Raw genomic sequence first — 60,948 nt, 5'->3', positions numbered from 1 at the left:
TTCCTTACCTCCATTACCACCTCACACTTGCTTTCGTATTAGCGATTAGGACAGTGAATCCTCAGGCATGTCAGTCACGTCAGGCATGTTAAGACCAAAGTACAGAACAGTTTACTTAAAGTAACATGGACAACCATCGGGTCAGGGTTCGAAAGTTCGAATGTGGCCACGTTCTTTCCCTCCAGTACGAGCCTGATTTCCACATTACGTCTGGACTTTGTCTGCATACTTTGATCAAGGGAAACGGGCTTCAAAGACGTTCGCCCAGATAAAGAGAAATCCTCTTTTGGCAATTTGTAAATTTCCTAACGTACTTATTCTATAGCTGGTGGATGTAACTAATAAGAGTTCAGTTCACCGAAGTTGTAAGAATCTGGACAAACAGCTGTCATGATTGAATCGTAGAAACCAGACCAGCCAGCCTACCTGCAATACAGCTAGCGAACAAAGAAAAAAAAAAAACACAACATGGCAACCCTTTAACAAAAAGCCTTGTTTATTTTACACAAGGAAGAACTAGACGAAAAAAAAATCATTCAGAACAAGTATTCATCTCTCATAACAGAATCTACAATTGACAGCACCAAACTAAAAAAAAAATGAAAACAAAATATAAAAAAGTGAGAAACTGTACAAACAGCCACAAAATAAATTCTATCGAACAAAAACATGTAATATTGCACTTTTTTTTTCTAACATTTTGGATCCTGCACCCCACCGTTTCGGACATTTTAGTTCCCAATATAGACATCGGGAATTAGCTTAACCACTGGAACAGAATGGAAACCCCACCTAAAACATCCTGGGATTGACCAACGAGAAATGGAAAGTAAAAAAAAGGAACATGATTAAAACTATTTGTAGGGTTTTTAAAGTTTTTAGTTAGCTTTACGACCACACGTCCCTCGTCAACATAAATGTACAAAAACCGCAAAGAGCCGGGGCCACTCAGCGAGCACCTGACAGGAACAGTCAGTCCCACTTCGACCGGATCTTTCTACCCTTGAAGACGCTGCACCAACACAGCACTTGTTCCCTAAGCCTTGAAAAACACAAATGATGGGGTTGTTTCACTGGAATACAAACACCAAATGCCTGAAGTCGCCAACTACCCCAGTTCTTTTTTAAAAAAAGCTTCTTTGGGGACCATCAGACATCTCTTTTCTTCCTGCTTTCAAGGACCCATGTTTTCCCCTTTTTGTCCCAGTTAATGATTAAGGTCTTAAATGAACATTCAGCAACAACATTAATAACAAGCTTGGTTACAAATGATATTACTTGTTTTCTGACAACAATAGTTTTAAGTCAGTTCTTTGTCAAGGCCACGCAAATAAGACCACTTTTTTACAATTCTCTGCCGGTTCTCAGCTAATAAAATTGGTATTAAGGTTTGTAAACTTTAAAAAAAAAAAAAATCACCATTTCCAACACTTGTGCATCACTGAGAACTTCTACAGTTGTTCTTTTCACGAGTAACCAAACTTTGTTTTTGCCGTCGTCCGCCTTCATTATTTAAAAAAAAAGCATTCTAAGTTAAGGCTCTACTGAACACGCCAAGACACATTTCCCCTTTCTCCGTTTGGATTGTTTTTTATGTAATTTTAAGTTTCAAAAACGCTTTTATCCGCGTCTGTCAAGTTGGCTGTCCTGACTGATGAGCGGTTCAGAAGCATGCGCTCCACATACTGCTAACTAGACCCTGCGGACGCCCCTGCCATCTTTCACTTTTTGGCTACACTGGACTAGGGAAAAAAAGACAAGCGAATGCAGCAGGACAAAAAAGGGAATGTGAGAAGTCTTAAAAAGCTGCCCCCGCCTCTCTCCACTTTTATTTTTCTCCCCTTTGACACCGAGCGGCTTGAAACGACACACAACCGCACTCCTAACCCGTTTGGCAAGTGAGACGATCACCTGAGATCGAGCGTCTTAGGCAGTATGTAACAACGCCGCTCTGATGACGATGGCAGAAAGGCAACAAAAGTAAAAACGTCCGACCCTTTCGATCGCGGGCTCCCTGCAGTCTCCCGTTTTTATCCTTGATCTGCGGCTGTTCTACTACGGAGGCTACGAAACCAGCACAAATATTGGCTTAAAGGCATTTGATGTTTGAAATGAGAAGAAAAAAAAAAACCGACGCCACCACTGGATGCAGGCTGAAGAGGCCAGGCAGAGTCGAGCCTGAGAGGAACAGGAGTGCCAAGGTACAGCTCAGACTACATCTTTTCAAGGAAACACAAACGAAACAGAACAACTTAACAAGGTCAGTGCATTTTTTTTTCCTCCCTCCCCCGTGCAGCTCGTCTTCAGTTTTGTACTCCCGGGTTGCGTTGTTCGTAGTTGTGCAGATAAAGGAAAAGTCTGGAGGGCAAAGCCTGCAGGGTTTCCCAGTCCAGCACACTTGAGCGTTGGGAGGGAAACAAAAATCAGTGATTTGAAACAGAACCACGCAACACAAAGCAAAGAGCAACATGTGCAAAATTCTGAATGAGGCAAGAGGACATAACTTCTCTCCTCTGAAGCTGAACGCTGCTTAATGCCACAGACGGCGTGTTACGATGGTTTGTTTGTCTACATGGTCTGCTCAACATAGCCACGTTGTGTGCCACCAATACAGAAAGCACAGTTTTCTAGGCAGGCAGACGAGTCTTGCGTCTTCAGGCCATAGACTTCAATACACGGATGACATGTTGGATAAAATTCGTCCGACACAAGGCAGGAAGGGTCGTCCCGACAGTTTCTTCTGCGCCTCAGCGGAACTCATCTCCTTTTCCTCTGTCCACCACAGAGCTAGGATGCCACTTTTTTTTTCTTTTAAAAAAAAACAAAACCAAAACTACGACCCAAATGCAGTGGGGCCGGCGGGCCAGTCGCCTTCAGCGAGATGGGCACATGTCTGGCCTCCCCAGTTCATTGCTATCGACTTCATCGGGATTGGGATCGATCTGAGAAAAGCAACACGGGAAAAAAAAACAAAGAGACAAGAGTGAAATCACTGGATACCTGAAGAGTTTAAGAGCAACTCAGCTTTATGAAACAATTGTAGAAAAATTAGCTTTACAACTACTTGTATTTAAACTGGGATGATACGCCTGCAGCTAAAAAAACCTGACTCATCAGGCTTCAATGTGCCGTGTTGTGTTGTGTTTCAGTGGTACTTATCCTTTGTGCTACCACTGACGCAGCGTGTACAAAGCCGCGGGGCCGAGCCCTGCCCTGTGCGAGGCTGCGGGAGCCTGTCTCACCTCACAGTACAGCGGCGGAGGCTGGAAACGGAACTCCTGGATGTACGCCAGCAGCGGTCCTTCAAGGGCGCGTTCGAACTCATCCCGCGGCGCGGCCACCTCCATGCTGCTCTGCCGCTGCTCCTCGGTCACGATTTCTGCATAGCTTGGGGGGGCTTGACAGGGACAAAAATAACACTCCTCAGCACCCGGACGTCAGCCCTAACAGCGACATGCCAGCCTACTCTTTCTTCGCTGTCCTGCCCAATTTCTGCAAAAATCTGGATCGCTCCCTGAAACTCCAGGCCATTCCAACTTCATTCCTTAAACAAGGGGCTCTGCGTTCCTGAAAGACAGGGACGTCCCCTACGCTCGGTCCTGCAGAGGGATAACGGCACCAGCGAGCACTTCTGAGCAAGAATCCCGCACTCCCATCAGTGACCTGCTTTTTCCTCCCCTTCCTCCGTGCTTATGTGTGGGCGCTGGTTGTAATGAACTCTACCTCTTAAAGCCTTACCCCCCAGTCACAGAAACTACATGAGCTGGGCTCCACTATTATCCCTGCAGTGCCTCACTGCGGCTGTACTGTGCAGCACTACAGACCAGTGTGGGACCCGTGTCTCCACAGGCCCAGGCACTGACCCCATCACTCATGTCCTGTTCGCTCTGGCGCCTTCTGCGTTACGGACTAAGGCCCTCCCCCCTCCGCCCCCATACCTTCAGGCCGCTCAGGAAGCGCCATGCCCAGCCAGTTCATGTTCATGCTGCACTGGCTGCTGACGCTGGACGTCCGGCTGCCGAAGGGGTGCAGGGGGATGGTGCCGATGACCAGCGGCAGATTCAGGAACAGGTTCATGGCCCCGGGAATATCCACGTACACCTTCAGGCGAGGCAGAACACAGGTAATGCCTAGAGCGACGCACTGCAAAAACACCTGCCCGCGTGCCCCTTTTAGAGTAACTGCTCGATGCGCGTCTGTATTCAGTCATCAGCGCCCAGCCGCCTAACATCTGTGCAATGTGCAAAGATGGCTCAATAATTCCCCGAGGTCTAGCGTCTATCACGGGTTTTACGGCCTGAATTCCTTCGGGTGCGTCTAAGGCTCATCCTCTGAGCAGCCTCGCTGGAGAGCATCTCGGGGGCTGATCGCACCGCTTTCTGCTCCAGTCTCACCCGTTAGGTCTCATGTTGGGGCGGAAAACAAAAACTGGGGGTCTCCCTTGGAAATGAAAGGTCTAGTATTTGCACAAGGAGAGAGTGCTGGCTGTGTTGCTTACAGCTAAATGACACCAACAACTCGATACGCAAGCTGTTAAGGGCAGGACCACACTCTTCACCTCCTCGGCGCATCTGATCCTTGCTCAGCTACAACCTCGCGTGGAGAGCGGCGCACTGAATAATCCAGACGCGCCGGCCGGGCGGAGACGCTCACCATCAGCGAGTACTCCACTCGGATGATGCTGCAGTCCAGGATCGAGGGGGAGACGGGCGGAATTTTCAGCATTTTCCCATTCCACGTCTCCGTCTTGCCCGAGGACAGGGACTCCCCTCGGAGGTTGGCGACCAGCTGCTTGACCTCCTTCATCTTCCCTTTGGCATAGAAGGTCTGGGTTTGGTAAACGGCTGCCTTTGGCACCACCATGCGGGAAGAGCAGTTCTCGATCTCGGCGAAGATCTGAATCGATTCTCCTGCAGAGGGACGGGGGGCAAGACGTCAGCGCTGATTTTCTTTACCTTTCCCTTTTCCCAATTACACTTCTCGCCTGCTTCAGGCGGCAAACCCCACACTATAACAAAATAAATTCTACGTCAAAATAAGTCTACGAGTTCCTCGTTAAGCGGAAGACCGCGAACTTTGAGAGAGCGCTGTCTGGCCGTCACGTTGTCGCAGGCAGACGAGAAACCGCTGGTCTCGCCGCGGCGAGGGTGAGAATTTGAGCTAACCGTGATGTGAAAGCGGGCCCTTCCTGCTTACTAGTCGCTGTAAGCACACAAGATATGCGGTCTCTGAACAGCGTTAATTACTATTCAGGTGGTTGGTAGGTTGTTTTTTTGTCAATAATTAAAAAGCATCTAAAAAACATGTTGTCTTGTACGTGTCGGTGTCATGAAAATATTTACTATTAACATAATAGCAAAATACGCTTCATCTAAAGCATGTTGACAAGGTAATAAGGCTGCTTTCGCATCACCGCGAGTTTTGTTGCCTGGTTTTGAATCACAACTGCGGCAATATGGCGCTGTGCACTCATTGCAACTTCATCTCTTTAGTGTTGAGAATTGGAGGTTGTCCACGTTACCGCGCAGTTCGTAGTTCCATTGTGGTTTGAAAAGCACTTCTTGTTACCGATTCATTATAACCCCTAAACATAAAAATAGCGCTGCAGTTCCCCCGTAATCAGAGCATACATTATTTTAAAGTTACACTAAAACACCACCACCCCCTATATAAGAATCCCACATCGATGACCATACTGGAATTAACTTCGACGGTCTTGGCAGGTAAGAAAAATGAATCGTGAAAGACGGACAGATTTCTAAGGAAATCTCATTTTGGGGGCGGAAAAACATAAAACTGGGGGTCTCCTTTGGAAATGAAAGGTCTAGTATTTGCACAAGGAGAGAGTGCCGGCTGTGCTCTTGAAGCCGTGGTTACAGCCGAATGACAAGTTCATTTCTGCGTCGCGTTAAGATATATACAGTTTGAGAAGCCACCTTTAAAGGCGCTATATAAAATAAAGTTTATTATTATTATTAAATCAGCAACAAATTTCAAACTGAAAGTTAAATGAGGGGAGAGCTGGAGCCCAGTACTTGGCAGAGGGTTCTGGTCCGGGCCTAAGCTTGTGCTGTTGTTCAAACAGCTGAAACAGTTTTAAAACTGCCAGCAAATGGATCAGCTAAATAACGGGAGCCAGAAGACAAAACCACAACCGCGAAACTCTGAGCCACAGTGTTTAAAATATCACCGGTGCAAAGCCTGGCTTCTCTTATCTGTCACGATCTGGCACAAACAAAGGACACGCAGGATGACAATGACATTCTTCAGAGCGGCCTTGGTGCTACGTGCCGAGCTGGAGTCCTCACCTGGGGTGTAGCCCTTCCGTTCAATTTTGGCACTTAAGGAAATGGGGCCTGAGGTACAGAACCAGCAACAGAGAGTCTTGTCTTTCGTGCCAGCCTGCGGTGACTGTAGAGAGACCAACAGGACAGAGAAGAGACATGCACGTTAACCAGGATGAGGGCTGTGTCAGGGGACAAGCTACAAAGGCAGGAGCTTGGAAGTATTTTTCCAGCAGGGAAAACAACAAGGAAAAAAACACCTTTCAGGCTGCCAAGCTTTCGTCAGGTGGAAGGGAGAGAGTCCTACCTCCTTCAAATTCTTTCTGCCCCTCCCACTTTAAAAAGGCTCAGCCGCTGAAATGAGTCTTTTTCTCCTGCTGTTCTGTGTAATATTAGCCTCTACTTGTTCCGCTACACATTAAGCATGCAAAACTTAATTTTACCATCATCCAAAATAAAACCCAAGACACACACGTTTTGGCCACATGTCTGCGTCTCTAAGCCCCTCCACGCTAAAAAAAACAAACAGAAACCCATGAATTGGGAAGCCAATTCGGAATTTAAAAAAAAAAACTTTTTTGAAATACCCCACAATACCCCAATAATCGGAATTTGAGCACATTCTTAGCCACGTCTCATCACCTGGAAAGGCAACAATGGCTCAAAAAAGTCAGCACTGAGAGCTTGAGCACTGTGCTCACAACTCCATACCAGCGAGCGAAACCGAAGCAGAATGGTGCTTCCTCATCAACAGGTTTCCCTCAGAGACGCATGTGGAATAGACCATTAAATAGGAACAAGCAGAGGTTTATTGATCCTTTGCGTTTCCTTTCTTCTCTTTTCAGCCTGGAATAAACCTTCACCTGTCCCTTTGCAGCTCCCTACTGGAACGGCTATAACATGAAATATCCTCATCGCCCCCTTCTGGACGCCCACGATTGCTGGCGGGGTGAGGAGCGGAGGTGGGGAGTCCCGGATTTCCGGCACGTTGCGCCCACCCAACCCCCAGCCCCCCCTCGAGCGCGGGGTCCGGCGTGTGAGCCGCCCTCACCAGCAGAGAAGGAGTGTTGATGTCGATGTGCTCGAAGACCGTGAACTCCTTCTTCACTTTCATGGGCAGCAGCCACGGCCTGTGCAGCTCGGCTTTCACCCAGTAGCGCACGCTGCCGTGCTTGCCCTCAAAGGAGGTAGCCAGAGGTCTGCGGGGGAAAGCAGGAGGCCGAGATTCAACATTCCTGCACGGGCGAGACCACACCTGGACACACGGAACACCGCGTGCACAATTCCTGCCTCCTCTCTACCGCTACTCCGCCATCTGTTCAGAGAAAAGCAACACGGGACTTCTGGGCCTTAAGGGCCATGTCCCACACTGACAGGCCAGAGGGAACCGAGTCTCTTTAGTCCGAGAGGAGTGTCCCACACTGACAGGCCAGAGGGAACCGAGTCTCTTTAGTCCAAGGGGAGTGTCCCACACTGACAGGCCAGAGGGAACCGAGTCTCTTTAGTCTGAAGGGAGTGTCCCACACTGACAGGCCAGAGGGAACTGAGTCTCTTTAGTCTGAAGGGAGTGTCCCACACTGACAGGCCAGAGGGAACCTAGTCTCTTTAGTCCGAGAGGAGTGTCCCACACTGACAGGCCAGAGGGAACCGAGTCTCTTTAGTCCAAGGGGAGTGTCCCACACTGACAGGCCAGAGGGAACCGAGTCTCTTTAGTCTGAAGGGAGTGTCCCACACTGACAGGCCAGAGGGAACCGAGTCTCTTTAGTCCGAGGGGAGTGTCCCACACTGACAGGCCAGAGGGAACTGAGTCTCTTTAGTCTGAAGGGAGTGTCCCACACTGACAGGCCAGAGGGAACCGAGTCTCTTTAGTCCGAGGGGAGTGTCCCACACTGACAGGCCAGAGGGAACCGAGTCTCTTTAGTCCGAGGGGAGTGTCCCACACTGACAGGCCAGAGGGAACCGAGTCTCTTTAGTCCGAGGGGAGTGTCCCACACTGACAGGCCAGAGGGAACCGAGTCTCTTTAGTCCGAGGGGAGTGTCCCACACTGACAGGCTGGAGGAACTGAATCTCTTTAGTCCGAGGAGAGTGTCCCACACTGACAGGCCAGAGGGAACAGAGTCTCTTTAGTCCGAGGGGAGTGTCCCACACTGACAGGCCAGAGGGAACCGAGTCTCTTTAGTCTGAAGGGAATGTCCCACACTGACAGGCTGGAGGAACTGAATCTCTTTAGTCTGAGGGGAGTGTCCCACACTGACAGGCCGGAGGGAACTGAGTCTCTTTAGTCTGAAGGATTCTTTCAGGAAACAGATGGATGAGACCCCTGGATTGATTTAACAGTTAACCACATTGCTCTCATAGGCCACATGACCTCCTCTCATCTGAAACTGTTTTATATTCTTACTGGGAAGTTTCAGAGCTGCATCAGGTGGCTAACTTTGTTTTTATTTTATTCCAAAAGACAAAGACCGACAGCTTCAAAATCTATGAAGTCTGGGAGAGCAAACAAACATCTTTCAAGTAGACTCACGTTTGTGGAAGCTCAAGGCTGAATGCATACTCGTGTCTTCCTGAATGGATAGTGGTGAGACTTTCTTCGGAGTTGTCCTCATCTGAAACAAAGGAAAACAAAATTCCAAATACACGTATACCATACCTGTGAAACAGATATGAGGGTCGCTGTATGGAAATAAAAAAACAGTTCAAAACACATTTCTAGGTAAGGAAAAATACCAGAATTGAAACATTTTAAAACATCACTGCAAAAAACAAAAACGAAAGACAGATACAATAATTACACAGGTCACAATTAATTCTGGAATCCGGATACGTTAAACATTTATAAATGTAGATAAAAAAAAACAGGAAGTCAAGTCTCATAAAAAAGGTCCAATGTGTAGTTTCTTAGAACAAAGGTAATGAATCTCTATTAGAGTCTCCAATAAACACCCTCATAGGCAAAGCAGCGCCACTCCCGCGCCTATGAACATGAAGAAAAGGCGATAGGGGGCTACAGTCGAGACAAACAAATTTCCCCTTCCTCTCCTCCTGAAACATCAGCATTCCCCCTCCCCGTCAGTGCTCACACACCATTTTCAAACGAACCCCCAACACACACTCCCGAGGCGCTACGAAGGACCCATCGTGGTGCTCTCCGCCCCAGAGCGCCCGTTCATTCGGACGCGGCTTGGGAAAGAGAGAGAGGGGGGGGGGGAGGTTGTGGCATTTGTAACAAACTCCCCCTCTTCGAAGGAGACCCACTGCCCTTCTTTCATTTCAGAGGATTTCGCGAAAACAAAACACAGACTAGTTTTTTTTTTTTGTTTTCGTCTTATTTTTGCGTTTGGCACAGTTTGACAACTCCCCAACAATTGCTTTGTCATTTTTTTTTTAAAAAAAAATGCGTTTTAAAACGCACGCATGCACAGCTTGTGAGAGAGAGAGACACACACACACACACCGGGCGCCTCTCCCCCAAAGTTACAATTCTGCCAGCTCAGCGCCGGCGCTCTGCCCCTGCCTCAGCAGCAGCAGCAGCGGCAGCAGCTCAGTCCTGGTAAACAAGTGCTGAGCTGTCAATCACAGACAGACTCGAGCAGGAGAGGACCGGCCTAAACCGGCGCGAGCAGCTCCCCCGCTCGCACGCGCTGCTGCAACCTAAGCTGCTCGCTCCCTCGCGGCGCCCCCTGCCGAGCCGCCCCCGTCAACACACCCCCCCCCAGGTGAGAAAATCAAGAGACCCCCCCCACCCCCCCCCACCCACACCACAAAGAAAATGCACAATAGCAAATAAAGACGCATGAGGCGGAACAAGTTAGAATTCATCTCGCTTTTATTTTGTTAGCGGTGGGGTTTTTTTTTTTTACACAGGGGGAGGGGGGGGGAAGACAGCTTTTTTCTTCCCGTAAAGCAGCAGAAAGGTATAAATAATACAAAAAAAAAAACAACCAACCAAGGTTCACATTGAGATCATACAGATGAGGTACATGCCAGGAAGGGGCGCCACTGCGGTGCTGCTCCCACAACATAGCGTTTCGCGCCTCACATCAGTGTACAAAACACACAATAAGTACAGTCATATCCCAACAGAAAGAGCTGGAACAGGGCTTGTCTGATGCCTGTCCTCCGGACCGAAGCGCATTACAATTTAGAAAAGGGTGAGAAAGGCGACCAGACCAGGGCTGGAGGAGAGTCCGTTCGGCACAAGCATGGAAATCACGTGTCAGTCCGCCGCGCAGCTGATAACTTCTAGTCCAATCAGGCTCCAGCACTGCCTTGGCAACAGGACTAACAAACCCGGCTCGGCCAATGGGCGCCCGGCGGGGGCGGGGCCTGCCCAGCCGGCCCGAGCGAAACCAACCCCAAGTGTCCAAACCTGCCGAAAACTTCCTGAGCGCTGCGCACCGCCACGGCGGCGTAAACACGGCAAAATAAAAAAAAACCCACAACAAAACAGAAATCAAAGCGTGTACGTGCGGCGGTTCGCCCAGCGCTACAGCTGCCGTGCCCGAGGAAATGCAAAGCCAAAATGTCGTACGTTTAATTTGTGTGCGTTTTAGAAATGGAGACGGCGCTTAAGGGAGTTTAGTTTTTGTCGCCCATGCCGCTGCGGATTAAAACGACACAGACCACCGGACCGCCAGGAGCCTGGCTCTTACTCCGAGGGTCTGCGTGTTCGCAAGTTCCCAGGAACTGCGATTCAACGACTGGTACCGTCTGCGCCCCTTAGACTGTCAACGGGTAGATCTCACTGCGGTGGATGAAATCTCACTCCCCCGGCTCCCTTCTGCCCCCAGCATACAAGGGAGCGCAAACCGGGGGGTCGACTCCTGGGCAGCCGTGGAGAAACCGGGGAGGGGGGGGGAACGGGAGCTGAACTCAGACGTGCGCCAGGAAAAGACAGGTGGGGATGTGCTCGCTCAGCCCTGCAAAGGCATGAGGTCATCGCCGACACGTGACCGCGCCCAGCCAATCGGGGGCCAGAACGGCAGAGCCCGCTGGGCCCCCCCCTCCTCCTCCTCCTCCTCCCCAGCAACCAGTTTCTGAACAGGATTGAACCGCTTTTAACAAAGGGTGGAAACTTAAGGAAATCATCTTTTTGGGGGAAAAAAAAAAGCCAAATGTAACAAAGAAATAAAACCCAAAGAGCCTGGGCATAACTCCGGGTTCCCGCATACGTCCAAGGACGCGGCGCTGTGAGCCGTTTCTAAATTTGTTTTTACCAAATTTCACGTTTACCGCATTGACTCCTGCTGTCCCGAGAGTCGACACGAGTTCCTGGTCTAAAATGAACTACTTTAAAAAAAAATATATATATATATGGTCCATTTAAAAAACAACAACAAGTTGGCAGTTCATTGTCTTTCGTGGTTTGTGAAGTACTCGGAACATCTCACTGTTCTGAAAAATGAACGGGCATCGTCTTCCAACTACACTCGCACATCCCAGCCTGAAATTCCTTCAGATATTTCCTGTCAGTATTAATAGCGACTGGATTTTAAAACCGGACCCCGACGTGCAAGACTACATACTGTATTAAGAGCTTCGTGCAGGTGATTCAGTCTCCCTCTTCACTCGCTGCCCTGCCTGACCTAACCTGCAGCCCACTCGAGAAGTTCGCTAACCCACTTGAGAGGTCCAAGACCTCCAGCGCTCACTTGGCGGAGAACACGAGGGGAGAGACGCTTATTTTCGACGCAATATTCGACGAAGGAAGACGTGCAAATCGATGCTGCACTCCTGGGACGCAATGAATGAACTACTGGGATATGGGGGGGGGGGGCATTCAGCTGAGCGTCTCTCTTGAGCCAAGACAGCAAAGCCAACTCGCCGGCTCTCGTTTCGCCCGGAATAAAACCGACCTACGGCAGAATTTCAGTGCAACTCCCATGACAGCCCCGGGATCACCCTCTCCAGGGGACAGGGCAGCTCACCCTGGCCGGGGCGGCCACGACGACAGGGTTTCTGTGCAACTAATGGAAACATGACATTTCCACCCCCCCCCCCCCCAGGTCCTTTAAAAGAAAAAGCAAGCGGCGCTCCCCCCCCCCCCTACCTCTCTCGTGTCCGATCAGGATGTCCCTGTGGTTCAAGTACTCCACTTCCTCGGTGTAGTTCTGCGTGTACGCCGTGTTGGAGCCGGCGTTCCTCGACTCGGTCCAGCGAACTTTTGCAAATCCTTTCGCGTGGATTTTCAGGGACTTGACCCGGATCTCTCCGGTGACTTCAATGACGACCCTCCCCGAGACCGAGTCCCCGCTGGAGAACACGGCCACGGCGCTGTCATTCAGGCAGTCGTAGCTGACTGTGAAACTCTTCACCTTGCCTAGCACCATGGTTTCGGGTTTTTGTTTTTGTTAAGAACACATAAAAAAATAAGGTCTGAGCAAGACGGCAACGACCGAAATAATAAAAAAAAAAGTGATCGTAGCAAAGCACACGCACACACACACACACACAAACACACTGATCGACGCCTTTGCCGTGCAAGAGCTGCAGGCAGGATCAGTGCTTCCCTCGCCAGTCGTTCATTGAGATGCTGGTAGGCTAAATAACAGCACTCGATGCTGTTATCGCGCACCTCCTCCTCTCCGTGGTCTCTGTACAAAGACGAGCTGCTGCTCCGGCTCCCCTCACTTAAAAGCGAGGATTTGGTGAAAAACAACCCCACCGCGCATGCGCCGCGCTCCGCCCCTCCCATCCCAGCTCCTTCCGCCTCCCGCGAGCGAGGGGGCGTGGCTCCGCTGACACCTGGCCCCGCGCCAGCTGACTGGAACAGCTGATCGCGAGCCGCCCGGCCAGCCCGCGTGCGCGCCCCGCGCCGGCGGCTCGCGCTTGGCCGAGCCCTGGTTTTTAGTCATGCGACACCCGGTTAAACACACAAACACACAAACACACAACAGCAACACCGCGATCAGCCCTTTCGAAGAGCTGCCTGTCTGTTTACCTGTGTGCCGTGAGCGCTGCGAGTTCTCAGCGGAGCGGCGATGCCTGACCTATTGCAGCATTGTTTGGATGCAAAGTTTGGAGCAAACTAATGGTGTTAAAAAAAACATCAGATCGTTTTTTTTTCCTTAAGCGTATTAAATCGTACGCTCCACACAAATACAACATCTGTGACTTTCATACTTTTTAAATCCACTGCAGCTTTCTCCCGATCAGCAGTTCCTGCCGCCGCACTGTGAGGGAGGACTGTACACGGCGCTGCTCGCCGGTTCTTCAGGAAGCCGCAGCAGGGAAAGCGCTATGCAGCGCCACCTTGTGGCAAATAAAAGTGCGCAAAGCACTTGTGCCTGTTGTGTACCTGTTGCACGCAAAGCTGTGTTATAGAAACGTTCACAGAGCTGCAGTGTTGAGCAGTTGCATCACAGATGACGGTTTTTAGTTACTGCAGTTAGTGTTTGATTGCGAAGCCTAAGTATTGTAATGGCATTTTGTTGTTAAAATCAATTTGGTACATTTCGAAGCAGTGGATACTAGCCTGTCTCAGGTCTAACAATATTTCGGAACAGATACTGGTTCGTTTCTTGCTGAAAGGTAGAGCACAACGAAGGAACACGGCTAAAACGTTGTGCTTCTGTTCTTCAGCTTTCAGCGGGGAACAGACCTTTACCTGCGTCCTTTGCAGACTACGCGTGGTGACGCAACCACGTTCTCAAAAGAATAGTTGTTTTCCCCCCTTTATGCTCCACAGACAGGATCCACGTCCTCCAGCAGTGAAGTGCAGCGCCACCTAGTGTTGGAAGCAAACTGAGAAATTACATCGCCAGGTGAATTAATGAGAATTTCAAGGAGGGCACATTGTACAAACCCGGAGTCGGAATTTAGCCAGGGCACCGCGGTTAACAGCTCTACTCCTACAAACGAACTGTTTACGTACAAGGGGTCTTTGGCGAGCAAATTCGTTTAACACTGTCCTGGGGATTTTACTGGTTTGCAGAGCTGGATTAAGAAGGAGCCGTGTAGATGCTGGGCACTTCTCTTTCATAGTCCCTGGATTAGGTGGAGGAGTATTTAAAGGAGTTCTGATATCGCAGAGTAGATGCGTGATCAAAATTTTGTTGAATAATTTGTTTCAGATGGCCCATCGTCGCTGTGTATGGCATATATTAAAATATATCTATGTTACAGTTTATATTATAGAAATATCTTTAAAAATGGCCATCAGTTTTATCCTAGGCTCGTTATCGTTATATTTCATATCGTGATCGTTAAATTATCATAGGCCCTATGCACAGTGCATGCTAGGTAATATGGCGCTGCTGGTTTGTCCACTAGTTCTGCGATGCATATCTGAGTCTTGTTATAACAATTTATTTCAAAATACTTGTACTTGTTCTAGTAGGTCTTCTATGGAATTCCTCGGGATACGGTTTTGTTGATTGGTTTCTGTCAAATCACACCGGTAAACCAGCAGAAGGAAACTCAGTGTGGGTCAGTGTAGTTTGGTACGGTGAGAGTACGACATCTAGCGTTCATCTGGGGTCATAATTCCGTTCCGAGTAAATACTTCAAAAGAGTCCTTATTCTTAGGGATAAAGTATCGCGTTGAATACCTTATTTTTCAAACATATAATCTCAAAGTTTGGCTTTATCTTTATTGAATCTCATACATTATGTAGAAAATTAACTTAAACGTGGGATGCGAATTGATCTTTTTCAGGTTTAAAATATGTATTGTTAAACTTTACTGGATCATACAATTTAACAGTGGGTTTCATTTGGTATATTTGCAGAGCTGTAGATCAGGTTACAGGCAGGAAAAACACAGATGATCAGAGGGGGTTTTCTGGTGAATTACTCTGGTTAATCATAATAAAGGGTAACATTCTGCCCACAGAAACACAGAATAACAAAACAAGAGGAAACCAAGGAAGATAGGATAGAAAGAGTGAGAAAAAACATCTCCCTTCTCTTCCTTGAAGCCTGTGTCATGTGAGAGACCTTGTCCTGGCCAGCCTCGGAGACCGGGTTCTGTAATGTGAACCTTGTTTTAATGAGCCTGCTGTCCCATTAATTTAAAACGATTCTAGCTGTCCTGTAGCCTGTAGCCAGCAGCGATATCACCCTGCAACTCACAACTGGCCGCCCATGTGCGTCAAATTATACCTGCTGCTCGAGTTTATTCATTTTAATTATTTTATTTTCCACTTTGTGAGAAAGTCCAGAAACCCCTGCTATGGAGGTACAGTCCTTGGTGTGATCAACTACAGACCTTTATCACACCAAGGAGTTCATCGAGGCTTTTGTAAGAGTTCCTGCGCGTTTAATATTGAAGCATCATTACTGCGGAGCCATCATTCATTTTTGTAGTGCAGATGAAGGTCCCTCTCTCTCATGAGATAGGATTGAGTTTGAAATGCATTCTCCTCATTCCAGCTCGCCTCAGACAATAATAAAGGATAAACATTCTGCACACAGATACACAGTGTACGAAAACAGGTGGGAACCGAAGGAAAATAAAACCCCATCTCCTCTTCCTTAACGCCTCCAGCTTGCCCTGGTCCTGTAATTGAGTGGTTTGTCCATCCCCAGTTGGCCAAGTGTGCAAGTCATTGTCCAGGGGCATCTGTGGGTTTGACTTCGTTCTGACTGTCTTTCTTGCTGCAGCTATGTCGTGTCATATTTTTCTTCAATGCTGTACTTCTGGAACAAGTCTGAGAAACTGAGAAAAGTGTACATTTCCAAAAATGAAAATAAAAATGTCTTGAATGTCAGGGCTGTGTGCTAGTGGGGTTCAACTCGGGATCACCTGGGGTTCCCCCTTTAGCATCTAACTGTGAGGACACCCCAAAGGCTCTGACACACACTGTCTTTGTGCCTCTTTTAACAGCAATGTGATTTAAACAACAACAACAGAAAATCTGTTAGATAACTTATTGGGTAGAAGCACAATGGATATTTTTGGTCCTTTATATACGTTTGCCTTTCACGTGGGTTCAGAATGCAGAGCATGAAGATGAGTCAAAGTGTGTGCTTCCATTATTCAAATACAAACTGGGTAAAACAAACTACTACAGTAATAATAATAATTATAATAATTGCTTACACTTATATAGCACCTTTCTGGACACTCCACTCAAAGCGCTTTACAGGTATTGGGGATTCTCTCCACCACCACCAGTGTGCAGCCCCGCCTGGATGATGTGACGGCAGCCATAGGTTGCGCCAGAACGCTCACCACACATCAGCTATTAGTGCGGAGGAGAGCAGAGTAATGAAGCCAATTCATATATGGGGATTATTAGGAAGCCATGATTGGTAAGGGCCAATGAGAAATTTGGCCAGGACCGGGGTTACACCCCTACTCTTTTCAAGAAACTCCCTGAGATTTTTAATGACCACAGAGAGTCAGGACCTCGGTTTTACGTCTCATCCGAAGGACATCGCCTGTTTACAGTATAGTGTCCCCGTCACCATACTGGGGCATTAGGTCCCACATGGACCGCAGGGTGAGCGCCCCCTGCTGGCCCCACTAACACCTCTTCAGGGCAACAGTAACGTGTAAGAGAATCCGGCCTTTCCACTCAGACTGGATGCCACCCTGGTCTCTCTTGTGGAGCAGCAAAGTGTCTGAGGGAGGGCCAGACCTCTCAGCCCTGTGTCCTTTGTGTCTGCTGCACTCCTGAGTCTTTTGTGTTCTCTGTTCCTTGGCTGATGTGTCCTTGTCAGGCAGGCTCTAACGATTCTCCTCGAGACGCAGGGGCTCGCTCTCTGTACGCAACGTGCACACCTATCCCACAAGGCTGCAGCGTGAGAGGGACGTCTTACTGTGCCCCTGGAATCCTGCCAGCTCAACACAGAGTAGGGAGGAGATCCGAAAGCAGAAATCGAGGCCAGCTAGACGAGTGTTTGGTAGCTGGTATGTTAGGGGCTGTGGGCAGGGCTCTGTGGAAGACAGACATCCTCTGTGTGAATGTAAATCCCTTTGGGAAAAAAACAATGTCAGCTGAACAACAACAATAAGAAGTATGTAAGACAGTGGTATAGGAACAGGTTGAGAAGGATGCTGAATAATTGCTAAATAGAAGTATAAGAAGATAATGGCTTTATATACAATTATTTATGAAAATTCTTACAGTAACAGATCTCTAATGGCCAGTGATCATTACATAACTGTGAATTGTTTGCTATAAAGACAACATAATACTTTCTTTTAGTATACTGTTAATGGTTCTGGCATACTTTCTCGAGGTGTATTGCTGGTAAATAATAATTATAAAGTCCCTATCAGCATACTGGGGCATAAGGACCCACACAGACTGCAGGGTGAGCACCCCCTGCTGGCCCCACTAACACCTCTTCCAGCAGCAGCCTTAGTTTTTCCCAGGAGTCTCCCATCCAGGTACTGACCAGGCTCACACCTGCTGAGCTTCAAGGGGCTGGGTGACAGGGTGACAGCTGCTGGGATTTAGTTCCTGATTAAATATTTCACATAAATCATCATAAAGATTGTTAGTGAAAGTTTTAATGATGAGCAAGTATCACCTTGAAAAAAAGCACAATTCCTGAACTCTTTGTATTTAAACCACTAATAAAGTAAATTACATATTTTACTTTATTTTTGAAGTCTGTATCTTTGATTTAATCCATTAAGCACCAGAATGCTGTATAACTGCCCCAAGTTAATCAGATACCTTGGAGTGCATTAGTGTCAAAAAACCTCATTGTTACGAGTGAGTAGGAAGCTGAGAAGAAAAGGGTCAGGTAAATGATGAAGATTTACCAATCTAGTGCTCACAGGATTTCTTGTTTGCACAAAAAAAGTGAGTTTGGAATGAGAGGCATTATGTAAAAACACCTGGAATCACAATAACACCCCCAAATCCGTAGTTTAACTACCTGCCTGAGCTATCAACAAGTTGTCTAACCTGCTGATAGACACATTAGTGTTCAAACTACCATCAGCTAATGCTTTAAATAAGTGTAAAACTTTCAAACTGGTCTTCAAAACTTTTAAACTCGTTTTCCAAGTGTCTCTATGTTGAATTCTATGCTCGTCTAAAACGTCCACATAAATCATTTAAATTCCGTTTTCTGTGGTGTAAGAAAGAGGACATCAGATCTGGGATTATGTAATTGAAATTTTGGATTATGCAACGTCCTTGGTGGTGAACTTGTTACATTTGTTCGTTGATCCTCATTTTAGATTCATAAAACACAGAATCTAAAACAAGCTATTTGTTTATACAATTATTGGAATGCGTATATTTGTTTCTGTGCCTGTTCTTTGATCAGTTATACATGTAAATGTTTTCAGGAAAACTGTTGCACAGAGAGAAAGATGCTCAGCAAACTACATAATGGGTGTGGTGGAGACACCTGGTGGCCACAACAGCCTATAGCATGTGCGAACATTGAGGAGTTGTAGTCCGGACTGCGGAGGAGTGTTTTCTCCTCGTGAAAAACATGCAACACAGACAGGGCAGGCTCCATACTCAAACAGCCCTCTGGGGGAGCGAAGAGCCTCCTCTCTTGAATTATACGTGTCATTTCCCTCTCGTTTCCAACTCGGTTCCCTGCTTTGTGTCCTTTGTCAAAGAAACACGAATCAGGCAGCCTTTATAGTCTTTTCTGATTGAGATGAATGAGATTGACTTATTAACTTTATTATTGGTTTATTGAACCTGTCAGATATCAGACAGGTTATTTCAGTTCTGATTCCAACATATTTTTGGAAAAATGTGGCGACTAAAATTGTCTGCATTATTCTTGACGAGGCCTCAATCGAGTACAGTACAACTTTATTAATATTATACATTTAACTACATTTACAAATATGCAGTTTACCAACTACATATTCACCAAAGCTATATTCCACACAGAATACAATACAAACATTCATTAGGGAAGAATACTGGATTCTTCAATCATTATAATGGTAGTAAATCGATCAACTAAAGATCTAGCTCAACACCGCTGTTTCAGTTACGTGAATTCAGACTGGTTGGCTTTCATGAGCTTACCACAAAGAAAGAACTTTGTCTTTTAAGGAAGTACCTCAAGCACACTTCTCCATTTCTAATCTGGGAGAGAACTACTATTTTTTAAGTGACGCAATCAACCACAATGAGCCTTGAAATGACGCATCGCACAAGGAACTGTATGAAGATAGTAAAAGTGGCCATTTTGTTACTAGGTGCTAGTAAATGTGTTTTCCCCAAATAACCATAAAGCACTTAATGCAGTATAAATAACTGATCATCTCCAGAAATTGTTCAACCTAACAGTCCAATATCAATGACCATGGGCAGTATTCGGAGTAGCAATAATATTTATTGAGGATTTCTCAATAGTGTTCGTATAACAGTATACACATAACCCACATAACAGCAGCGAAGAATAAAGAGAAGATGTACATTATCAGCTTTAAGAGTAAACAGAGGTCTTCAAGTGACCTCAACAGCCTGAGTGTCTCTCATGGACAGGGGAAGCATGGTCTTCAGCACAGTGAAAGTCTAAATCAGCAGATCTAAGGTCAAGAGTTGGACCACACTCATGTAACATAGTGGCTTAACAGAGGGAGCCGGTCATGGTCACAGGTTGTCCGCCCCTAACTGGTGGATTCGGGTGTGCAGAACCCTCCGAATCAGCCACAGCCGCTCCCCTGCTGTCGCAGCCTCCAGGCAGGACCCACACCTTCAGCCCTTTCGCCCTGCGAACGTGTGGCTCATCCGCTGCAGTAGCTTGGGTGGGGCTCCCGACGATTCCGGCTTTGTTTCGCGGGCCGCCTGCTGGAGAGACACAGGGGTGCGGATCCCGGGATCGAGAGCGGCGACTAGTAGACGGGGTTGTGCAAGGGAATAGTTCCGATGATCACCGGGAAAGTCACTTCGGTGTCGAAAGCACGAGGAATATCCAAGTAAACCTGGAGAAGAAAAATGCAGTTAGACCCTAACATCCCTGTCAATTACCCTGCCCTCATCTGTCCTCTAGATTTCTACTCTTTAGTATTGACCGAGGCTCAGGTTAGTCCTTTCCTGACAATTGCGTTGCATTAAGCAATCAAGGATCACCACAGGTGTTGTTTTGCTTACACTGAAGTTACAGGAAAACGCGAGAGGTTACAAAGACACGGGGTTTAGCCTGTGTTTTCGCAGCGTTTCCAAAGAAAATCATAGATTACAGTCATCCTCTGTATCAGCTTTCAACTTCTCAAAAGAACTTCTTCAAAAGAGCTGAAGCTTGCAGAGACAATGGACAGCTGTTCTGCGGATAAAATGTTAAGTTTTCCATCGAGCGTCTGGCCTGCAGTTCAACAGCGGGTCAGGCGTGCGATCGGGAAGGAGAGGAGAAGGGTTGCTTCCTCGCGAGCACGGACGAGAGAGAGGAGGAGATGGCGACACGCACCACCACGCTGTACTCCACGCTCATCAGGGCGCAGTTCAGGAGTGAGATGGGGGTGTCCGGAGGAATGTGGAGGACTCCTTCGCTCCACGCGTCTCTCATCCTGCCGCCCACGGGCGGCCCTTCCAGACTGGCGATGCGCTTGGGGACGCGCTTCGTCTTCCCCTGGGCGTGGAAGGTCTGCAGCTGCTGAAGGGCCACCTTCGGCCTGACCTCGCGCGAAGACCCGTTCTCGACCTCCGTGAAGACCCTGATGAACTCTCCTGGCAGTGGCAGGAACACAGCACAGGGCAACGTTCATACTGCACAGTCACACCTAGTTTTGTATCACCAAACCAGGATTTTATAGATATTATTCATACCAGAGCCGGTCCTAGTTTTGTGGGGGGCCTGGGCAAGATCTTGGAAAGGGCCCCCTCTGGATCACAACTGGCGCACACACAACTATTATCAGCTCCCACCCCCAACTTATTTTACCAGTCAGAACAGTGGTTCTCAAACTGTGGAGCCTATCCCATGGAAGCAAAGCACAAGGCAGGATACTCCCTGGGCAGGACACCAGTCCATTGCAGGACACACAGACACAAGGGCCATTTTTCTCAGAAGCGAATGAACCTACCTAGTATGTCTTTGGACATACCGCTGTGGTAACCCAATTAATAATGTCACCCCAGCTGAAGCTTTCAATTCTTATCTGTGCTCTCTTATTCCTAACCATTGCTCAGTCTAAAATCCATGCATGAAGCTCAATATGTACAGCCATAAGGTAAAGAGTGATCCAGTTTTCAAAATCTAACTCTACCAAATAATGTACTCAACGATGAAATAAATGAATTATAACACTATAAAACTTGTATTAACCAGCTTTGAAAAACATAATAAATAAGTTACCAACAAGAACAAGAAGTTTACATTAAATTTAAATTTACATTTAAGATGACATGCATGTTAACACTGACAGTAATAAATAACAATAAACAGCATCTCTGTTACTTCAAAACAACAGCAAATTGTAATGTAAAAATCACTGCACTGAACCCAATGCAGGAAAGAATTGTAGAAATAAATATGTAATTAACTGAGAAACAAATGCACTCAATAGATCAGTAAGCCTGAGCAGATGAGAGAGTTTTTCTAAATCAAACTTTCTGTAAATCAATTCGCCTGTATTTTTGGGAGGCAGAATCATAAATTGCATCTTCATACGATAGTAAGCGACCCACTGCGTGGTTGACGCTCATGATGTCCAGTCCCACTGAGACGGTCTTGTGTCACGACCGACTTCAGGCATGTTGTTATCAACTTGAGCTCTGAAAGGTCCTCTCTGCCCCTGCCGCTGCCACTGGGAGACGGACTGCAATCCGGAGAGCTACAGGTTGGGTTCACACAACACCCTCATTTAATGAAATGCAGGATAAACTGCAAGGAAAAGTATTCATTTTAATGTTCATTATGTATAATCGCTTAACAGTCTTTTCTACTGTACCTTCCCTTTCACGCTTTAGCATGGCAGGGAGATCCACATGGCCTGCATACTGTTGTGGGAAACATGAAACACCGCCCTCCGCCCTGAGCCCCTCCCCGACTCCGCCCCTCCGTGACGTAGTGCACGGGTGTCCGAGGCTCATCGTTACAAACGGGGGAATGGGACTCCCTCCTGTGACGTCACTCGGCTCAGGGTCCAAATGACGTCTGTAGCTGCTGATGCTGCTTCTCTTCCAGAGGCTGAGTGCATGTTGGCAGATCACTTTTTTAAAAAAGATTTCTTTCCATCCTCTGCTCACAGTTTGATGAAATTGAAATTCACCTCTTCAATCCCCGCAACAAAGTCGTGACGCGTCGTGTTGTTTCGTGTTGAGCAGACTCGACTCACAACGGGGGTAGGAAACTAAAGAAAACTTGGTAATACGACTGTCGGTTTATTCAAAGCTTTGTTCTCCTAAACAGATTTCATCTCGTCTGTACAAAAAAAAAACAGAACGAGGAACATAAAACGTTCCTTCACGTAGAAAGGGATTGATAAAAGAGAAAAGATAAAACCCGGTCAACTCAAAGCTTTGTATGATTTAAAACTTCGTCCTTCTGTGCGTTTACCCACATACACCGTGGGCACACGGATACTCATCAGCCCAACTGGGGTTACGAAATAAATGCTTTGTGTCGACATGCTTTGACTCGATTGCATATGAATCTAAAGCAGCCAAATAAAATTTCGTTTTTACAGACAACATTGTTCGTTTTAAAGCTGTAAAAAAGTTCAGTTTTACCAACAGGTGAATATTTATATCCTCCATGTCAATGTCTCTCCACTTTGGTAGGCTAGAACTTGCAACGTCACCATGCCGCGGAGTAATTTGGGGTATCTGGGGGTGATCCCCTTCACCGATGCGGACCTCAGAGGGGGGGCGCATTAAAGACGCACAGATTTAGAAATGGGGACACCCTGAGCCCTTGCAGACCTGAGCTGAATCGTGCACACGAAGGGCACAAGACCACAAGCGTGTAAATAGGGACACAGGCCCTAGTGATACACCTCCTGTAGCCGAACTTGAAAATGTGGCTCGTCTACCCTGTCTGCTTGTGAAGAAAGATATAAGATGTGAAGAAGGGGTTAACCGATTCCTTTCTGCATGAGGACTGGACTTCTTGTGACACAAGACATTCCAGGCTTAGAGTTATGGCAGAGAAGGGGGATAACTGATAAGGATTCCAGATGCCCCCCTTCTCAAGGAAGGAAACCTAACACTGACCATTTGGCCAAAGTCTGTGAATTGTCCGAACACCATGACCTCCCCCCATTACCATAGTAATGAGCTACGTCAGAAGTGGCAGAAAAGGGCTATATAAACTGGAAGTTTTGTACCGGCACTTTGAACAATACTTCGGCTTTATTGTTCCTTGCATGCAATAAAACTCATCTGTTTAACTTCCTTTCGGGATCCAGAACTTATTTGTCTGTTACAACACCAGCTACGTGGATCTGACGGACCCGAAAGCAAATTAAATCCAAATGACAGTATCCCGCATAGGATGCATTATTACTGTGACTTGAGCGCACCTCTGTTTTAATATCACTCATCTCCGCTCAGAGATATATTCAACCATTATGATTGGTAATTTTTCCATTAGAGTAATCCACGGCATGAACAGAAAGAGCCACTACAGGGAATTCCCCACTCACAGTTGAACGTGCCGATTAAAAATATGCTGTGTCGCACATTGGGGGGCTTATACTAATAATGTATTTATATTATTAGGTAATAAAACCAGCTTTGTTAAAGAAGTCAATACTCTGGCAGCCCAACCTGATAAAACAATGTGAAAACAAGATCTCAAATTAATTATCTTTGTGATCTCAGGTGGTGCTGGACATCGGCGCAGTCGTGAGCCTAATGGAAACTCCACAGTCTCCCACCTCCCAACCCCCTTTTCGTGACCTGCATCTAGTTTTGGAAAGTTACCAGGGAGCAGTGGGTGTGGAATTAAGACAGGGCAGGAGGGTCAGAGTGACACTCCCTCAGAAGCACCTGGACAGACGCCGGGCGATCCTCGAGCCCTCACCTGGGGTGTAGCCCTTCCTTTCAATCCTGGCACTCAAGGTGATGGGGCCTGAGGTACAGCACAGGCAACCCAGAGTCTTCTCTTTCGATCCCAGCTGCTGCGACTGGACACAAGGCAGGAGAGAGGCCATTAGCAACCCTCTGTGTCAGGGCTGGCTGACATCCTAGGCTCAACATGCAAACCATTACAGCAGGGTTTCTCACTGCAGCCAGCGGGACCCCTGCACGTACGCGTCTGTATTTAGTGCTGTAATGGAGGGCACATGTTGTTGGACAGGTGTAGAGTAAAATTTATGATTATCAATAATAATAACAACAACTTTCATGGCACCCTGCTTATCTAAAAATTAATTATTATCATCATCATCATCATTAATAGTTAAAGGCCAGAGGGAAATTTGGCCAGGACGCCGGGGTTAAATCTCTACTCTATTCAAGAACCACCCTGGGATTTTTAATGACCACAAAGAGTCAGGACCTCGGTTTTACGTCTCATCCAAAGGACAGCGCCTTTTTACAGCATACTGTCCCTGTCACTATACTGGGGACCCACACAGGACCCACATTAGGACCCACACAGACCGCAGGGTGAGCGCCCCTTACTGGCCCCACTAACACCTCTTCCAGCAGCAGCCTTAGTTTTCCCAGGAGTCTCTCATCCAGGTAGCTGGAAGCTGCAGGGTGGTAGAGCTGCTGGCACATTACCCGACTCTCACACCGGCTACCTGCTGATGGTGGGCGCACACACGATTACCGTTCTGTGATGGAGCTAGAGCACCACCGCCACCACAACTGTCAAGAGCCACGCTTATTCCCTCCTGCGCTGGAGAGCTCATGGTGAGCTCTATCAAGGTACAATAAAGGGCTTCTCATCAAGAGTAACTGTCGCGGCACCCTGCTTAATCTAAACCACATCCCCAGAACTAAGAGCCCCACGACACAGCCAAGGGTCACGTCTGTGCAGGGCTCAGTCAGTTCTCATACCTGCCTTCAGGGAATCAGTGAATCTCTCCATCACCATCCTGACACTGTGCGAGACAGGAAGTGCAGGGGAAATGCCTTCACATTGCATGCTTCACATTCCTGCTGAGCTTCCACAGCGCAGTCCGAGTAACCCGTGCACTGGACCGATACTTAACCAGAAGGTCAGGCGAGTTGATGTCGATGTGTCTAACCACGGTGAACTCCTTCTCGGCTCGGCTCGCCAGATGCCACGGTCTGCGCAGCTTCGCCTTCAGGAAGTACCTGACCTTCCCATGTGCCCCAGCGAAGGACGATGGCAAATCCCTGTTCAGGGAGACGACGCGTGAAGACACATTAAAAAACACGTTCCTAACCCAGCCTCCAGCGCTGTCAGGGGCTCTTAGGGATGTCTTAGGACAAAGCCAGTATTTACTCTAATCTTAGGTATTCCGTGGACAAAGCCAGTATTTACTCTAATCTTAGGTATTCCGTTAACATAATTAAAAATGTAACCCTACACCTGAAAGCCTGAAACTTGTGTTTCATTGATATGCCCTGCTAATCAACTTTGCTCTGTATTTATTCTAAAAACTTCAGAATATAACTATGGAGTATTTTAATGCAATGTGCATAAGAAAAACAGTATTTTAGTTATATAATTAATTCCTTGGATTTACAACATAATTAAAAGTTGTGGTTGTGAGACCCAAAGGATCCTACAGTGCCTCACACACAGGGAACCCACTTCAATCCAGCGTCCAGTGGTCACGGAGAAACTTCTTCGCTGGCTGATTAATGGATGTCGAACCCAACTCCTGTGGGGGCGGGGGGTGGCAGTGTCTTTTGGCACCCAGGCTCTCAGTTCCATTGTGGGTCTAATTATTGAATTAACTGCCACCGTACCTTTGGTGCATATGTAAGGATGCACCAGTAAGACAAATCCTGCTTGTCTTAGAAAAGTCATCTTAACTGTATAACTGCTTGGATTGGAATAAAGAAACAAGTTCTTGACTCTAGGCCCAGTTAACCGAGTTTGGCAGGCCTGTGTTAAGCAACCCAGACAGTGCAAACCCACAGTGGAATTTTGTCTTAGCTTGGCCATATTTAATGGCCAAGATAAGAGAAGATCACTTTATTGGTCATATATGATTTCTTGTATTAGGAATGTGTCTTTTTGCATACCCCAGCTTGCTCTCCATGAAACACACAGACAGGGAGAGAAGCCTGGGGTCAGAACATAGGGTCAGCCATTTATACGGCACCCCTGGAGCAGTTGGGGTTAAGGGCCTTGGTCAGGGGCCCACCGGAGCAGGATTCCTCAGCCGGCCGCGGGATACGAACCGGCAACCTTCCAGCCACAGGCACAGATCCTCAGCCACAGGGCCACTGTTCCACCCAGCCCAGGTAGTCAGGACCTTGGTTTAGCATCTCATGCAAAAGATGGCACTTCCTACAGTCCAATGTACCAGGGACATTGGATAGGAAATTCTTTTCTAGAGGGGAGTGCGCCAGCTACTGGGCCATAAGTACCACCATACAGCAGCAGCGGCGGTGCAGCATCCTAGCTGTGACAGGGCCCAGCCTTGCTGAGCTTCTGAGACTACGAGGTGGTATTGTAGCTGCCAGGGGGTTTTGAATTACAGTACAATACTGCGGGAGGTTTTTATCTGGACAGGCCTCTAGAGTGCACAGTTCTCAGTATATTTAGGATGACTGTTGTTTTAAACTATAATGGGCTTTCCAGTTTATAGACGGTTTCTCTAGTTGAGTGATGTAAGCTTGGGTCATACCTTTGCTTTTTTTTTTGTTCTTTTCAGTTCTTCTCATTCCAAACATTTAGAGGCATGCCCAAAAGATCAATATATCTATACAGTACAGTTGTTATATCTGTAAATCTATATATATAGCCAGCAACTATATCACCCTTTAGCTCACAGCTGGCGGCGGAAGAGAGGTTACAGCTGCAGGAAATCCTTTCAAACCAGACAGCTCTCACAGACCTGGCCTCTGGAATCGTAGTCCAGCATTCAGCAGCCATATCACTCTGCAACTCCCAGCTGGCAGCCCACTGAAGCTCAGCAGCTGTGAGCCAGGTCAGTACCTGGATGGGAGACCTTCTTGGAAAACCTAAGGTTGCTGCAGGAAGAAGTGTTAGTGGGGCCAGTAGGGGGCGCTCACCCTGCAGTCTGTGTGGGTCCTAATGCCCCAGTATAGTGACGGGGACACTACACTGTAAAAAAGGTGCTGTTCTTCACACGAGATGTAAAACCGAGGTCGTGACTCTCCCTGGTCATTAAAAATCCCAGGGCGTTTCTCGAAAAGAGGAGGGATGTTACCCTGCCATCCTGGCCAAATTTCCCCCATCTCTGAACTGGCTTCATCAATCTGCTCTCCTCCCCCCTGAGAGCTGGCGTGTGGGGAGTGGACTGGCGCACTCTGGCTGCCGCCACATAATCCAGGTGGAGCTGCACACTGGTGGTGGTGCAGGGGATCCCCATTACCTGTAAAGCGCTTTGAGTGGAGTTTCCAGAAAAGCTTTATATAAATTTAAGGAATTATTATCTATACCGCTGTTTAAACATGGGCTGTAAACATTCTGTATTATAACATTTACCAGCTCCTCCCTGAGCAAAATGGCAAAGATGGTGTCTTTGATTCCTTGGGAAAAGCAAACATCTTAAGCAGTTTTAGTTTTGACTTGGTCTGTCAAACCAGCCTTGTTCTGACTGCTGGAAGAAGGATTGTTATTTCTTCCCCAGCTGACAATGGCTTGTTGCACAACCGAGAGTTTCCAGGGAAAACAGGTGCTGGTTCTGTGTCAGTATTGCCCTTTATAGACTTTATCACCAAACAACCCTTTACCTTTGGAAGCATTTATTTTTCTTATCTTAAGATGATTAAATATCCTGTATTTTTTCAGGTTGTTCATGTGAAATTTTCCTGCTACTTGCAAAGAGTTTGGCATTTTCACATGAACTCCCAGTAAAGAGTTTTTGAAATATTTTATTAAGTGTTTTATACATCTGTATGTTATTAGATCATGTATAGCAAACACCTACAGTACATAATGATGACTTTTTATGAAAGTAATTTTTCCTCTAAATGCATCAGCTGTTTTTCCCAACAGTGCAACTTTAAAGGAAAAAAGTTCTTTAGCTGAATTGCTGTAGCTTTATTACATCATAACAACAGAAAAATCTAATCAATATTTAATTCAAAATCATCTCAGTGCTAAAGCATGACACTTAAATCAAAGCCGAATTTCCAACCAGTCGAATGTGTATGTTAAGATGCCGGAGAGAAACCTTTCCATATTTGCTTACTCACATTTGAGGAATCTGAAGAGCAAACTGATACACATGACATCCAGGGGGGATGACAACTCCATCTGGAAAATAAAATAGAGAAATATACAAACATAAAGCTGCTTTTAAATCATACAACCCTGGAGAACCACGAGCAAAAGCTGAAGGGACTGTAAAAGTTAAGGACATTTCCGAGAGCAGCAGACACTTCTCTACACAAAGAGATGCGAGAGAGTGGAACAAACCACCCAGCCATGGCTTTGAAGCCAATATCCTGGCTTAGTGCAAGACAAAGCTGGATAGGATCCTCAAATCACAGAGGGTCTCTACACAAAGAGTAGTGGGAGTGTTGGACAAGCTGCCCAGCCACATTGCTGAAACAACCGGATGGGATCCTTGGATCAATTGGCTACAGACTACCGAACGGACAAGGTGAACCGAGCGGCCTCCTCTAGTTTGTCACCTTATGTTCCCATGTTCACAGAATGACCCAAACTCTACTCTCTCAGAGGCTCAACATCAGTGATGGAGACCCTATTACTTTGGATGAAATGTAAAACTGAGGTCCTGACTCTCCGTCGTCATTAAAAATCCCTGGGTGTTTCTGGAAAAGAGTACGGGTGTTAACCTGGTGTCCTGGTCAGATTTCCCCCTGGCCTTTCCCAGTCATGGCCTCCTAATAAAGTCCCCATCTCTGAACTGGCTTCATCACTCTGCTCTCCTCCCCACGGAGAGCTGTTGTGTCGTGAGAGTACTCAACAATGGCTGCTGTCACATCATCCAGGTGATGCCCCAGTATAGTGACGGGGACACTATACTGTAAAAAGGCGCTGTCCTTTGAGATGTATGAGATGTAAAACTGGGGCCCTGACGCTGATGATAAAAATCCCAGGGCATTTCTCGAAAAGAGTAGGGGTGTAACCCTAATGTCCTGGCCAAATTTCCCATTGGCCCTTACCAATCATGGCCTCCTAATAATCCCCATCTCTGAACTGGCTTCATCACTCTGCTCTCCTCCCCATGGAGAGTTGGTGTGTGGAGAGCGGACTGGTGCACTATGTGAGGCTGCACACTGGTGGGGGTGGAGGGGATCCCCATTACCCGTAAAGCACTATGAGTGGAGTGTCCTGAAAAGCGCTATATAAGTCTAAGCAATTATTATTGTTACAGAAGTACTTATACAAGCTATATAGGTGTAAAAACATAATCATTTATTATTATAAAATATAACAAAATAAAAAATATTTATGCACTTTTACAAGCTATGTAGATATAAAAATAATATTTTTACTATTTTAATAAGAAATATTTATACACATACACAAGCTATGCAGGTGTAAAAATAACAATTTGTTATTATTAAAATTAATAATAAAATACACAATTATTATTATTACACCTATATAGTTTGTATAAGTACTTATATAACAACAACAATACTACTACTACTACTACTAATTCCTTACACTTAAATAGCACTTATAATTCAAGACCGGAAGAGTCCCACCGCACATGCGCACGACTCCGGCGCGGGATCCTGCAAGTCCACAAGCCCGCAAAACTACCCAAAAACAGAAATTCAGAAATCAAGCCACGGAAGTTTAAAAAAAAAAACAAAAACAAAACACGCCGACAGGAAGCAGGGTCCCGACTCGTCGAGCTCGGCCAGCACGGCTGTGCGAGCAGCAGCCCAGCCCTCTCTCTCTGCAGAGAGCGTCCCGAGGAACAAGACCGGAGGAGAGGACGAGGCAGCAGCTCTCTCCCTCTCTCAGTTCAATTCAAGGTGCTTTATTAGCACGTCCGATGGGTACAATCCGTGTTGCCAAAGCAAATAAAAATCCAATTAACACGAACAGAAGCAAAACAAAAAAAATCTACAGACAAATTACAGACATTTACAGCAAAGACATATCATAGAATATTCACATATGCTGTAAACATATGGGGCATTACTGGGAGACAGGCTCACTGTTCCTCAGGCTGGGACAGGAGATCACACACTATTAATAACAATAATAATAATAATAATAATAATAATAGTGCGTGATCTCCTGTCCCAGCCTGAGGAACAGTGAGCCTGTCTCCCGGTAATAATAATAATAATAATAATAATAATAATAATAATAATGATGGGAGACAGGCTCGCTGTTCCTCAGGCTGGGACAGGAGATCACGCACTATTATTATTATTATTATTATTATTATTATTATTAATAGTGTGTGATCTCCTGTCCCAGCCTGAGGAACAGTGAGCCTGTCTCCCAGTAGTAATAATAATAATAATAATAATAATAATAATAATAATGATGGGAGACAGGCTCGCTGTTCCTCAGGCTGGGACAGAAGATCACACACTATTATTATTATCATTATTATTATTGGGAGACAGGCTCACTGTTCCTCAAGCTGGGACAGGAGATCACACACTATTAATAACAATAATAATAATAATAATAATAGTGCGTGATCTCCTGTCCCAGCCTGAGGAACAGTGAGCCTGTCTCCCAGTAGTAATAATAATAATAATAATAATAATAATAATAATGATGGGAGACAGGCTCGCTGTTCCTCAGGCTGGGACAGAAGATCACACACTATTATTATTATCATTATTATTATTGGGAGACAGGCTCACTGTTCCTCAAGCTGGGACAGGAGATCACACACTGGGCTGCCAGTTCAGCTGAGTTCCCTCCTCCCTCTCCGAGTAGGACTGGGGCCCGCTCTGGACCCCCCCTCACCTGGCGTCTTCTGTATCAAGAGCTGCTTCACTTTGAAGTACGTCGCCGTCGCGCTGTAGTGCCGGGTGTCGTCGCCGTGCTTCTCGGACCAGCGCGTCTCGCCCACGCCCTTGGCGCTCAGGTCCAGCGACTCGGCCCGCAGCTCCTTGGCCGCCTCCACCACCACCCGGCCGGTCAGCAGCTCGCCGCCCGAGAAGGTGTTGGCCTCGTTCAGCACGTCGTAGCTGATGGTGAAAGCCCTCACCTTCTCCTCGAACATGGCTGGAAAGAGCTGCCCGCTGCAGGAAAGGAAAGCGGAGAGGGAGGGAGAGCGCCGGCCAGTGCCGAAAGACGATGGTCCGGGCGGAGAAAGTTGCGGGGACGCGTCTCGGTCAAGTCTGGGAGGAAAATCTCCCGACGTCCCAACTTCACAAGCAGGAGAAACCGAAATGGCGAGGTCTGTGCAGAGTGATAAACCCACCTCCGTTGGGAAGTGGGAGTGGTGGTTACTGTGTAAACAGCAGGGGCAGCGCAAAGCTCAGGGCAATTATGGAAATCAGCTGAGCGATCTAGTACCGTTTTTTAAAATAAAAAAAACAAAACAATAAACTAACATTTATTTTCGATCGTGCAAAAACGGTTTACTTCAGAAAATCTGAACAGCAAAACAACTCAACAAATTCAACTTAACTCGAAGGGCAAGCTCGTAGTTGTTGGAATAGTTAACTCAACTTCACTTGAATAGCAAAACAGCAGATACAACTTCATCCAAGCCCCGTGTAAGATCAGCTGCTACTTAGAAACAGAGCGGTAACCTCGACAAGATACTGAAATATGAACATTTTATTTTCACGCTAGTCATTTTGAGACTTCAAATGTTGCGTGATGCCTGGTGTTTGAAGCGTCACGAAGTTCCTGAACATAAATCGCTGTTTCTTCTACAGTTTCATACAGCCGGAAGGCGAAGAGCACGGTGTTATACATTTTGTCTTCTTTTTTTTATCCCCCGGCACCTGTTTGGAGACAAGTTTTAACGTGTAACAAGACTCTGGCCACATCTTAAAAAGACTGCATAAATAGGCTGTTCTTAAGGCTATTAGAACAGGTTACAACAACAAGAGTTCAGATACATCGAGCTATTATTATTATTATTATTATTATTATTGCGTGACTTTTGTGACGCTGAATTTGCATTGTTTCGAGGGCACAGGACCCGAAACGTGCGCTACACAGCTTTAGATGGCCAATTATTGCATGGTTTACAAAAGAAACATGATCCGCTGTACTCTGTTTTAATAATGCAAAGGTTTCTGTGTTTCCCGTTTCATATAAAACCCCCCCAATAAACTAGCATTAATTTAAATCGTGCAAATGTTTACTTACTAAACTCTGAATAGCAAGACAGGAAATTTTACCTAATTCTTGCTCCGCGAAGGATCAGCTGCTTAGAAACTGAGCGACAGATAAGATAAAATAAGAACATGCATATTCTAACTTCATATTAAAAGTCTCTAATATTCTCAAGTTACTAGTACAAATAATGAAGAAGGAGTCATATGAAATATTCTGGCAGAAATGTTTCCACAGGAAAGACCAGAATATCTTCTCAGCTGTTACCCGCAAAAATAAAGTAACCCTTTATATAGCACATGGTTAATGGGGTCAAGGCGACAACCATTTTAAGCACAGACCTTTATACACCCCGGTGGAAGCGGTGGCAGAACAAAATTTAAGATTGCAGGGCATTTTAGCGCACAGTGGGCGGCCCACAGCGGTGTGAAGCTGCTAACATTTGGAAACGGGAACCGTCTTCCTCCGTTGCATAAAAAGTTTTTTTTTTAAAAAAAAACTGTCTTCCTCCTCGCATTACCTTTCAAACTAAAAGGCATCCCAACACGCGCCTCAGGGGAAAAATCCCCGGGCAGGGTAAAGTTACATTTCAATTTTTTTTTCGTTTGGTTTTGTCAGAATCCTCAAAATTGGGTGGAACGGGATACTACTCTTTAAAAAAAAAATTAACTTCAACCTTGGACCAAATTTAAGACAGTACCCAATCTAACACAGCACCAAAGTATTACATATCTTCATCACTTTACCAACCCTGGCATTCTGTGTGGAGTAGATTGATATTCTGTGATTGCACCTACTACACTATGTGAAAAACAAAAAGAGTCATATTGTGTTTTAGATTCTTGCAATCTACAGACATTGTAGGTCTTGTTTATTTCAGTACATTTACAATTATTTAGGAATTTTCAAGTGCAGCTCTGTTTCATGATGTTAAGTAAAAAAAATAAAAAAAATGGAAATATAATGAACGTGTTAGCCAACAATCCTTTCGCTATCAGAAAGCTTTTTTATCCTGGTAAATGTCAGGGCAGCCCAGAGCTCATCCCAAAAGAAAACTGTGCCCAAATTTTTCAGAAACAGATTTTACAGACACGGAACCGAATGGTTTTGTAATAGCAGCCACAAATGTAGTATGCAGCAGTGTGTGCTGCACATACATCGCTCGACTTCAAACCCAGTCCTACCTCCTTATAATGAGTCTTTCACTTGATAACAGAAATAAAACTTCCATTTAGAAACAACCACCGTAATGTTTGTTGTTCTTTGATAGAATTAGGGCCATCTGGTATTCGAAGAAAATTCCACTGCAGAGACATTTGGCATTGAAAAATCAACAACATGCAGTGTCTTGAAAGAAAGAAGCCACTGGTGAAAGTATCTCCCTTCACTGTGCACAGACCTTAAACAAGAGATTTACAAGGGCTCCACTGCAAGATGCTAACCTTCATCAACAATCATCAACACTAAATCAGAAAGGAAATCAGAAAGGAACAGGTAAAGGTTTATTCCAGGCTGAAAAGAGAAGAAAAGAAAACACAACGAAATGTTTCGTTGTGTTTTCTTCTCTTCTCTTTTCAGAATGGAAGAAACCTTTACCTCTTCTTTTGCAGCCTACGCATAATGACGTAGCTCCCTACTTGAACTAATTCTATCAGAAAGGCTAGATTAGAGTTTTCTGGGGAAAAAAAAGTATTGGATAGGGCAGGTAGAAAATGGAAGGATGGAATAAATTTCATCCACTGGCTCTTTTGATGTCGAAGGATTATCCTCCACTGTAGTGCGGGCCCACCTGGGTGACACAGCTGCCGTTCAACCAGGAGAACAACTGTACAGCAGATCAGGGAGAGGAGTGAGAAATGACAATTCACAGATCACAAAGGTCCTTTCAGCACGATCTGCTTCTAACGATCAACTCCAGGACGTTACGTGTGATAGACAGTAAGAAATCCCTTGGTTTGATTTGGCCAACCTTTTAGCGGGTAGGCGCTGCGCTAGCAATTAGCAATTTTCTGTTGGAAGTGCCCATTTCCAGTTTTCTATCAGAAGTGACTGTTGGATGAGCTGTGTTAATGGCCTGTAAATAGCGTCTCTTCTTTCCACAAATACAATTTGCAGAACCCTAAGTGGTTCAGAGTGTTTCACTCTGTGCAACTTGATGGAATCCAAGCTCTTTACTTTCCGTTTCTAGTGCTGACCTGATAATCTGACCCCAGCAAGGATTTCAAAAGGAGTACACGGCAATGCTACTGTACAGTATATCTTTATTCAGTTTACAGATTTAGTCTATAAAATCAATACAGTGGCCATAACCTGCAACGTACACAAGGGAAAGATGGTGCACTTTTAGAAGCAGTGTGTTCTAGGCTTTAGGAGATCCTATGCTGTTGTGAAGAGATGTGCGACAACAAGAAAATTCCAGCATCATAATCATTCTTAGGTATCCGTCCTCATCCTTACAACACCAGGGAGTACAGAGATGACTTTGAGAAATTTCATGTCAACTTAATAGGCCAGGACATTACATGTCCAAGTAATCTCAGCACTGAAGAGATTGATTTTAGGATTTAAACAAGGGACTGTTGTCCTATAGTTGTGGCAATTTATATTTGCTTTCTGTGGTACCCACCACATTAAAGAAATCTCTCACCTGTTTAGTAATGGTCTTTGGAAGATGGAGAAAAAGTAGTTTTGTTGGTTGGAATATGGAGAAAAAAATGTTTTTCTCTGTATAGAGATTTAATTCTGTGCTAGGTCTTTTATTTGATAAGAAACAGGTACCCTCTTTATTCTCGTCTATGGTATTTGTGCCTCATTTACAAGATTGAGTTCACAGCTCTCACAGGTCTTGTACGATGTTGTAAATAATAGTAGTAAACACTGTGCGTTGAGTGTTAATATACTGTTTGTAAATATCTGTGTCGTTTAAGCTTGCTGCCTTGTTTATTACTCTACCACCTCACTCTGACTGGAACAAAGAAGTCACGAGTCAGCAAGTGTGACCTCTCAGTATTTCCTGACAATGGGGGGTGTATAACTGTTAACGTTTAGAATTTGCTTGCACATGTCAGACTGTAATCTTATTTTTTAAGCTTTAACCTTCTCTAATTTATTGACGCCTCCAAGCTTGTAACAACATGCTGCATTAGATGTCTATGTATTTGCTCAATGCAATTATTAGTATTCAAAACATGCAAAGAACCCTGTACATCAGACAACATTTCCCCACTTCTACCCATTGAAACCCATCTAATTAATTTTGTATTTAATCTGAAATTCGCAAATGTAACACACTCTACAGAACACTTTTTAAAGTTATTTTTCCCAACTTCTTGCTGTCTCATTGTGCCTCTCAGGTTTTCTGCTCTGTAGCAAGACAGACAACTCCTACCCTTTGCAAGGCTAATTTCCTCAGTCTTTTTGTCTTTGTTTACTGAATGTTTCTAACCTTGAGAAGTAGACTATGAGTCTTGTTAAACTTCCCCATGTCCTCAAAGGGATTGGCACGGTCAACTCTATGGAGCTGAGAAATCTGAAACCACAAGTTCAAACAATGGAGAAGGGCATTTATGGCGTAGCATAAAGGCACCTTTTACACAAAGAGCTCTGGGTGTCTGAATCAATCCACCAGCCGAACCCTAGCTAATAAGCTGTTTGACTCGGGGGCAGGGGGGCATAGTTCTTCAGTTTTTAGTTCATCAGTTGGTAGCTACCCGGTCAGGTGGTTGGCTCTGTTTTTTTCCAGAAACTGATTGGTGAGAACCTTTGATCAGATAGCTACTGAATGGCCTCCTATTGTTACTAATGGTTCTGATATTCTTCTGATGGTCTTAGATCATTAGGGATGTAGGTTAATGCTCAAAGGCACTGACAAACAGAACACATCATAATTCTTCAGAATGAACAGTGAAACCCAAACCAGAGGAAAAGTGGAAACCAGATGGAAGTGCATTTAAAACAGGGCATGGGAGACGTTTCCTCACCCACAGCCCTGAGTAGGGGGAGTCATGTTTGGATCTGCAGAAAGGAAAAAATGAAAGATCTTGTAAGGTGGGTTTCTACAGTACTTAACATAAGAGATAAGATCACTTTATTGGCCATATACAATTTCTTGTATTAGGAATTTGTATTTTTTCACATACTCCAGCTTGCTCTCCATGAAACCCACAGACAGGGAGAGAAGTAGGATTCCTCTGCCGGCCGCGGGATACGGACCGGCAATCTTCCGGCCACAGGCGCAGATCCTGAGCCACAGAGCCACCGCTCTGCCCAGTAAATCAATTCTGTATTTACTAATACATTTCATACATAGGCAATTTCATTCAAGGACTCTGTGTATTACAGTAAGGGAAGTCCCAAGAAAATCGTAATGTGTGTACGTCAGCTAATGACTTTTTCTGTACTTTATTTTTCAATATCTAAATTTCATCAGCAGGAAACCACAACACAGTGACACATGACCCTGTACAATTCAATGTGCTCAGTAATGTAAAAATGCTAATGGAATTCATGTAAATGCTTTTTGCGTCTTACTGGAAAGATCTAATGGACAAAAACCATGGACTACTATGTGCATTAGTATTAAAAGGCCATTTTCTTTAAATGCATTTCTTTCTGTTTCTTTCCTCTCTGCAACCTTTTTGTTTTGGTTCTTGAATTCAGTAAAGGTACAGTCCGCTTCAAAGTAAAGTTCTTTCAGAATTTAAAAACTTTCCTGTAAGCCATTCTTTTTTGTATTTAAACAAGACAAGGGACGATTTTTAACATGAAATGTTCTCAGAATTATGAGGTTCCGTTGCTTTGTGGGTTATGAGGAATGGGACACTAGCCAGTCTGTCTTTACTAATGTATGGGATTATACTGCATGCACTTTACTGCATTTCTATACAATTACATTGTGTTTGACTAAATATTTGTACAGTAGGATTGAACATTTTGTGTATTTACTAGTTGGCAAGCTGAACATGTGAAACTCTGCCCTCTGCTGTTCATTTTTATTATTACTATCTTAATATTCTCAGTGCAAAAACCCTGCGTACAACTGCAGATCTCACACTATCTTGCGAAGAGAGCTGAACTGTTTCATTCCAGGTATGGAGGACATGCAGTCAAGCAGTGTTTTATATACCTTTACATTACCAGCTCTTTAAGAACTTTTTAAAGCTATTACATTTTTTAATTTAAGCAAATAATAGTTGAATTGCACACTTAAGAAAATACAACGAATTAAAATCTACAGATATAATAGTCCTTCAGCACCAGGACTTAGAAGAGTTTTAAATCTCACTTGAAAGGAAACGGAAATACAGAATTGACTTTGGTAATATTTTATTTTGCATAAACTGATGTAAAATTAGGTGGGGATTTTCGTATTAAATTAACATTAAAATGTGCCTTGCTGCTTTCATTTAAAAAAAAATCAGACAACAGACCACAGCAGAAGCAATAAAATGTATAGGGGCTGTAGAATTGCTGATGTAGTACTCATCTATATCTAAGAAACAAGTAATAGTTTTATCCCATGCTGAAAAGAGAAGAAAGGAAACACAGCGTTTTGGCTGTGGAGCCTTCTTCGGATGTGAGCTCACTCACTTCTGTAGAATTTACTTGTTCCTTTGCAGCCTGCACATGCTGACACAGCTGCCTTCTTGAACCACTTCATCTGTATCTATATCTGTTAAGCTAGAGGACCACATTTATGGAAATAGCATCCTAGGAGGTAGTCAGCCCGTGCAGATGGATTAGATGTTAGAGTTCTTTGAATGACAGTAATGAACACACAGAGCATGGGATATGGCGTATTTAGATTTTCAGGAGACTTTTGATAAAGTTCCCCTTAAAAGAGTAATTCTCAAATTGCAACAGTAGGCATCCAGAGCAACAAGAGCATTTGAATTGCGAACGGGTTATTAAATAGAAAACAGAGGATTGAGTAGTTTCTCAGATTAGGGTAATGTAATACTAGTGCAGTGCCACAGGAATCTGTACCAGGACTAATGCTTTTCTTTATTTATATTGGCAATCTAGATTCCACAATTGCTAATAAATTAGTCAAATCTGCAGATAATACTAAATTAGGAGGATTTGTAAACACTGTAGAAGGTGAAAATGAAATTCAAAACGATTCAGGACTGGGCTGACACATCAGGCCGATGAAGTTTAATGTAGACGAGTGTGGGGTTTTGCATGCAGGTAGCAAAAACAAGTTATAAATACAATAAGGGGAGCACTGAGCTAGCATGTGTGTATTTTGACAAATCTTTTACTGTACATCTTCTAGATAATGTAGGGAAGTAATTAAAAGGGAAAACAAAAGTAGTATAATATACAGTACAGTTATAAGCACAGAATTTAAAACATAGGAAGTTATCTTAAAATTGTAAAATGCGGTACCATGGCTGCATTTAGAATATTCTGCACAATCTTGGTCAACACATTTTAGATGCAATATTGCTGTTCTGGAATCAATCGAGAGAAGAGCACCTAAATACAGTCGAGGGCTTGATGGACTGTCCTACACTGAAGGAACAGAATCTCTTTAGTCTTGGACACTATGAGGGGATCTGATACAAGTACTCCGAACCTGTCACGGACGTCCAAAGGGACTAACCGTGGGGAACAGGAGAGCGGAAAAAGACCCATATGCGTAGCGGCGAGACGGGAAAAAGGCCCGGGCTCATAGTGCAAAGAGTTCAGGAATGCCGTATAGAAACCTATGCCCTCAGGGAGCGGACGTGGGGCACCCTGGTGCTAGGCGGGTCTCAGGACATCCGAACGTCAATGCTGAGCGAGGACAGAGTGCAAGACCCGGAAATATATAGCCCAAGGGAAAGAGAGGGACAGGAAGGACAGCAGACCGGAAACTAGGGACAGGACAGAGAAGGAGCGCCCTCAGGCTGCAGAGGGCGTGACAGAACCTTGAAAGACACTGACAAGGACTCGCAGGGGATTTTCTCCAAATGAATATTGAAACACAAGCCGGAGGACTCAAGTGGAGACTTTGTGAGAGAGAATTTAAACCTGAAAACAGGAGGCATGCCGTTATGTGGAACAAGTTTCCAAGCCAGGCAGTTAAAGCCGATTCCCTGGTTTCTTTCAGGAAAGGGCTGGATGAGATCCTTGGATCAATGAACTATTCACTACCAAACGGGCCTGATGGTCTGCTCTCATTTGTCACTTTCCTTATGAATATCCTACACTGACAGGCTAAAAGAACCGACCCTTTTTAGTCCTGAACAGAGTGAATTGTGAGGAGACCCAGTACAAGTATGAAAACTCCTCCAGGGAATTGAAAAGTGTGACTCATTGGGCTTCTGCAGGATCAGCTGCTGTGCACTGTGGCAGACTCTGGAGCTTGTGAAAGGAGAGAGGAGGACAGATCCATTAACATTACCACAGTGCAGCACAAACATCTATTTTGTCTTCATGCAAATTTCAGCAACGAGTAATCAGAAAACAATTTGACTTTAAATTTGGATAATGAAAAATATATTTCACACTTAGTTTACTGTAGTGGCTTTAAAGTTTAAACCATACAGTATCATACTGTACTTGATGCACATACTGTACAGTATACTTATATAGTATACCGATCATTGATCGATAGTATATGCTATTGTTTGGGCATATCTGTGGATATAACTTCATGCGATTCTCATGTGAGGAAAAATTCCATAACAATTAAGGTTATGGAAACATTCACTAACAACTCTCTAACGATAAAATAAGTTGTAAACTATATTCACATTTCTGAATAGGAAGTAATAACACGAATGAACCCCCAGACCAACAATCTCCAGGTTCCCCTGGAACCACAAGAGAATTTAAAGACGCCTTTAACCAGAAGTTTAACAAAACAGATTTTTTTTTACATGTATGCAGCATTTAGTTTTAAATACAAATGGCACTACGTGCATTTTTAAACAATAAAATCAAAATTCTAAATTTTTGTTTTAGAAATGTATTTTTTTTACAGCCACTTTTTCTTCCTAGTAGTTGAGAAGATTATACTCTGTTCCCTTATGTTACAGGGTTACTCCCTGGAAATTAGAGACGAGAAGGGCATGGAGCAGAGGGGGGGGGGGGGGGTGTTCTGTAGGCTGAAGAATTATAGAGGAGACAAGTTGTGTCTCTTTTCTTTTCCTTTGTGCATGAGGTTCGACTCTATACAAAAACACTTATTTTTACAGGTGGAAGAACAAGGGGAATGGACCAACATCACCGGACTAGGAAAAGTTCCAGAATCTGGGAAGAGAAGATCAGATCTGAAAGCTCTCCTATTGGCAAAATAATTTATTTTATTTAGTTATATATTATTTATCATTTTTATTCCAGAGAGGTCACATTGTATGGAATGTACAGAGACCATCATTATTATTAGTAAGAATACTCAGCAGAAACAACCAACAGTATAGACAGTCATGTCATGTCATTTGCCAAACCGCTTTATACCACACGGTGTCGCGGGAAGCCGGAGCCTACCCGGCCAGCAACGAGCGCAGGGCAGGGTTCACCCTGGACAGGGCGCCAGTCCATCGCAGGGCCAGTGCAAGCCAATCACACATGGGGACAATCTGGAGGCCACAGTAAAGGCCGAGGGGTGAAATTTGGCCCGGACACTGGGATAACTCCCTACTCTTCTCGAGAAATGCCCGGGGATCTTTAATGACCACTGAGAGTCAGGACCTCGGTTTAATGTCTCATCCAAAAGACGGCGCCCACAACAGTATAGTGTCCCCCCCACTATACTGGGGCATTAGGACCCACACAGACCGCAGGGGGTTGCCCCCCGCTGGTCCCACTAACACCTCTTCCAGCAGCAACCATAGCTTCCCAGGAGGTCTCCCATCCAGGTACTCATCAGGCTCAACCCTGCTGAGCTTCAGTGGGCTGCCAGTCGAGAGCTGCAGGGTGATATGGCTGCTGGCTGGTATAAACAGTATCTAGCTGGAATAAACTGAAGTGTAAATGGAATGTTTATCTAAACAATGGTTGTAGTTTCTTTGTCTTTGCAGTTGTTTCTTCACTTCAACAGAAGCATGTACAAGAACGTGAGGTTGAAAGGAAGGTACAAAAAAGTGTTTAGATTGTCAGAGGTTTGGGGATTTGCGATTAATTCTGTTTCAGATTTAATGGGACCCCCTAGTAAGCAATCAGTTCTTGGCCTAGCAGACTCTGTGTGTAGAGATGTGTCTGGGTGTGCAAGGCTTTTTTTTCCAAGGTTTGCTTTCAAAGTGCTGCCCAGGCTTATTTAGAATCATAGCTCTGACAAGGCAACATGCCTAGAATTTAGTATGAATCCTCTCTTCCCTAAGTTTAACTGTTTCTGACTGGGCTTTGAGTTATCTCATGTTTAAACAGTTGCTGACTCGTGCTGGAAAGAAAGGCAAGTTGCCCATTAAAAGAACTTTGGCCTAGCTTTTTTTTTTTATTGCAGGTCCCAATCCACAAAGGAGCTGACAGGAAATCAAGAACTCCAAAGTGTTTCTGTCGGCTTGGAATTTAGAAAAGCCAGCTTGTGTCAGGTTCAGGTAAAGTTCAGGCAGAGACTGTAGAAAAACTCCTTTAGCTCTTCATCACTTCAGCTCCAGATGAGTTACTTCAGATCTGAGCTCTCTCTTAGATCTCTCTCCCATGAGCCAGGAACATGATTCTGCAAATTGTGAGGGTTTTATTAAAGCATTAGGACCTAATGCAGCAAGCCATACTTGCTAAATAATTAACGGCACATTGGCTCAAATGACTTAATCAAAGCTTATCTGTGAAATACAAGTGCAATAGCAAACTTATGGCTTGAGAAGTTCTCACAAAGCCAAAACGCATGCATTCCCACAATTAAAAAAAAAGATAATTCCCACAGCTGCAGAAAACATAGCAGCTATTTGCTGTAATCTAGTAAACACCTCCCATCACTATTTAGGAAGAAGATACAGTACATGACCCTCAAAAGTGGATTCATGGGCGTTACAGTGTAATAACATGTTTAATAACAAGAATTACGCTAATCCTAAAATTAATGTGCCCTCTGCCGGTAACATGGCACAATTTGTTCAACAGCTCATGTGCGGTATGTTATAGAATCTTGAGCTTATTTAGGGGAAACCTGGAATTGAGAAATCGTTTTAAAAAGTCTGAGAATAAGGGAATGTGGGTTTTGACGTGTTTGTTAATGTTTTCAAAAATGTTTCCAATGCAGGGACACAAAGCGGATTTTTCATGGGATTGCAGTTGGAATTTCAAATGCAATGAGCTGTATCGGAAAGGCCGGCAAACTAAAGTGTTGCCAAAGCAATCGCCATTAACAAGCTATTTTCAATAACAACATAGTCAAGAGGCTTGCTCGCTGTTCCTCAGAAGCTGTGGTAGGAGCTCACATACTGGGCTGCAGCTCTGTTGAGTTTCCTCCCCCAGGAGGATTGAAAGTTGTTCGGATTCTATCAGTCGTGGGAATTTTTGGATTAGATTCCTTTTTTAGGAAAGACTGATTGCCTAATTCTGGAGTATATCCTGTAGTGCACCTCGGTCTCTGCTTCTCCCTGCTGGCAGTGGAAGCACAGCCTATCCTCTCCGGACAGCCATTACCCGTTTTCTATGAACACCGGGTCAGCAGGTTTTAATTGGTTTTAACATTCAGGCTGTGGGCACTGAGCCTGTCCACTCTAGGCAGCCAGGTCAGCCAGTGTTGGACAGTTTCTGTGGCCAGGCTGTGGTCACTGAGCCCGTACTACGTCAGGGTCAGTTTCTTCTTGTGCTCTCTCACCAGGATATATTTTCGTTTCAGGGCCCAGTAGAACTCCAGCTTGTGTTGTGTTTGCTCCAGTGGGTGAGGCAGGGATGTTTGATTTAATATCATTAAATAAATAATACTTGCCAATTTGGTTAAAGCAAAACTAGAATTCATAGTTCAAAAGTTCTTCCTGAGCAGCTTTAGTGAAGTTCAGTTTTATTCTGTAAGGACTGTTTTGACCTATAAGTACGATTAATACCCCTGACTTTGCTATCCACTTTACATATTTCATCTTATCATCTTTATAATGTCATTTCATCTCCCCTGAGCTATTTCACACTTCATACCTGCTCTGTTTTCTCATTGATCTTCTTGCTTTGATTCAGCCCTTTTGACCAGCTCTGTCTCTGACAGTGGGATTGCACTTTACTGTCTGTGAACTCTCTTTCCATCTAAACTGGTTTCAGTTCTGTTTGATGTCTGCCTTTTGAAAACTTCTCTGCATTCATCGAAGAGGAAACTCTCCACCCTTTACTGAGCACAGTTTCCAAAACCACCACCTGTAATTCTAAATCTGTAATTGCACTCATTAGATGATAAATGCAAACCTGCAACCTGAGAGATATTTTCCACATGTGCACAGCATACTGTAGATCAGTTACTCAGACTAAATTGTAGTCTGGATTTACACAGTATGGTCTCCATAAAGGTGTCCCTTAATAATAATAGTTTATATAGTGCTTTTCTGGACACTCCACTCAAAGCACTTTACAGGTAATGGGGATCCCCTCCACCACAACCAATGTGCAGCCCCACCTGAATACAATTGTCAATAAAAATGCATAAATCTAAAATAAAAGTCTATTATTTTAATTCTCTATTAAATCTATTATATCTTCCAGGTGTGGAATGAATCTCAGTCTTGAATTTCAGCTATTTTGTTATTTCATTTGCCTCTTCAAGTGTTTGCTAATCCTCATAATATGGTATAATCTACAGTCTCACCTAGTTTACATATTATCCCAGAATCTAGATCAGTGATACAAACTAGGAAGAGCAGCATTCCCAATACAGACCCCTGTGGTACTCCACTAATTACATCACCCCAAACTAAGTGTGCACCCCTTACCTGTACTCCCTTGTATCTACTTAATTACCAATTGTCAACCCAAACACTTCCCATAAATGCCTATCACCCTCAATTTGAAAATTAATTATTTACAAAGTATGTTATCAAAAAGCCTTCTGAAAATCTAAATCTGCCCTTTATGTATTCACTACCTAGAGTTCAAAGAACTCTCAACAAATTGATTAGGTTACCTTTTATAAATCCATGCAATTTTCGTAGATATTATATCCATAAAGTTGAGTCTTAATCGTTTCCTTTACCTTGCACGAAATAGAAGTTAGACATTCTTGGTCAATATTAATTACTGTATTTGGTTCAGTTTTCTCACCCTTTTTATGGATTTGTACTACATTGGCCATCGTCCAGTTCTAGGACACGACCCCTGTGTCTTTGGCTAATGCCTTTTAATCATTTATCATCATATACACCTCAAATTTAAAATGAGAACTTAATTATTTTGTTTACAGTGCATGCCAGATAAGATGAATCTGCATCGAGAGCTCTCCAGAGTTACTTGAACCCTGAACTCTGTTGCACAGAGAAACTGTCCAGTGCTAAAAAAACTATTCATTTTATCTGTCTACCACAGAATGTGTTTAAAGGCAGAGATACTTAATGCAGAAACCAATATTACATTTCTAGTGTAATTACACATTACCTACATCTTAATACTCATTTGTCAGAATAATCTGCATAATGCACTGCAGTTTTACTACACAAAGTCCCAGTTATCTTACGTTTAATGTAATATTCATGTACAAAAAAATCAATCAAAGTTTATTTATCAAATGTACAACAATACAGCATGCAGCAGTAGTTGCTGGCAATGAAATGTCTTTTCTACTAGCTAAATTTGTAATTAAAGTTATAAAAGAAGGTTACATATTAATAGTGCAATTGAAATTGAATAAAATAAACTCAAACAAAACTCAATATAAATAGAGCTGCTATGTGTCCAGGGTGTATGCAATACATATCATGTCCAAGTAGTGCAGTATGCTGAATACAATGAAAACTGTATCTTCATGTAGCTATTATGGGTGATTTCCTGAAGGAACTGCAGCTTGACTATTTAGTAGTCTTATTGTCTGGAGGTAGAAGCTGTTCTGTAATCTGTTGGATTTTGACTGAATGCTTCGATACCATTTACCGAATGGTAGGAGAGTTTATGACTTGGATGACTGGGGTTCTTGAGAATGGACCTGGCCTTCCTAAGACATCTAGCTGAGTAGATATCCTGGATATTTGGTAGCTCACAGCCGGTAATGAGCTGCGCTGACTTCACCACCCTCTGCAGTACTTTGCGTTCCTGGGCGGAGCAGCTCCCATACCAGGCTGTGATGCAGCCAGTCAGGATAATCTCAATAGTGCACCTGTAGAAGCTGGTCTGGATATGCGATGGCATGCTGAACTTCTTTAGCCTGCAGAGAAAGAACAGGTGCTGCCGTGCTGTTTTGACCACGGTGTTGGTGTGGTGGATCCAGGTTAAGTCCTCTGTGATAACTCCCAGGAATTTAAAACTGCTGACCCTTGCAGTCCCATTGATGTAGATAGGTGTCTGATCTCCTCCCTGGTGTTTCCTATAGTCCACAATCATCTCCTTAGTCTTACTGATGTTCAGAGAGAAGTTGTTCTCCTGGCACCATGCTGCCAGGGTTTCAACCTCCTCCCTGTACGCAGACTCTTCACCATCTGTGATCAGGCCGATGACTGTTGTATCGTCTGCAAATGTAATGATGGAATTTGAGTTATGCCTGACGACACAATCATGGGTAAATAAGGAGTAGAGGACAGGGCTAAGCACACAGCCTTGGGGGGCTCCAGTGTTTAGGGTGTTCAGGGTAGAGGATATGTTGGTGCCCACCCTCACCACCTGCAGACGTTCCATCAAGAAGTCCAGGATCCAATTACAAAGGGAAGTGTTCAGTCCCAGGTCCTGGAGCTTGATGACGAGCTTTGAGGGCACTATGGTATTGAATGCTGAGCTGTAAACAACAAACAGCATTCTCACACATGTTCCTTTCTTATCCAGGTGTGAGAGGGCAGTATGGAGGGCAGTGGCAATAGCATCCTCTGTTGACCTGTTCTGGCGGTATGCAAGCTGCAGTGGGTCTGGGGTGTCAGGCAGTGAGGAGGTGATGTGTGCTTTGACCAAGTGCAACAGGGCGGTAGTCATTCAGGCAGCCGACTCTGGGTTTCTTAGGAACAGGGACAATGGTGGTTTTCTTAAAGCAGGAAGGAACTATAGACTGAGCTAGAGAGAGATTGAATATGTCAGAGAAGACATCTGCCAGCTGGTCTGCACGTGCCTTCAGAACACAGCCAGGGATGGCATCAGGGTCAGGAGCCTTGCGTGGATTGGTCTTTTTAAAAACTTTACACATATATGCTCTGGATATGCTCAGTGGGTGTTCGCACTGGATTTCTGGAATCCTCCTGACTCGATCTGCGTTACTGACCTCAAACCGAGCATAAAATGAATTTAGCTCACCAGAAAGAGAGGCAGACTGTTGTGCGATATAGCTAGGTTCCGCTTTGTAGTCTGTAATGGTGTGTATACCACTCCACATGTTCCGTGTGTTGCAGCCGTGATAATATGGCTCTAATTTAACTCTATAGTTGTATTTAGCTATTTTGATGGCTTTCCTGAGGTCGTATCTGGGTTTTTTGTATTTATCCATATCGCCAGAACTGAAAGCAGCTGTCTTAGCTTTAAGTTTGGCGCGTATCTGGCCATTTACCCACGGTTTCTGATTTGGGTACGTGCGAACAGTAATCCTGGAAACCAACAAATAAACTGCTGCTCACAGAAAAGCTGCTACTAACCAAGATGGTACAAATAGATTCTGTTAATTTCTAACCCATCTTATTTTGTGAAAAATGTCAAGTAAGGAGCTATGTCAGCACACGTAAGCTACAAAGGAACAGGTAAAGGTTTATACCCTGCTGAAAAGAAAAGAGACACAGTGTTTTGGTTGTGGAGCCTTCTTCAGGTGTCTAAGACACCTGTATTGTGTCTCTTTCCTTTCCTTTTCAGCATGGTATTAACTTTTACCAGTTCCCTATCTTCTGAAATTAATTTTGCAACCAAAACAGTTTTGGACAAGTGCAATTAAAGACAAAGAAAACAAACATTCAATGAAAGAAATTAAACGATTAAATCAAAACTTTGACCCGCTTGGCAATGAAAACATGACAAATATCTAATTGTGCTACAAGGAGCTGTATTTAATTCTAGGGGATTCATTATCAGCCCTACAGTTGTGCAGCACTGCTGCCTCACAGTGCTGGGGTCCTGGGTTCAATTCCTGAGCTGCTATCTGCATGCAGTTTGTACGTTTGTGCTTCCCATGTTCATGTGGGTTCCCTCTGGGTGCTCCAACAGTCCAAAGACATACCAGTAGGTTATGAAGCTTAAATAATATGCAGGTTATTAAAGCGACCGTGGTGTGACCGCGTGTGCAGTTGTGTGCAGTTGTGTCTCTGCGTGTCTTGCAATGAACAGGCGTCCCGTCCAGGTGGTATCACGCCTTGTGCCCGTTGTTCCGCCACGACCCTCTGCTGGATACAGTGGTTAGAAAATGGATGGATGTTATTAGTATGATGTCAATCGATGGGTTTATGGAATGTATACCAGTTGGATCAGCTTGTAGTTATTATTATTATTATTGCTTACACATATATAGCGCTCCCCTGGACACTCCACTCAAAGCGCTTTATAGGTAATGGGGATCCCCTCCACCACCACCAGTGTGCAGCCCCACCTGGATGATGCGACAGCAGGCATAGTGCGCCAGAACGCTCCCCACACACCAGCTATTAGTGGGGAGAAGAGCAGAGTAATGAAGCTAATTGATAGATGGGGATAATTAGGAAGCCACGATTAGTAATGGGAAATTTGGCCAGGAAGCCAGGGTTACACCCCTACTCTTTTTGAGAAACACCCTGGGATTTTTAATGACCGCAGAGAGTCAGGACCTCGGTTTTACGTCTCAACCGAAGGACGGCGCCTGTTCACAGTGTAGTGTCCCCGTCACTATACTGGGGCATTAGGACCTACATGGACCGCTGGGTGAGTGCTTCCTACTGGTTCCACTCACACCTCTTCCAGCAGCAGCCTTAGGTTTCCCAGCAGGTCTCTCATCCAGGTACTGGCCAGGCTCACAGCTGCTGAGCTTCAGTGGGCTGCCAGCTGGGAGTTGCAGAGTGATATGGCTGCTGAATGCTGGACTACGATTCCAGAGGCCAGGTCTGTGAGAGCTCTCTGGTTTGAAAGGATTTCCTGCAGCTGTAACCTCTCTTCCGCCGCAAAGAAAGTCAAAGCTCAGCTGGAAACGGGGTCGGCGAAGCAGCAATTTTTCTTTCGATATTACATTAAAATGTGGAAGAAGCAGTTAGAACAGACTGAGTGGATTGAATTAAAAGTCATGTTTTCGATATTTAACAGAGGTGCAAAAACGTTGGTTGCAAATTTACCCAAATGTCCCCTTTTCTTCGTGTTATGTGAGATTTTTATATTATGTTCTTCTCATACTGCATTGAAATGCATAAAAATTAATTGTGTGTTATCAAAAAAATGACACTTAACCATGATTCCTATGCTTGATTTATAAATGGCTTGAGGATCTGAAAGTGCTTGTTTTTTTATTTCAAATAGCAAGTGCAGAACAGATCTTACCTTAATTAAATAAAGGCAATTCTGGCTGTAGGGAGAAATAAAATGCAGTCTAGATCAAGTACATTTCTTATTAAGATTAATAAACAGTTTGACATTCTTGCTCCTATGACTGTAATCAATAATTTTAATACTTATGAGTACCAATTGGGAAAAAGACCTATAAACATATATTGCTGCTGTAGGGTACATTTTAAATGTCCATATAGTAATCAATATGGAGAAATTAGCTATTGATTGAAAATAGTTTTATAATAGGTTACATATTGGTTTGCTCTTTAAAAAAATTCAGATATTTTCGCTTAGGGAAAGAAATTACTGTCATGGGATGAAAGTGTCCCCTGACCTTTGGTACAAGTTTTCTTGTCTTGGGGAAATGATTGGGTTTAAATTGGATTGCATAGCTTTTCTGTATTTTCACTGTCCGGCTTTGATTACTGTAAGAGCAGTTTCAAAATTAAAGCAATCAGTACACACACATTTCTGGGCAGATTTTAATACCAGAGTTCAGAGTGAAATAGGATGAATACTGATACAATTTTCTGTTATAAACAGAAGCTAATAATTTCTTAATTAACTTATTTTCCTTTTATACAGAAAGTATTTTTACTTAGTTGTTTAGGTAAAATATATTCTTAAAATAAACTAAGGTCTTATAAAATTACCGTTAAGGAAGTCCAAGTTTTTCTCCTGTCTAAATGTAATTCATTAAATACCAGTAAATCCTTAAAAAGATAAACATCTTCTGTATATTGCACATTTGTCATGAACCATTTTTATTCAGCATTTCTAACCCAAGAGATTTTTGTATGCCAAATATAGCTTTAAATTACAAGGTTAAACATATTTGTGCATACAATTTAAATGAAATGATCTTCGTCTAAATACATTTTATTAAACAATAAAGGGGAATTTATGAGATGTAAAATAGTGACATCTTGATATATGACAGAGAAGAGGCATTGGAGGTTGAGCTTGAATCCTCTACTGCTATTTAAGCCACCAGACATGAGGAAAATCATAAGAGAAAATTGTATTATTTTACAAATTCCAATTACAGTTTTTATTAATACCAACTAGAATACAATAAAGGCCAAGGTCATTGTTTTCTGAGTTAAAAACATTTTACAAAATATAAGAATGTAAGGAAGTTCTCAAGAGGAGACCATTCAATTCATCAAGCTTTTTAGATTTACAGTAACTAATTACAGTACATTACAGTAGCTTACAAGTGCTTTGAGAAACCGCCTTAAAAGGTTCTATATAAAATAGTTTATTATTATAATTAATCTAAGGATCTCATTTGACTGTTTCTTAAAAGAAGCAACTCTATTGTTTTCAACAACATAACTGGGTAGACTATTCCAGACACATTACTGATTCGGACTACTATTTTTTTTAATTATTAATAATACTGCATAGGCAAGGAGCATAATGTCAACTGTAGAATCTAGACAGCAACTTGCTTTCAACACTGGAAATACGGTTTAACTCAGGAAGTGATCAATGCAGTGAAATTTTGCATTGATCAGATCGCTTTATTTAAGGAGTTTGGATAATGGCCCGTAAGAATGTTATTCATTTCACGAAAATTCAGAATATCTAATTATTCAGTTTAACTCAAATCCTACACTTTGGATGATATCAAATTATTCAATAGCGAGGTTTGTTTGCAGCAGAAGTACTGCATCTACTCTGTGAGAAACACTAAGATAAAATGGGAATTTTCAAATAAGAGAAGAGAGAGAGAGATCACTTTATTGTCCATATACAATTTCTTGTACTAGGAATTTGTCTTTATGCATACCCCGGCTTGCTCTCCATGAGACATACAGACAGGGAGAGAAGCTTGGGGTCAGAGCGCAGGGTCAAACATTTATATGGCTCCTGGAGCAGTTGGGGTTAAGGGCCTTGCTCAGGGGCCCACTGGAGTAGGATTCCTCTACCAACCGCGGGATACGAACCGGCAACCCTCCAGCCACAGGCGCAGATCCTGAGCCAAAGAGCCACCGCTCCACCCCACATAACATTCAGTGTGAGTTCAAGCTTTTTTTTTACTTCCATTTTACTTACAGGACCACTTCCCAGCTACAGCTTTGCAATGTAATATTTACATCAACTACCAGTACATTACAAATGAATTCATCCTGGAACGAACTTCGATGGCATGAGTTTGAGAACTTAAGTGAAACAGACAAATCCTTAAATAAATGTCGCTGTGAGAACGATGTAACTGATGAACATTGTGCGGGTCTCCTGGCGAGGTCCAGTAGGTAGAGTGGTCGGTTATTCCAGGCAGGGTCAAGTCCAGGTAGTACGCAGGAAGAGAGGCAAACAAATCTGACTGGGGTGAGACAAGAGTGAGAAATCCAAAAAACCAAAACCAGAGTCTGGACCCTTTGAAGACTGAGGCACCTTGGGGTGCACCATAAGCAGAGAGAGAGGGAAGGGGGGTGGAGCCTGGATTGCAGAAGAGAGGAAGAGGGGTGGTGGTGGGTTAGGGGACAAAAGTGGCAGTTTTTGTTTTCCAGAGGGGACTGATGACATCAGGAGAACTGGAAGAAGAGAGCAGCCTTTCTATGGATGGGCATCCACTGCTTGGATAATATCCCTGGTATATCTGGAATTCCTCTGCCTCATCTATGCTGATCCTATTGGTATGACGTTGGCTGTTTCCTTGGTAAACACCGGAGTCAAATACTCATTCAATACATCGACCATCTCCCTTTCATTGCCTAGAAGTTCCCAATTATTCACTTCATTCTGGAACTCTCTTCATCTTTCCAATATCCCTTTTTTACCCGTATTTGCGATTCATTGTAATCCTATACAATAGAGTTACAATTTAACTAGATTGCGCTATTTTGAATAATTGTAGATATCTATGAATACATCTGGATATTTAATCATATATTGCTTTTGTTTCCCTTATATTTTTCCTAGTTGATTTGTTAAACCATTTGGGATAAGTGCTTTTTAGTTTGTAGTTTACTCACTTTTGGGATAAATCTTTTCTGTGTTTCAAGCAGAGTCTGTTTAAACTGTTGCCATCCATCCTCCCCTGATTCCATATCTATCCTCTTCCATTCTGCTTCTCCTAAGCTGTCTCATCTCATTGGTTCAGAGTTGTCATGACCACTAACCGGCCCAGACCAACTCCGAAGAGGTCTAATCAGTCCCAGCAGCTGGGGGATAATTACAAACGCCGCCGCACGTGTTAATTCTCTTCAGACGTCTTACCGTGCGGCAGGCTGCATTATTTAAGCCGCCCTTACCCGCATAACACTGCTCGGTATTGAGTTCTCCACCTGTGGCTCTACCTAGCGTTACTTTCCCTTTGCTTTATCGGATTTACTGACCTCTTCGTTTTGCCTTCGGACTTTGCTTCTCGTCTCGCCCCGTGGATTGTTTACTACCCATAACTATTTTCTGGTATCGACCCTGTTGCTCTTGTTCCGACCTCGAACCTGTCTCTCGTTCTGGATTGTTCGCCACCAGTGCCTTTTACGGATCTCGACCTACCTTTCGCCTTCAGATAACGACCCAGCTCCTGGATAGCTCTGTCCGCCTACTCACCGCCCCAGGAATCCGGCATCTGCATCGGATCCTTTTTTCATCGCAACCCAGTCTCGTTACAAGAGTCTGCTTTCCTGAAATTCCAACCTTTATCTTTGAAGTACACTTCAAAGCAGACAGCACTATGTTCGCTGTTCCCTAATGGAAGGTACCCCTGTTTGCCTCACTTTGCCTTGATCAAAACAAGTATTTTGCCTTGTCTGTGATTTTGAAAAACTGATTTGAAAAGCAGTTATCAACCACATCTACCATGAAAGTTTCTGCTCCTTACATTCTTATAGCTTTTTCCCCAATCTATGTGGGGTAAATTGAAGTCCCCCGTAAAAAACACTTCTTTTACATATAACTTCTTATATTCATTATTAAGTGTAGAAGAACAGTTAATATCTGACTTGGTCTATAGCATACTCCTAACACCATGCCTTTAATATGTTTTTTAATGAGTCTGACCCGCATAGATTCAGAGACTTCTGATTCCTCTAGCTTCAGTTTCTGAAACTGAATACTCTTTTTGATACACAGCTCTAAACTTTCCCCTCTTCCATCCTCCTCTCCATCTTTCCTTCTCTCCGGAACAGTGTGAACTAACAGTACAACTAATGTACTGTACATGTTTATATACATCTTTCTCTGATTCCAGCCATTTAATTAACGCAACTAATAATTCCCAATGCCTGCTAATCTGGTAGCTTCTGCCTCACGTATTTTCTTTCCAAGACTCAAGGGCATTTAGGAACACACATTTCTCTGTTTGATTTTTCCCTTTGGTTCTCAATTTGACTTTGCTCCGCATGAAACTTCCTTCAACGTTTTCTTTGGCTTCTCCCTCCTCCATCGTGATTTCTGGATAACACCGAGTTACTCCAGCCAGACTCGGAAGAAGCGTGTGTACTCCAGGCTGTAGTGGTGCACTACAATATTTACTTGCCAATTTGAAATAAACCTTGCTAGGGAAGGGAGACTACTTTGCTACTACATTAGCTCTGAGAAGCAGTAAATCAAGCCAAAGATAAGTCTTATATATCACACTCACAGAGAAACCTACCATAAGATCATTACAGTAAAAAGTGACAATTTTGATTGATTAAAATGGTACAGACAGACTTGGATTAAATCACACTAAGTGATGTGACATTGCAGTTTCACATATCATATTTATGTCGAGACAATGATGGTAAAAGGCATTGTCACCAGGTGATAACTGACAATGAGAGGCACCCAGGAATGAGATTTATTAAGGGCTTTAGCAGCAGAAAAAAGTAGTAATTTTTGTGCATTGTCACTTATCAAATGACTGTAAATCCTGTGACAATGTAATGTTGAAAAGCAAAGGCACTTATGTTCCTGACAAAGTGCCAGCTGTAAAGTATTTACTGGCGTCATTCATTTTGCTCTGTGCACTCAAATATTTACTTACTGTAAATTTATAAGCTCCAGCTATATCTTTGGCTCCTGCATTAGATGATCTCTTCTTTTATATTTGCTACATCACAGTCATTAAGATAGCTGCCTGCTCTTATCATCACCTTTTTAAAAAAAAAAACCCAACATTTTACCATCAAAGCTTGAATCTATTTAGAATGCCTCTCGCCCAAGCCACTCAGACAGTACCAAGCCTCTTTTCAACTGAAACAGATTCTCTGAACATCTTTTTGGATTTTTTTTAAAGCTTCACACCAGATATGAAAAAAAGCGCAGCTGTTGTTTCTTACTCAGTAGATGGCTAAAAAAATTGCAACATTTAATTGGCGGAAGCTTAAGAAATGAAGCGAATACGTAAAGAAGTGAATTTCAAAACTGGCTGGATGGGTTCCTGGGATCAATTAGCTACTGAATGGCCATTATTAACAGACATTCAGGAGGGATAACAATGACAAGTCAATCACACACAGCTGTATCTGTGTCGAACACAGACACCCCGTCTTGCATCCCTCCTCCACCCATCTCCACCACTGGCTCCTCTCCGCATGGGCTGGCCAGGAGGCTTCTCACGAGCAGAACGGGTTAAGCCAGATGTAGCTCTCCAAATATTCCCAACATCCACAAAGTATTCAATGCAGTTGTCCCTGGTGAGCTACCCAACAGGCTGGAGGGGCTGAATGGTATTGCAGTGAGCGTGCATTTTAGGCCAGAGCAGGGTTACAGTTAGGAGAAGACTGACATGTTGACTCCAGTTATACATCTAGTTGCGCATTAAATGACAAAATCAAAAGAAATTACCCAGTAGAACCGGTTGTCTTATCGCTTTCTGTCTGACTCAGTTTTGGAGTACAGCCACTGAATGGTGCAATATTCAATACGAGCAGGCGCCTCGGTCTTGTGTTATTCTGTTCACAAACTGCTTCAGTCCTGAGGACCCAGATGGAAACTAGGTGGAAGTGCATTCATAGCTGAGAACATTGGGCATTTCTTTACACAATACATTGTAGGAGTGTGGAACAAGTCTTTCGTGAAAGACTGGATGAGGTCCTGGGATCAATTAACTACGACCAAGCAGGCTAGACGAGCTGAACGTCTCCTCTCCTTTTGTACACCTTTCTTATCTTACTTGTGAAATTTTCCAGTTCAGCCAAAACGTGCTCCAGGAGGACTGAGATGGAAGAAACGCGAGTTTAAATAGAACGCATGTCTTCTCTGGGCCCAGATCTTATGGCTACCCTCTATGTTAATTACCCACAATGCCATTTCACTTGCCTCTTGTGCGGCCTTCACATTGCGTGTTTCTGATGATCTTTTTTTAAATGTCTGCATATTACATTTGAATATCACATTTAATAAACATTCAGAGGTCTCTTTCCAAACCCTGCTCAGATGGAACTCGGGCTAATATATCTGTGCCCGCAGGAGGGAAGCCCGATTTCAATTTAACAGATTATTAACCTTTGCAATTTTATGACAGATGGACTCCACTGAAACTTCCTAAATCTGAAAATGGAGGGGGGAAAAAGGACATCAAATTACACCGTTTTACACTTTGATCAAAATGGAAAGCTATTGGGCATTTGGCTCTCAAAGCAGGAATATTTGTATAGCAGGAGCCTATGGTAATATGAAGGTTGCTTTGGTATTTAGAGTGGCGTTTTCTTTTACGTACAGAATCCCTGCTCTAGGACTGCATTCTCTCCTTCCAGGACAGGATACTTTGTAATGTTTGCAAAAGTATTCACTCCCGTTTAATGATATCCTGTTTTGAAGAATAACAAATTATGTCTACAATTTATAAAAACTGAATATTTTGTTTCATGCTCCAACTGAGCACTTGGGTGAAAGATAAGCGGTTTCAAAATCTGCAAAAAAAGTCAAAAACCAAAAATAAAAAAAAAATATGTGGATTGCATAATTACTCACCCCTTTTGCTATGGTAAACCTATATTACTTTAACAACTCTGGATAACCATTTTGTGAAAAGAGTATTTTCATTACAGAAAAGCAAAATTACTCGACCTTTCATAAGGACAGACCTTGAAATTCAATTAATCTCGAATTCAAATGGTGCTTTGACGAGGACGTATTTAACTTAATGTATGTTTTATTGTTCTGTAAAATCAAATTAAACAAATACAAACATATTTAGATAAATCTAGAAACCTTTGCTTAAAAAAGAACACCTTGATCTATTATTAGTAAAAATGGTTCTGGAGACAGACTTCAAATCAAAAAATCAAAACAGCAACAGACTGATGTAGTCAGTAGTCATAAAATGCCTACCGTACATAAAATTAATTAATGAAACCTCCACGAATCTCGGGGTCAATACCATTCCACAGTTTCATTTTATTTCATCCTTCAGAAATGTGTTGCCATTTCCCCTTTAATTTCAGTATCTGTTACTTCTGTTCAGAAACTTTTCTTAGGGATTACTCGTTCTCCAAGGTCGTTAATGCTTCTTTCTAAATTTTCGTCACGACACGGATTGTTAAAAACAAAGATCAGCCAACACAATGTCCGAATCAAGTCAGGTTTGCAGAATTATGACCGCACAGATTGCGGTTCTAAAATAACATCAAATAATCTGTTGTCATATATCAACACGCCTCCTTAATAGAAGATTTAACATGTATTTTCTGTGAGTGCGAGAGGAAGTTTTTTTTGCAAAGAAACTACGACGCGTCCTTAAAACCCTACAGAGCACTAACACAGATATTCTGGGAGGTCTGTTTTGCAGCGACCTTTGATTGGGGATATTAGTTTTTTTTTGTAAATGTATACCTATAAAGACTGTGTTTTACAGCAATTGTAAAGTTTCTCATTCTATTACTACTGCGGTTGCACGCTACGGCCCAACTGACTTTATTAATTTATTAAGTCTTGTACTGTAGTTTCGGATTACTCGGGGTGCGGCGATTAAGGCGTTTTGATTTACTTGTGGCCCGTACGCAATTTAACGCCTACAGTGAGAAATTCCGCACGTCAAAAGCGCATGATAAGAGATCTGTATACTGCGATTATCAATGTTCACTGGGTGTTGTGATTTGGGTTGCAGCGCCCACGTTTTTGGCCCGTCAGTTTACTCAGCTACTGTTGTCTGAAGACACCTCTGAAAAAGTATCTGAAGCAGGTACACACCCGCCTCCCTCAAAATATGTTGCACCACCGGCTATTCAGTAGCTCGGTCAAATCCTAATTAACGCGGCCAGACGGCGACTATAAAGAGAAAACGTACTTAATTTAATATCTGAGCTGCAGAAGGGGAGATATTTATAGATGAGAGACCCGGAAGTGCTAGATCACAATTCGACCTCCCGGGACATTCTGTTTTACAGCACCCTTTACCAATTGTTTTTGTACTTCCAGGTGAAAACCCTGTACAAGTACGGATCTTTTGGTACCTTGGCTCTTGTTTAAATAGGTATAGAGATCAACGAAAAAAAAAGTAAACCTTTTTGATGTATAAACTACAGGCACCACTTTATGACACAGAAAGAGCCTCAGAAAGACTGAAGCCCAGAGATACTGTAATTGTGTTGCTTGGTAGGTTAGTGATCCGAGTATCAGGTATTTCAAAGCTGCGCAATGTGAATTTACAACTTTCTTGGTTTGTAGTCAATGTGCTTACCTGCCTGTTCATAAAATGCGCAGTTATTTATGTGGTTCCCAGCTGTGCAAGGCCTACTTCTGTTTTGAAAATGTAAAGTTTTGTGTTCCTGACAAAATTCGCTTCCCCTCCTCATAAGACTATGGACCTTTTTAAGTATTACAATATGTATTATTGGTTGTATTTGATTTGTGAGCATTGTTGTGTAACATACCATAATTGCCTACAATTTCCTCATTTTAAGCCTAAAAATTGCAACTCTTGGATTGCAAGTGTGTTTTATTTTTCTCTCTTTCTGTAGTGCTCTTCATTGTGACACTTTTTGTCATTTATTATCTACAAGTATTTATCAGCACCTTTGAGAATAATTGAAACGTTCCACTTGTGTAAAATTGATTTTTCACCTTACGAACAATAGCTGGAGTGCCAGTGATGAAGACACTGAAATTACAGATTACGTTTGATGTTCTATTTATGTGCAAAAAGTAATTTGTGAAGATTCTTATATGGGTTAGAATGAAATTGCTGAGAGACACCCTGGGTTAAATTAAGAAGTTAAATATTTCTGCTGTGGTGTCATAAATTTTGATTAAATTCAGATCAAATTGCTTCTGATTAAAAGACAAAGGCCAGAGCGAAAAATAAAAAGGAACTTAAAGATCAGGCAAAATTTGACTGTAAATTTTAAACACGTAAAACATTCAGGTTTACGTGTGTCTTTAGCTAGGTCATTTTAGGTCAGCTAAGAAGGGGAATATGAAGACTTTATAGGGGCCTTTGTCAGAGGAGCAGGAAGGCTTAAAACAAATAAGTGCAAAGAACATCAACTCCTCAAACTGAGCCTTTGAAATTCCATGCAAGGATCACAATAACAGCTCCTTCCTGGACGAGGCATTAGAAGAGCAGCAGTTGATTTATAGATGGATTATAGAAGAAATTTGGTGACTGGTTTTTAGCTGATATGCGAGAGGAATCCACTCTAAAATCTTGTTTGTAGAGCATGCCCCTTCTTGTTTCATGTTTTGTTAGTTTTGTGTGATGAATTCAATGGAAGTTATTAACTGAAGTTCGGGGGTGATAACTATGACAAGTCACATCTCGCCCAGCTGCTCCTAATCACAGTCGTTTCAGAAATTAGCTGTATATATCTAACACCAACACCTCCTTTCGCATTGTTGATGTCCTTTGTGAAAGAGTATTATTCCAAGTATTCTTGGCTTTGATAATGCCTAGGAGAACATGGATGGTGTTTTTGTTTTCACCTGTGCTTTCATAATATCTTTTGGCTTTTATTTGTATTTTAGTACTTATCAGGCAGCAGTAGTCTTATAGCCTGTTCCCATTAGATCACTGAACCTCAGCAATGTTTGGCCTTGTCAAAAGATCACAATGAATCAGACAGAGACACAAATGTCGTGGAGGTTATTTGGCAAAGCTCTCCTAGCTGGGAGAATAGGAGCCTGACCATAAGAATGAGTTCAACCGAACTGTCCTCTCTTTTGCAAATGAGCCAGGGAGCTGCTGCACAGATGTAGAAGTGGTGGCAGTAGGAGTGTGAGAGAGATGTGCAAAGGGAAGGGAAGGTACAGTACTCATGCAGGTTAGTTGAAATAGGTGAGATTAGGATCTAACCATCCTCTTGAATTTATCATCAACTCTGTTTTGTTAATAGTCAAGCTGTTACTACTAGACAATTAACTATTAACAAGAACTACTAGCACATATGTAATGTCAGGCTTTGGAGATTTCTCTTCTAGTATCTGTAACATTGCTTGAATATAATAGGCTTACAATGATGAATAAGGCTATTCATATTCAAAGAATAATAGGCTTCCCGATGAATAAAATAATAACAACAAACAAGTAAATGTATTGAAAAACATTTACTGAGTATTGAGTTAACGTAAGATTTGGATCAACCTACTTGGCTGAGGGCTAGCCTCTTGGGTTCAGTAGTGATGCAAACATTGAATGTGAAATACAAAAGGCTTACAGTATGTGAGAGGGGAGGACTGACAAGTATTCACCACACCCTTACACCTGTTTGTACTTACAAGAATCATAAAAGTGAATTACACTATAATGAATGAGGTTGGGAATTGAAAATTCATGCAGATTATAGAGCTGCTCTTATAATAGCTATCATTATATTGAGGTAAAGTAATTTAGTTTCTCTCTATTAAAATGGCATCTCTTTAACAGAGCAAAATGTTTATGAATACAACTTTCTTCCAGACTTAACAATGTATTTAATAGTCATTGGTTTGCGTTTAAAGAAAGTTCCTTTGCATTGATTGGTTACTCAAAGCACCAGCGAGTTCCTTAAAAAATACATCCTTTCGAATCTCAACATCGAGATCACTGCAAGATGAAGCCATCCAGGAGTTCCTAAAGATGGGTTCAGCTCACAACATTCAGAGGTTGTCAGGAAAATATTGAGATCACCGTAGGGTAGATGCCAAAGCTGTTTGCCCTGGACTCCCACAAACTGCAGCCAACAGCCAACAGCCCACAGCCCACGGGTGCAAACTGCTCTTCCAACCAACTGCCTACTTTCAGAGTCATCACCCGCAGCTCTACCATGGGATTTTAATGGCTTGAAAACCCCTCCCCTTATCTGCATTGGCTGTATGCAAATTCCTTGTCATTTATTGGACCATGAGTAAGGGCCGGGGGAGGAGTCTGCCACCTTGTGCTCGACATTGGAGACTGCCATGTTGGCTCATCTCCAGGTCAGCCCAAAGGATACATAGTAAAAATGAGAAAATTAAAATAAAAATGAGAAAAAAAATTGTATTCCTTTTTCTTTTAACTGCTGGAGTTTCTTTAACTGGAACTCTTTATAAGTCATTTATTAAAACGCTCTTTCTCATATTGTTCTCAGTTATGTATTACAGTGATGTATTAAACCATTTGGGCCACCTCTTTTTAAAAATTCTGTTTGCTTTCCATTTTGATGAATCGGTTCTATTCTCCAAGAAGAATATTCTTAAACTGCTACCATCCATTCTCTGCTGATTCCTTGTGGAGTGTTTAAACAGAGATTTGGAAGAAAGTCAAATTGTAACTTTGCAATTCCACTCTGCTATGGATAAATACTCAATGACTGCCCTCAGCTCTGCTTGTATCTTTTCTAGCACCTATTCCTTTGCCTCATCTTCAGCCTTGCAGCTGCCTCCCTATTTCATTCCTGCTCATTGCTAGTGCTCATGTGTGAGCCTGATTCTTACAGTCAAGATGTTCTTTCTTCATCCAGCAAGTTAATGCCAAATAATGAAATATGA

General features: G+C 43.5%; 2 protein-coding genes across 2 annotated transcripts; both read right to left on the bottom strand.

The window, feature by feature from the left end:
• Window positions 1-478: 478 nt before the first annotated feature.
• On the bottom strand, window positions 479-12,926 carry LOC148837279 (arrestin domain-containing protein 3). Its single transcript, XM_088909862.1, has 8 exons — window positions 12,338-12,926; window positions 8,813-8,894; window positions 7,336-7,483; window positions 6,309-6,411; window positions 4,654-4,910; window positions 3,939-4,101; window positions 3,243-3,397; window positions 479-2,942 (listed from the first exon to the last, which is right to left on the bottom strand). Exons 1-8 carry the CDS (start codon window positions 12,615-12,617, stop codon window positions 2,874-2,876), a joined length of 1,257 nt encoding a protein of 418 aa, XP_088765988.1. The 5' UTR covers window positions 12,618-12,926; the 3' UTR covers window positions 479-2,873.
• Window positions 12,927-19,537: 6,611 nt separating this feature from the next.
• LOC148837278 (arrestin domain-containing protein 3-like) lies at window positions 19,538-32,189 on the bottom strand. The gene is made up of 6 exons (XM_088909863.1): window positions 31,198-32,189; window positions 28,479-28,539; window positions 25,328-25,475; window positions 24,190-24,292; window positions 20,632-20,891; window positions 19,538-20,149 (listed from the first exon to the last, which is right to left on the bottom strand). The coding sequence occupies exons 1-6, from the start codon at window positions 31,454-31,456 to the stop codon at window positions 20,060-20,062; spliced, it is 921 nt and encodes a 306-aa protein (XP_088765989.1). The 5' UTR covers window positions 31,457-32,189; the 3' UTR covers window positions 19,538-20,059.
• Window positions 32,190-60,948: the final 28,759 nt, after the last annotated feature.

Source organism: Atractosteus spatula, chromosome 3, assembly GCF_055471065.1.
Source record: "Atractosteus spatula isolate fAtrSpa1 chromosome 3, fAtrSpa1.hap1, whole genome shotgun sequence".
NCBI classification, from domain to species: Eukaryota; Metazoa; Chordata; class Actinopteri; order Semionotiformes; family Lepisosteidae; genus Atractosteus; species Atractosteus spatula.
Note: the sequence above shows the minus strand (reverse complement) of the source record. Positions and strands in the feature narration are given on the sequence as shown.

Excerpts from the sequence above, each read along its gene's own strand:
- LOC148837279 (XM_088909862.1), bottom strand. The coding sequence starts at position 12,617 with ATGGTGCTAGGCAAGGTGAAGAGTTTCACAGTCAGCTACGACTGCCTG. Across the intron at positions 6,412-7,335 it reads TCAACACTCCTTCTCTGCTG|TCACCGCAGGCTGGCACGAA; the intron begins GTGAGGGCGGCT and ends GTCTCTCTACAG. Across the intron at positions 2,943-3,242 it reads CTCCGCCGCTGTACTGTGAG|ATCGATCCCAATCCCGATGA; the intron begins GTGAGACAGGCT and ends TGCTTTTCTCAG.
- LOC148837278 (XM_088909863.1), bottom strand. The coding sequence starts at position 31,456 with ATGTTCGAGGAGAAGGTGAGGGCTTTCACCATCAGCTACGACGTGCTG. Across the intron at positions 28,540-31,197 it reads CTTGATACAGAAGACGCCAG|ATGGAGTTGTCATCCCCCCT; the intron begins GTGAGGGGGGGT and ends TTTATTTTCCAG. Across the intron at positions 24,293-25,327 it reads TCAACTCGCCTGACCTTCTG|TCGCAGCAGCTGGGATCGAA; the intron begins GTTAAGTATCGG and ends CCTTGTGTCCAG.